The sequence below is a fragment of the Pinus tabuliformis genome, chromosome 1_1 (genome assembly GCF_031772625.1).
Source record: "Pinus tabuliformis cultivar Carrire ecotype Pingquan chromosome 1_1, CPIR1, whole genome shotgun sequence".
Classification (NCBI taxonomy): Eukaryota; Viridiplantae; Streptophyta; class Pinopsida; order Pinales; family Pinaceae; genus Pinus; species Pinus tabuliformis.
The window spans coordinates 347,055,789-347,127,877 of record NC_142297.1 but is presented as its reverse complement, the minus strand read 5'-3'; the positions used below and the strand labels follow the sequence as shown (position 1 = coordinate 347,127,877).

At 37.6% G+C, this 72,089-nt stretch overlaps 1 protein-coding gene across 1 annotated transcript; it reads right to left on the bottom strand.

Annotated features, from left to right (window-relative positions):
- Positions 1 to 37,913: 37,913 nt before the first annotated feature.
- Positions 37,914 to 39,158, bottom strand: LOC149213006 (F-box/kelch-repeat protein At3g61590-like). The gene has a single exon (XM_089388891.1). The coding sequence runs from the start codon at positions 39,156 to 39,158 to the stop codon at positions 37,914 to 37,916; it is 1,245 nt and encodes a 414-aa protein (XP_089245017.1).
- Positions 39,159 to 72,089: the final 32,931 nt, after the last annotated feature.

Here is a 72,089-nt window from a genome sequence, read left to right as displayed (position 1 = left end):
AAATTGTTCTTTAAAGATCCACTTGGTTTTTCATCTTCTTTTTTCGAAAAAATAGAAGGTGAACATTCTTGCTTCTCATCTACCCCTATAGGTGATTCATCAAGTCATGAGTATGCCGACAAACATCCTAAATGTTTTGATCTTGGATGTCATGATCTCTCCACTTTTCATCTGATCACGATGATGATTGAATTGTTGTTAAGTTGTCTAAGGCACTCATCTATGATGACCTATCTGTCGATGAATTGAAAATCCCACAGACTATTGTGGCACTTCAGGCTAAGCTGATGGTTATCTCAGGCCCTCGTTGTCCTAAGGTTGGTCTCACTTCTGATCAGAAACTTTTTCAAACACCCAATGCTCCTCATCACTCATCGTTATGCACTGAAGATCAATCTAGCACTCATATTTTTCTACCTCCACTAGAACTACACGATCCCATCGCTCATGCATTGGAGGAATATTACACAACAAGCATGTGTGTGTCACACAATTTGTCTTTGTTTCTTTCATTTGCTTGCATGTCACAGTCAAGAGTGTGTGTGTGCTTATTGTCTGCACGCAGTATCACACCATACAATGGTAAGTCCACTAACCACATATCATGCACTTTCACTCACTTATGTTTTGTCGATGCATTGAAACCCGACTTGTGTTTGGCTTCATTGTTATATCTTTCATGTTTGCAAGTTCACATAGATGCACTATTCGCGAACCATGCCTTCACCAACATGGGTCGCCCAATGCACGGATAGCTGCATTGGGAGTATCACTTTACATAAGAAGACCTACGCATTGTTAGCTTAGGACTAGGGGTAGTGTTTCCTATTGGTTTGTTTGCTTGCATGCATGTTTGCTTCTTACATTTCATGTTCATTTGTTTTCCTCTTATTTTCCTACTTGCTTTTCTTACACATTTACTTTTTCTTTTTTTCTTTGTTTTCTTGTTTGTTTTCTTGTTTACATTTTTAGGTTAGTTTTGCATGAGAGCTTGTGCGACTCTTGGAAAAAGCTAGATAAAGTACAAGAGGACTTGTATAGATATCAATACTTGGTTTTCTTCTGTAAATAAGTCGAGATCCCTCTTCTACCTCTGAAATGAATACGTGTTATGCACATTTATGAAAAAATAAAAATGTGAAAAAATTTCGAAAAAATGAAAAATGAATAAAGCAAAAGAAGAGAAAGGATTCTTGTGTAGAGAGGTGATGCATGTAACTCCATGAGGGTACTTACCAGGCTTGCTAGAAGTGGAGAGATACTTATGTTTTTGTGTGACTCCACTAGGGTATTGTCTAGGCCTGTTCATAGTGGAGCAACACCAGAGATTAAACTAAAGCTCTAATGATGATATGACTTGTGCACCAATATACCCGTGATCCCCAAAAGAAAAAGCTTTGTTGACTTGGCTTGGAATTTGTTTCTACTAACCAAGGGCTTGGCATATGCTACATCAAACAATCAAGTATGTGTGGAAACCAAGATGAACAGAGAACTGAACAATACTTCCATAGATGTTAGACTTTATTTTCACAAAAAAGGTCCATTCAAAAAGCTAGAGTTGTACAAGTGTGTCACTATGTGTTGTAGCAACTGCAAACACCCTCCAAAATTTTTCCTTAGCTTCATTTTGGAGCCTCCTTACTAACCATCGTCAGCAACGTGTCTTACGCCATCAAGAAAGTAGGCTTCAAGTGTTTCTCGGTATCTTGTCAACATGTGCATGGCAGTTTGTTTCACTCCCCTCATAGGTTGTCTTTTTGGATATAGACCATGTGTTTTCCAAGGAGCTCCCTAAAAAAATTACACAATTCCAGAGGGGAACCAACCTTCCCTCCAGAAATTGTGCAAATCAATTGGCCAGCCTGCTGAGCTTAAGAATTGTGCAAATCAGTCTATCGGGCTTCCCTTAGAGAATTGTGAAATTCTCGAGGGAAATCAACCTTCCCTCTAGAAGTTTCCTAAATTAGCTTGGCCACCAGTTGGGCTCGAGAATTTCACAGAGTAGTCAGGTAGTCTTCTTCTAAAAAACTATGCAATCTGACCCAGCACTACTACTCAACCTGTAAATTGCGCAATTCTGGGAGGAAGTCACCTGCTGATCCCAAAAATTGTGTAATCCCTTTCGGGCAACTAGCCCATCTCAGGATAGGAACTGCGTAAATTTTCATCCCGGGCTTGCAGACTGATGCATATGCCTTCAATTTGACCGGTTCCCTTCGAGACTGAGAAAAAATAAATTGCATGCATGGGATTCTTTCGCTGAGGGGGCATGCAAAGGCATGCCTATATTTAGAGGTCTATCTTTAGTAGCTGGAGGTTACATGAAAGGCTCATTTTAGAAAACTCCCGCCAAGTGATGCTTTTCCTAGATTTGTTGCATGCATGTCATAACCTTGATCTTATGAACCAAACACTACAAAGCTCATTCCTCACATCGATCTTGTAGCTTTAACAACCCACATCACATCTAGGAGTCGTCGACACATTCAACTCAGTTGTATTGGGGTAAGCTTTCTTTGCATGTCTTGGACTGTGTTTTTTTCACCTTTTGTGTTTTGGCTTATGGAAGTGTTGTCTTCTTGATTTTAATGAGTGCCTTCTATTTTTTGCATGTATGTTAGCTTGTATAAGCACATTTTTAGTTTTTGTTTGCATCTCACTGCTATCACATGCATGAAACTATTTTTGCATTGACGGTTGCCACTGCAATGACTCGCTTCACACACATGCATTGTTTTTTTTTTTCAAAATCCTGCACTTACTTTCTGCATGCACAATCGTTCACTCTTTTTTACACTTTGCTTCATCATGCATTTAGACTTCTCATGTTTTCGTCCCCCGTTAGTGGGTCTAGGCTACCTTGGCCCAGAATCTACCTTACCTGGATAGTATTGCACGACTCTGAGAGGGAAGGCCCTGCCTTCCTCCAAAGAAATGCATAAATATTTATAATCAGTACCTTCCAGTCTTTCTTTATGCAATTCTATAGAGGCAGTGACTACTCACCCAGAAAACTACGCAATCCAGTCGCTGGGCCTGCATCACTTGGCAACTAAAATTACACATTGCACAATCTCTACATCTAGCAGGCTAGGCTAGACTATGCATTGCACAGTTCCGATAATGATTCAGCCTCCCAATATCTTGAACTATCCCTTGCATAGTTTTTGCAGTCATTCTCCCGACCTCCCGGCGGAAATTGCGCAATATTCATGACCAATAACGCATGTATGTTGCAAGCTAGTCCTTAATTTTGCTTTGTTTTTAAACTGAAAAACTACTTCTGATTAGTGTTTCTATGTCTCGAGGTATCATAGGAGTTTGTCTACCTCTTAGCAATGCTAACGCAATGACTTCTAGGAGAGTAGAGTCAAAGGAACCATAGAGAGCACAACTAGAGATGTAGCCGACAAAGTGTCTATGAGCTTGTCCTACCTATGAAGAAATCAAGTTGATCATACACAAGGACATGAAGATGAAATGGAAAAAGCATTGTAGCAATTGCCATGATAAATAGGAGTAGATGGTAGCACGCCCACACACGACGGTTGCCAGAGGAAGGTTGTTGATAGCACGAAGGCAGAGCAAAGCTGCAAGATCAAAGAAAATCCAATGTGATGAAGACAACCTTAGAGATTGAGGCTATTAGGTGAGAGTGTGACATGGAGATCACATGAAGGAAGAGAGAGAAATAGAGAAGGAGTCGCATGTGATGAAGCAACAACTCAAGGAGAACAAAAGTTGTACATATGAGAGAAGGGATGCGGTAGGAACATGTACCGTAGGGGGCATGACATGCACATACTGATGAAACTATGCCCATACAAGTTATAAATCCATTTAGTAGTTGGCATTGAGCAGACAAGGTGAGAAATTTTGTCCATCATTGCAAGGGTATTCAGGAGCATGGATGTCATTTTTCAAATGGATATAGCCCCACCCATTGGGCACACTCACCAAGGAGAGGACAAGAAGAAAGACTGCATAGAGTTGAATGTGTATTTTGACAAGTTAATCTACATGGTCACTAGCACACACTTGGAGATTAGCACACAATCTATGCATTGGTATGTTGTTGGTCTAGCTATACTCAAGACGATGATGTGTATGTTGTCAGATAAGTTGGACAAAGGAGCCGTGTCAATGTACCCAGATGTAACGTGTTAGGTCCTAAATCTACCTCAGGCTAAGAAAGGCAGGTCTAGTGTAACATCAAACCACGCTTAACCTAGTAGCTAGCCCTACCAGGTGAGGAGAGGGCTCTCTCCTTGTCAATCTCAATGAAGATTTATCAAGGAAGGCTTGAGATTACTGATATAAAAAAATAATTTTAGGCTAGGCATATGATCAGAGGAGTTTGATTGAGTTTTATGTTGGTTTGCTGGATCAAATGTGAAAGGCAGTTTTGGGTCTGGGGAATGAATTCAGTCTTGTAGAGGTTTATGTGGAGCGAGGTAGGCAAATGATTTAGTAATTTGAATTAAGTGAAATGGATAGTCTTAAGACTGGTGAGGAGTTTGAGAGGGCATGAAAGTGTCATGAGTCCTCTTCAGATAGTAGAAAACATGTAAAGCTAAACAATCCCTAAGGTAGAGCACTGCAACTTCAATGATTTCCACCTTTATAATTGATTCATTTAATTAAGATAAAAAAGAGAGAGATAATGGCGCACATAAACACATGATAACTTGAATTATAGAAGGAGAAATAACACTAAATCACCTTGCCACAAGAATCCCACAAAATGCTGCAAACCCTGGTCTATTTCCTTGCCAAACTGTAGAAATGAATGTACAATAGTTCTCCATGTTATAGACCTCCAAACCACCTGTGCTATCCATCAGGGGTTGAATCAATGATAAGAGGGTTGGTTCAACAATATCTAAACTAGGAACATAAAAATAGGCAGTGGAACAACTTGCCTCTAAAACGTAGGAAACTTATTCATTCAACTCTAAACCACCTACAACTGATGTATCTACCTTATCAAGTAAATTTTTATCATTTTTAAATCATAGTACATCATGTCACATCATGAATTTTACCATAAGAGAGAAAAAGTCAATCTGGAAGAAAACTAGGCGAAAAACAGAGTTTTTGAGCAAAAATGGCACTTTTTCCTCTTGTGCGTAGCGCCACTTTCTCTGTGCGTAGTGATTTTTCCCAGCTGAATTTGGAGGCCTTCCACTTCACCAAATTTCCTCCAAGTTCTCTTGTTGGAAAGGTATATCTGTATAATTTCTAGTACAAGTTTTATTTTTGAATTTGGTGCCCATTTGCCCCTCCCAGAACCAATTCTCCCAACACTACTTCCTGTGTGGCCAAAAAGTGGCAGGGAGGGCATTTTTGATGTGTTTTTAACCCTTTTGGAGGTCCAAAACTTGTCAACATTTCCTAGTAATTTTTAGGCATGCATAAATTTTGATAAGGAATCCAAAGATGCAAAATTTTCTTCCAAAGGAGGTCCCTATCAAAAGCGAGTGCTAGGTGGCCCTACACACTTGCGAGAAAAATTGGTTTTTTCCATGAAAATTTAAAAATTGCCAATAATTTACCAAATTTCTTGAAATTTGGCATGAGTGATATATGTTAAGTGCTTTTCTGGGCCAACGAATCTTAAGCCAAGATCTTGAGTTTATCTTGTTCTTTCTTGCTCCTCAAAGTCTTCCTCAACTTGGCCTTTAGGCTTCTTATCCTTGTTTTATAAAGTTTGTTTCGTGCCAAATAGTGATAAGCCATGTGCCGCAACATCTTTCTCTCCTTATTGGATTTCTCAAGCAGCTTCTCCAAGTGCATATTTTTCCTCTATAGCCATGATTCCCAGTCAACATCAATCTCTTGCTCAAGGGGTGTCAATTTGACTTTGTTTCCTTTTGCTGCTTGCCTATTTTCCCTTATGGTTTGCAGATCCATGATTGTTTGTTTATCCTTCAACTAGGTTTTCCATTGCTCAAGATAATAAATGATCCACTTATCCCTTTCAAGGTTAAGAAATAAGGCATGGATGTCGACTTCTTTTTCTTTAATTATTTCCTTGAGTCTTGAGCTTTGGGAGCCCAAATCAGTATTCTCCTCCTTAATCAAAATAAAATCTCTCTCTTGACCTTCACAAGGCCCTTCCTCATGCAATGGTTTCTTCCCTTTATCTTGTACCTACTCTGCTAAAGAAGAAGGAAAAGCCCCTTTCACCCCGAGTGAAGATAGCGTTTGTTTGTTGTCTAGTGAAGGAAACGACACCCCTTCCACCCCATGTGGAGATAATACTCGTTTCACAACTGCAAATAATCTCCTTGTGCCTTTTTCATAAGTGAAAAATACTGGTACACCTGTAGCTTCAGTCTCATGAACCTCTGGTTGATTTGAAGGCCCTCCTTCCTCTTGAAACACTGGTGGGGTCACCTGAGGGCTTTTGAAAACCTCATGTTAAATGAAAGTATCCCATGAAACATTCAACGAACTTGGCTGATACAAAACAACAATCTTGATCAATGATAAATGATAAATGTTGTTGAATTGTTGATGAAGAGGTTTTCTTTGCACCAACGTAGCCATTTTCTCAATATTTCTGCATATGAAATAGGGGAGGTTCATCATCCTCACTCTAGTGAAATGCATCAATAATCTAACATGATAAGTGTACAAGTGAGAAAATCTCCCTTCACAGGTGAAGTATTTGATAATAAGCTTCATGAGTGGAACATAAGTGTCCTGTAGGTATCTGAAAGGAAAGAACCTAGTGATTTGCTTTTGATAACTAGCCTTGACATAAGGTTCATAATGATCTTTGCCCACAAGCTGTTCTTTGTTCCACTGTTCACCTACATTTGGAATACATGTTGCTGTAGCTATGGTTTTAGGTGTCAAAGTGAAGGAAACACCTGCTAAGTTAACCTAGTCATTGTGAAGATGAAGGAGAAATAGCCTGGTAAGTTTATGGTGGTATTTCACCCTCTCCACCATCTCACAAAACTAGCAGTAAAACTGATGTTTAAAACATGTTACTGCAAGAGGACAAGCTAGTAACTCTGTGAGTGTGGTGGGCTCGCCCCATATGTGTTTTCCTCCCTTATGTGGTTTTCTTGGTACATGAATCTCTTGGGAGGAATCACTCACAATTTATTAATCCCTTTCAAAAGCTAAATCTATTTCCAGTTTTGTCAATGTATGGTGTAAAATGATGAGTATGAAGAGATTTTCTCAGAAATAGGTGACTGGCGAGGATTTGATGAGTGGACTGATAATATAAGGGAAAGGAAGGTTTTGATACTGGATGTAGGATTACTAGGGAATGATAGGGTTTTGGGAACGAGGATTAGGGTTTGGGGAATAAGGGGTTAAGATGAGTGTAAATGAGAGAGGAAAGGGAAATAAAATTAGGGAAATTTAGTGGAGAGGAATGGGATATGAGAAAATGATGCAAGGGATTATAAACAACAAAAATGATAAAAAAACCTTAGATAGTTTTAGAATGCAACTATGAAGCAATTTAGGGTTTGATTTTTCACCTGTAAAAACACCATCAAGGATGATAAAATGTCTTGCTATGGCAAATAGGAGGTTTTACTTACTTGGAGGAATGAAAAATTTGGAGCTTTAGAAAGTCAATTGAATGAGTTTTTGGTTTGGTAGACTGGTGCGCCATGCCAACACCCAAGTGCGTAGTGTCTAGCAGGTGCGGTGCGCCCATTGAAAACTATGTGTAAATCCTGCACTCGGTGCACCATGCCAGGTAGGTGCACCACTCCAAGATAAATCTTGAAACTTGCTGCAATTTCGCTCTTTTCACCTCAAAACATGATTTTCTCCTTGTTCTCTCTCACTTTTAGCACAAATTAAGTCTTCAACGCAAATGATCCCTTTATATACTTTTGACTTTAATTTTTCATTTAGAAAACCCACTTTCTAAAGTTTTCCTTTTCACTTTGTTCTTTAAAACTCTGTTTTGTAGTTTGGCTCTCCTTTTGTCATTTGATGGACTAATGCTTGGATTTTCTTGTCTCTTTAGCAAGAGATGGAGTGTAGAACTTTGGCAAGGTGAACGAGGGTTGCAGTAGATGCTTTATTACATATGAAAATGATACAATTACATAAAATTTGTACAAGAAATGGAAAAACCTTGTTTTCACCTCAAAAGAGAGTTTTAAGGTAAAAACCATTTATGGAGCAAATCATCAGTAGGATTTGTTATTTTATGAACTTATTGAACATCCTCATGTGACTTCTGGCCTGTTATTGAGCTTTTGAAGATCATGGTGGAAAACCCTAGACCTAATGAGACTTGAAACCCTAAAATTACTTCTACAACTGAAATGAAATAAAAATGAAAACAAATGATTTGTACATGTGCAAATAGGCTAGCAGATGAAAAGCATGAGGGAAATTGACAAAGAACCACTACCATCAAATGATCCATGACCTAATGGAGTGCAATTGATCGGATGAGACACCTAATATGCATGCAAGAAGAGAATTTTTGATCATGGATGGAGGGATGAAGATACTGACACTAACATAATGGAGGAAAGAGTTTTCTCTTAGCAAGACGTCACCATTGAGTGCATGGACACCATCACAGAAAAATAAGCCTAGCATCAGTTCACCACCATCAATAATCCCAAGGATTTCGATGAGTTGGTCTTCCCACAACGGTCTGAGTGTTAATGATTTCTTGTATGGCTTGCTGAAGCCATTTTCACTGACATGGGTGCATGTGCAGATTGTATGTAACATCTTTTCAAGTGGAAGAACAAGTGTCGATAGTTGAATGTAAGAGTCATAAAGTAGTTGTGGAGTCATGAGGGTAGCTGAACAATCACAAAGGGGAATGTCAAGGGTCACCCCACCCTTTGTTATATATAGTACCTCATAACTCATTGTAAGGAATTTTTGTTAGCCAAGATTCTAATAGGAGTATCTTAGAAAAATCTTTGATAGTATTGTAACAAGCCTTGGCTTCTCCACTATGCAGAGCTATGATACTTCTTTGGAGTAGAAGGTGGCAGTGGCTTTGACGTTCCTTTATCGGAACTAGTGGTTGGCCATGGTTGTATTGTATGATAAGAACTTTCACTTCTTAATATAATAAAGCCAACACGTTTCATGCATTGGTCATATTTTATTTCATCTATCTTGTTTACTCTAAATGATATATGTATTTGTTTTCTCACGCATGTTTGTATAGACTCTTTCCATATATGTATGTATGAATCTTACTAAAATGTGTTGTTAGTTTAACCATTACTTTGGATTGCTAGCTCACTTGCTTTCCAGTTTTTGATGCATCTTTGCTCGTGTGTTCCATTCTTAACTCCATGCTTTCATAGGTTTCCAAGGGGCACACTCAAACATTTTAGTCCTGTTTGTACTTCTATTTTGGTGGTTTCTATAAACTATCAATTTTTCATACCTTTTCTTTTTCAAGTGTTGTTTTCATGTTTGTGACCATTAGTTTCATTTTATTTCACTTTAATTAGTGGACATTTCATGTTATATTTTCTTTGGCATGTGTTACTTTCACTGTTGATTCATATATCACAAGAGTCATTCGTACTTTAATAATTGTTGTATTTTTGCATGTTAGTTGGTGCATAATGTATGTATGCTTGTTATAGCAGTTTGAAGGGTTATATTTATTTTAATTAGTTGGTCTAACAATGTAAACATAAGTTGCACTCATTCTGAAAGTTTTAAGCACTATTGCCCAAGTGTCTCCATGGTCCTCACAAAGTGTATGTTTAGTGTCACAATTGTCATAAATTTGTTGCAAAGTTGTCACATTGATGGAAATATGTTGTTAGCATGATCTAGATGATATATTTTTTTGTTTCATCGAAGTGTTTCAAGTGTGTTATAATAGTCAAGTCATATAACTATTCACAATTGTCGCTTCAGTCCAAAACTTAACTAAAGTTAAAAAAATTCTCAGTGACGTAGCCTCATACAACCCTCTAGAAATGTGCATTCTGCAACCTCAGTGATCAAGACAAAAACTTAGCATTTCACAACCTCAATTCCCAAGCCCATAAATACACACTTAGCAAATTTAATGCTTAGGTCAAAAACTATGCAGTTCACAACTTGAGTGCTCAATCTTGACCTTGCCTCCAAAAATTACGCAATCCATCCTCTCGACCTTGTCTTAACTATCCACTACGTAAATGAAAGCCAAAATTTCATTCCTCAAGCCTCTGAATTGCATAGTTGCGCAATATCTAACCCTCCCTTGGCTCCCAAAACTATGCAGTGTTTTCATCCAGTGCACACACTGTTAGCTTATCTCATTGGCTCCTAGAACTATGTACTTTTCTCCCTTTGTCGTGCCTAAACTATGAACTACATTGTCTTAAGGCTGAAGCCTTGGATCTAAGCCCTTGAGCTATGAAATAACACATTAATATGGGCTCATCTTCCCTCTAGAACTTCTCAATAGGATGATCCAAATTCTTTTCCCATGATCCTGTAACCCTGAGCTCCCATACCGCACAATTTTCTTTCACAGCTCAACCTGAACTATGCATTCTAGATTCTCAAGGCTCAAGTTTCACACCTTTCGACCTGATTTGTGCAATTGTGTTGTTATTGAATCTATTTCCCAGCTGTCACCCCATTCTACCTCAAACACTGCATTTATATACACCCTCATAGGCTATGAGATTATCAGACTAATGTCATGATGTCATGAGTGAATTGCAGATGGAGGAACTCTATCATGCTATGGAAAGATGATGAAGACATATATGGATAAGGAGGACACGCTAGAATACACATATGGATTTGTAGAGACAAGATGATTATCATGTGATATCAGGAAGGAACATCGAAATCTAACATAAGTTGAAGATAATGATCACATAGAAGTCTCCTCACCATCAAGTCATAACGAGGAGGAAGAAGAAGAACATGTACTATATGTTTAAGAAGACACAAAGAAAGAAGCTAAAAGAAGGACAACTTGGCACTCCCACATCATCATGTAGTCCATGTCGTCAATGTCATTTCATGTCCTATCATAAATCATCATATGCCACATCATTATTGTAAAGTGGAAGTCGAAAGGACACATTCAAAACATGAAGAGTCATGTAAAGTTGAAAAGTCAGAGGAAGTCAAATAGTCATGAGGGTAGTCAATGAACCACAAGGAAGATGAAGAATCTCCTCTTGGTTATATATAATCCTTCATTGCATGAGCAAATGAATTTTCGCCTTGGCTCCTCCTGCAAGGAATTAGAGAGATAATCTAGTTCTTCTAAGGAGCAAGGAGTGGTTCGAATGCTCCACTACTACAACTAGTGATGTTCATTGTATTTTTGGGTGTAGGAACCTTTAATTTAATAATATAAGACTTCAAGGCCAACACGCTCTTCACGCATGGATTCTGAATGTTTTTAAGGCTATTCTATGAATTTTTGTACTTCATTTTTTCTTTCACATGTGCCAAGATAGTTGAAGTACTTTAGTTGTTTTGGTACTTATCATATTGAGAATGTGTTGTAATTTCAATTATCATTGTCACATCCTCATGGACTATTCCACAGGATATTAGATAAATATTCCCTGTTATAATGGTTTCAATTACAAATGCATATCTATGGACTATTCTTCTTGATGTTGTATAGACTCATCCTATTCATATATGTCTCTACGAGGGCGACACTACTACCTCTCTTTTGGAGACTCACTTTTCCTCCCCTCTGTAGTGAAAGAATATTGACACACATATGATTGAAAAATCACCAGGAACACACTCCTTACTTTTCAAAGGAACCACACGTTCGATTCTCTTGATAACAATTAGAGCTAAGGAAAATCTATAGGAATACATGGAAAACGTGTCAATATTCTATATGGGGCTCCTACTATGAATGATGTGATGTATAATAGGGACTTCACAGCGGGGACACCACTTGGTGGATGCATTTCCAACACCTTCAATAGGTGGATATTGTGTTACTGCTTGAGGGTGATCATTCTTATTTCTACTCTGTATTGGTTATAGGATGTCATTGTTTCTCATTAGAGAGTGATGTTATTTACTCTACATTACTTCTAATGGTCATATGCCTGTTTCTTTGGCTTCAGAGTTGTGATGGCTTACATGGAGCTGATTTTTTATTTTGTTGTTGCTACATCAAGAGATATTGATTTACCATGACTTCTACATTTTGTCATACATCCATAGAGGCTTTCAAGAGGTTTTTCTTCCTTGTATATTAGAGTTAGCTAATGCTAAGGGGGAGTTATTTTTGACCCAGTTGATGATCAGTCATGTGACAATGTCATTGATGAGTTCAACCCTTTTCCTTTCATGTCATAGAGGGAGAAATTTACAAGCTAAGTTTTCAGTTAGTTGGATCAACTAGGGTTGTTATTAATTGAAAAGGGGGGTTTTATTGGGATTTATGTTGTGCTGTAGTGATTTATGGTTGACATTGATGTCAACTTGGGCATGTATTGTAGATTGTATGCATATTTTTTATGCAATATGTTTGTGTTGTAGGTGGATTGTGTGTAGATGGTTTTTTGCATGTCCCTAATGAGTTATGAAATATGGCTTGTGTGGGGTTGATCTATAACATATGAGCATGTCTCTAATGAGTTATGATATATGGCTTATGTGGGGTTGATCTATAACATATGAGCATGTGTGTTTTAGCTTTTCCTACTAGTTTGAAGGGTATTTCACTAATAATTTGACAGTTTTGAAGGTTTTAGAAGAGTTTTGGAGAAAGTTGGGAGAGTTCTATTCTAAGAATATTTTATTTTTCTTATACTCAAAACTGAGTGCTAGGAAGCAGACCCATGCATGTGGCCAAAGGCCTCTGACCACTGGGAGGAATGCATGTGTGTATGGCTACAGTCAAGATATGCCAATTAGGTGCATGTCGTAGAGGATATGAGAATGAGAAAAACATACCTTGCTAGTCATCCTTGGTATTGGGCATGAGTAAAATAATACCATGGTATTTTCCTTTGTTATTTATTTTAGGTTGATTACTATATATGTGTGTGCGTGTCATGTTTATTGAATTGTTTGTTTAGTGAGCATGCAAGTGTGCTATAGTTCCTTAGATAACATATTATATATATGTAGTTGTATTAAGTGGTGTAATCATCAATTTTCATTTTCAAATCAAAGAGGTTGTTGGGTTGCTCATGTTGAATAGATTTGCGAACCAAGTCTGAAACATTTTTAAACAAGGGTTGCATGGAGGATTTCGAGGTCTAGAGAATTCATGCTTGTGAATACTAGAAAAAAATTATTGGAGGAGGATAACATCGATAAAATGGTAGTTGGATATTCCAATAGGTGGTGCATGAGGCTAGCTGTTGTGGTTTCTTCTAGTAGACGATTATCTGCAGATTTGTGTGAGTAGGAACTTCTTAGTTCATCAATGTCATCACACTGATATAAGAGTTGATTCTTCTAGCAAGTAGGTAATAGTGACTCCATGTACAAACTTTTTCAACCATTAATATAATATTTGAGCATAAAAAAAATCAGTAGTTTGTTTCCCTAGAGGGTGTTTTCCACAATAATATTTTTTATCCTCTTATGTGCATTCTTTGATATTGTTTGTGGTGTTTTTAGGTTATTCAACTATGATGGTTCTACATGTTTTTATATGTTGATTTCAGGTTGGGTTCATAATTTTAAATGATGTGTTACTGATTCTTTTTCTTTCATAAAAATTATATCACCATGACCACTATTTATTCACCCCGCCAGTAGTGAATGCATTTACATAACCTCTTAACTATCTATCTGATTATGACCAAGAATGGAGTACCACCTAAATCATTTTTTTATACAAAAATAATTATTCTCTAGCAGTCATAAAACACATAATTTTTTAGATAAATCTTCCTTTGACAAAGAAACCACCAAAAATATCCCTTCACAAATAATATATCCAATCAAATTTGGATCATCTCTAAATCTACTGAATTTGGAGCTAGATTTTCCCCAAGCTAGTATATTTTTTTACTAGAAGTGTGAAATTTAATGGGAAGCCTATTCATCTTATGACATATTCACCCATCTAAAGAAGCCTATTTAGATATGCATTCCACTAAATGATTCCAATAATGATAACTGGACAATGCTACTAATAAGATTATTTATATCTAAGTATCTATAAGGATGAGTATTCACCATAATGGCTTTAGAAGCACCAAAATGCTACATGGCTAGAAGAGTACAAAAATAGGAAATCATGGTGACATAGGGATCAAGTTCTTCATGCTAATTTAGCTACCGAATGAACATAACCAAATATGTAAACTTTGATTATGGAGACAATATGTAGCCTCAAGTGTGCAATGTATTATATATTCTCATTCATTTTCCATAAACAAGCTTGAGAACTATGGAGAAGCTAGTGTCAGAAGAAGACAACTATAAAAACATTATGGTGAATTCCATTGCTAGAGTGCAAAAGGCATCGATCAACAAATTGATCTAGGATACTCACATTTAAGCCACTAGATTTTGTTTCTCAACACCTTATTGATTTCACTCCTCTCTCATTATGATGGGCTATCCTATCCTATAAGGAGTGAACCCAGAGTTATCTGCTCTGATACGAAGAAAGAAATAGGTTTTACACACATATAAAATGAATATTATGAGTAGTATATATATATATATATATATATATATATATATATATATATATATATCTATCTATATATATATATATATATATATATATATAGATAGATATATATATATACATATACATATACATATACATATACATATACATATACATATATATATATATATATACATATACATATACATATACATATACATATACATATACATATACATATACATATACATATAGATATATATATAGATATATATATATATATATATATATATATATATATATATATATATATATATATATATATATATATATATATATATATATATATATATACATATATATACATATATATCTGTGTGTGTGTGTGTGTGTGTGTCTAAGGAAACCATGGTTCATGGTGACTCAGTGGCCACTATGTCCATGAGTAATAATCCACATAGATCCATCAAAAGAGGTCTAATATATTGGGACTAACCCCATGGCCATCGAGGATATTTGACCTCGTGACTTCCCAATCGACAAGGTACTTGGCATTGAGGGCTTGATCAATTGAGTTATCCCTTGGGCATATTATCACTAGTATACTGCAAACCAAAATAAAAATAAAAAAATATATCTCAAAAAACTCCAACAATTAACCAACCAAATTTTCCAATATACATTTGCAACAATTACTTCTATGTCATAAGGATAAAATCTACCAAGAAATTGAATTTATAAGATCTCTACCAACTTGAACTATAATCAAATTCAAAGTGCTTGAAAGTGACTCACATTACAAATACCAAAATGAGTATAGTGATAGGTATAAGAAGAGTGGAAGAGATAAATTTTTGGACAATATAGAGTAGCGAAGTCCATAATAATAAGCAATATTATCTAAGAAAAAAACATGGTCTTAGTGGTTGTATCTGTTGCAAAATATTTTCTCTCCACACCTTCATTCATATTTTTATCTCCCATTCCCAGAAAATTCACTTACCGAAACCTAGTTTGCTAAGAAATTCAATTGGGACACTAATCTTCTACAGTGCAACTACCATAGAATTGGGGCCAAGTCCTACATTACTAATATAGAATCTTCTAGAATATATGCCTAGTTCTATTTTGTATTATGTTTATTCTCTAGTATTTGGAAGTTCAACTATAAATCTAATCTCTAGAAATTATTGGTATTTGGAAGTTCAACTAAAGAGTAATGAAAATTGGGTGGAATCATGGAGGTTAAAACCATTTTTCTAGCGAGACCAACAACTAGAGGCTCTTGAGGGCGCGTGACTGAGAGAGGAGTAGGGTTTGTGCAAAAACCTGCAACGACAGATCTGAGAAGAATGCTGCACCACTGTCATACAAGCATTAGTCTGATAGGCCGAACCCGTCTAGCAATAGAGTAAGCAGCATGAACAACCCCCCTTGGGGGGGGCATGCTGCGCCTCCCCCAAGGGATGACAATTCTCCAAGGCGACGTGAGAATGGAACCAAACAAGCTGAACTACATGCAGATAAGGAAGAAACAACACCCCAAGATTCACAAACAAGGGATAGAGAAAATCCCCAGATTACTTCAAGTACCTGTCGACCGGTAGCGGCTGAACGCCCAAAGATAGAACTACCTAGCCAGCAGATCAATGACCGAATCCACAACATGAGAGACCACACACTAATAGGAAAATTCATCGGGATGTGCCCAATAGAAAAAGCGTTGCATGGCTGGATCGCGACAAAATGGAAGCTGAAAGGACACATAATACTGCGACTAGGATGTAAATGGTTCTTCACGGCCATATTCAACTGCATAGAGGACAAAAACATGGTCGTAGATGGAGGGCCTTACTTCTTTAACGCAACAGGTCTTTTTCTGAGAGGATGGGTGGAGCGCTGCAATCCAGACAAAGAGGATCTCAGCTGGGCGCCAGTCTAGATTTGTCTGTATTCTCTTCCTACAGAATACTAGGATGAGGAGACATTACAGGTCATAGGAGATGGTCTTGGTGAATATGTCAAAACTACTGAGGAGACAAAACTTCAAAGGCACACATCCTACACCCAAATCTGCATATACATGTACCTCAATAAGTCTCTCCCAGATACGGTAAGTATCTTTCATGATGATGTTGAATGGGTCCAGTTAATTGATTATGAACATGTGTCGTTCTGGTGCAGGAGATGCCATACTCTGGGTCATATGTTTCGAGACTGTCCTTTAACTCAAAAACCCCTGAATAACTCTACCTTGAATGAGCCAGATCGGAGAAGCTTCACAAAAGTAGTCAATCGTAGGAAAATCAACAAAAGATCCACCTCAAACCCTAAGAAACCACAAGCTATACATCATGGCCTTCGACAAGCAATACTTTTGAAGTGTTAGCCTAGTAAGATGCCCACAACTCTGAGATCCTTACCTCATTTAAGGAGGTCCCTGTAACAAACATACAATATCCAGAGTCTGATCCGAAGAAAAGCCTAAATGAATCATTAATCACAGATCCATCCTCTTCAGATAAAAGCACAAGGCCCACTTGGTCCTATCAAGTAATGGAGGAAGATAACATGCAAACCGACCATACAAAGATATCAGAAACAATAGAAGGAATAGGTGAAATACAACATATGGAATAAGAATGGGACAACATAGATATTGCGGATTTGGATATCCCGGGACTAGAACAGGCATGTGACGGAAAGATGTAAGATAAAATTTGCGAGAGGCAGTTGGAGAATTTGGAAGCAATCCTATCCATAGCTGAAAGACAAAAATCACTGGGTATTCAAGTAGGAAGTCCCTGGGATGGGAAAAATATCAGCAAAGAGTTCAAAGAATGAGAAAGGAAAACATACCTCCAGCACACCATACACATTGGGGAAATGCTAGTGGAGTCAGGGAGGTATTCCAAGCTCATGAAGTACTACAATTCTCTCCCTAACCTTCAATCATGAAGCTCATCTCTTGGAACATCAGAGGGCTCAATAGCCCTGGGAAATGCAGATTAATCAAAAATATGATAAAGCAATAAAAACCCCAAATTCTCTTTTTGCAAGAAACCAAATGCAATTCCATCTCTCGTAATAGAATAGCAGCAAAAGCTTGTCCTGATAGTCAAGTTGCAGTAGTAGATCCATCTGGCGACTCCAGAGGCTTAGCAATTATATGGCATGCTCGTACCATTGAACTCGATAATGTACATGCTAACAAGAATTTCCTTCAAGCAACATTCCATAACACAGGAACCAATATTCACAGAATATTATCCAATGTATATTTTCCCCAGGAGACTGGGAATAAAATCGAACTCCTGAACACACTCTCCTTGATCAATGTAGCTAGTGCTCATCCATTATGGATAAATGGGGGGGACTTCAATATGATCACCAAGATGGAAGAAAACTAAGGAAGGAACAATCTGGATATGCAGAGCAACATTTTCAAAGAATACATTCAAGGAAATTGGCTTATCAACATGCCTTTCAATAATGGACTTCAGACCTCGAATAACAAAATAACTGGAACCCAACAAATTGCGTCTCGCCTGGATAGATTCCTGGTCTCAGACAACACAATCCTTTTGGGAGGCAATCTCTTAGATTCAATACTACCGTTCTCAAGCTCAGACCACTGGCTGATCTCCCTTCAATGGACTCGACCAAGCAATACAAGTCACAAGCCTTTCCGCTTCGAGGCTTTTTGGATGACTCATCCGGATTTTACAAATTTGTTCAATTTTGAATGGACCAACTATAATCCACCAAAGGGTACAAAAATGATCCAATTCCAATTGAAGCTTAAACACCTCAAAAGTAGAATAAAACAATGGAATCACTCCATGTTCGGCAACATATTTCAGGCTCAGGCAACACTCGATCAAGACATGAAGTAGCTACGGCAACATATTATCACAGAGGGTAGAACAGAGGAATATATGAAACAGGAAAGGGCTCCTGAAGCACAGATCTCAGAAAGGGCCAAACAGGAAGAAATGCTCTGGCGGAAAAAATCTCATATCAGGTGGCTAAAAGAAGGGGAAAAAACACAAAATTCTTTCATCGAATGACTATCCACCATAGAATGAATAATAATATTACCCACATACAAACTGAGCAGGGAACAAGAGTGGAAAGTCATGAAGAAATTGAACTAGAACTACTCAACTACTTTAAGCAAGCCCATCAAGAACCACAGGGTAACAGAACAAAAGCAATAGATAAAATTACAAGGAATATACTGAAAGTCATTGATGAGCCCCAAAAATGTACAATTATTTGGGTTCATTCAACCTCCTAATTTGGCTTAGTCCACCATTCTCATTAGTTTATTACATGTTTTTTATTATTTTTATGTTAATAGAGTGAATTTGGTTACTCATTATGCCAACAAGTCTAATGCGTGCTTTGTGTAGCCTTTTTGGTCAACTTGGAGACAAAATTGAAGGTCTTAATGAGCACTTGGCAGCCAAATTCGTGGGAGAACAAGCTAGAGGATTTGTAGGAAGGTGTCCCCCTCATTTATGGGCCCTTACCTCGAATTCTCCACCATCAGCTCGGAGTTCAAAGGCCACCAAATCAATGAGCACAAGGGCAGCCAAGCAAGTCAAGTTGGATTGTTGTTAACTACAAGTCTTGGGCAGCCAAGTCCCTAAATTTTAGGAGGACTGTTGGGTCCTCAAATTGTATAAATAAGAGGGCTTAAGACCTCATTTCAGTTAGTCATTTTGGGGAGCTAGTTGGTAGTCATTTTGTAGCTAGTGGTTAGTCAATTTTTGTAGCTAGTAGTTGGCCAGTAGGTAGTCATGTTGTAATTCGATTTGTAAGCCAGTTTTGGCATGACATTAGATTTTTGATTATGAATAAAGGCAAGCAGATTTGGATCTACTTCTGAGTTTTTAAGGGAGCTATAGCTCTCAGGTTAGGGCCCAACCTGAGAGCAATAGACCTCCTCTTCTTTGTATTGCTATTGTCTTTCTTTTTCAACACTTTGTTTCTTTTTTTTGACATGCATTTTGAAAATACAGTCTGCTGATTTAGTCTTTTTAATGTGATTAAGTAGGATTAGCTTACGATTACTTTGCTTTCATGTGCTTAGATTCGATAGGAGGTTTGTAATACACAGGAGCTCCAAGAAAAAGGTTGTTAGAGATCACTGCCATCTCTGTTTAGGGATTGGAGTGCAGTCCATATCAACCACCAAAAAGAAACACAGTCTTTTACTTCCATGCAAGCTGCAACATAGTCATTGAAGATCCACCCATGCACTGTTGATATTGAACCATACTTCTATATTTTCCATTCCATGCACGATTTCTTTTCTCGGTTTTACATTGTTGTTCATAGGTTTAATGGCACAGGTATCATAGGTTAATAAATTCTCGTTTTTGGTGCAAGACATAAGTCATTTGTTTCATTTACACTGCTCCATATCATTCCACTTCCTTCCTCTTTTTCTTGACCTCTCCTCAAGCCCTACTCGGCCTCTGTCCAGCTCGTTTACCCTCCAACTCATCCATTTCCACGTATCTTCATCTCTTTTACCTTTCGTGCTGCCATCCTTCTATCCACCAACCAACTTCGTGCACTCATTCTCTATCCTATTTCTCTACCCCTGAGCCATCACAAGTTCCATCTCCACCTCACCTATCCACCCAAAACCATTCCATCCCTTCACCATCACCAAACTTCCACTTACAACACATCCTGTAGAAGTTAGTAGACTTCATGTAGAATTCATTAGTTTCATGTAGGATCCCCTGCAGACATCCTGTAGAAGCCTGCAAACTTGGTTGCCGAGCATCCGAACATTGTAGACCTCTGTGGACTAATGCTAGAGACCCTCTGGGACCTCCCCTAGCCATCCTGACCCTGCCCATGCTTTCCTTCCATTCCAACCGCTCTTGCACAACTAAACCCTAATCAAAAGCATCATCATAATAAATCCAACCACTTAATGAAAAAAATACAAAAACATGTCTTTTCAGATGCAAGTAGCTTAGATGCATGTATTTCAGGTCACTGCAAGTAATGGCATTATTGGTAGTGGTTTCATTCTCAGTTTTGCATAGTAAGGGTCTAGCTGGTCAAATTAGGGTTTACTAGGGTTTCCATGCTTTGTTGGCTTTCAGTTTCCTTTTTGCAAAGTAGGCTAGCTTTCTTCGAGATAGCTTTCGTCCATCACTCATAAAGCTTCTTCTGAGAGCATATAGAAGTTGGCTTGAGCCCTAGCGGACTTGTGCCAGTTGACCAAGTGACAGCTGTGACATGAGCTAGTACTTGTGCATATAGCACCGTCGCTTCCAAGTTTGTACGAACTACCGAGTTGATAAAATTAGAGATAGGAAGCTCCAGGAGTTGTAGCACTATTGCTACAATACTGGAGCCCACCAGTCATTACAGAGGAGCACAATTAACTTCTACTCAAGCCGATCAACTTACAGGAGGAGGAAAAAGCAATGCATCAACTGAAAGAAGGAAATGCGCCAGGTCCTGATGGGTTCACTTCCAACTTCTTTCATAATTCCTGGGACCTAAATAAAATGGATGTCTGGCAGGTTTTGGAGGAATCAAGATCTCTGTAATGGATGCTGCCAGCTATGAATGCCACATTCATAGCGTTGATACCAAAAGAGGCTCAGTCTAATAGCCCAGACAAATTTCGGCCCATTGCCCTATGCAACGTCATCTACAAGATCGTTTCAAAAATTGTAGCAACATGACTCAAGTCGCTATTACCATTTCTCGTATCACCGAAGTAGTCGGGATATGTAGAAGGCCAGAAAATCATAGATGGAATAATCCTAACACATGAAATCATTCATTCTCTGAAAAGCTCCAGGAAATCAGGTATGCTTCTCAAAATCGACCTCTCAAAAGCCTTTGACATCTTAAGCTGGGCCTACATTTAGAAAATCCTTATCGCTTTTAGCTTCTCCTTAACTTGGACATGCTGGGTTATGAGTCTCATCTCTTCCTCTTTCTTCTCAATCTTGATCAATGGAATTCCATCCTCTCCTTTTCACCCTTCTCGGGGAATCAGACAGGGAGACCCACTTTCCCCTTTCCTCTTTGTGCTAATGGCGGAAGGTCTAAGATGGTTTATTAACGATGCTCTATCTTCCCAGAAACTCAAATGTATGACTTTTCCAAACTCTCCTACCTTCACCCACTAGCAATTTGTGGATGACAATATGCTTTTCGGTCACCCTTTAGTTCAGGAAGCTTGTCAACTCAAATGATTATTGTCAAAATTTTCAGAAGCTTCGGGAGCAAAAATAAATAAAGTCAAGTCCAAGATATTCTTTTTGCATACATCAACTGTCACCCAAGAAACTACAACTCGAATCCTTGGGTTCTCAATAGCCTCTCTTTCCTCCAAGTACATGGGGGCTCCTTTGACTGATGCTACTTTGAAACATTCCTCATCGAGGATGCTCTTAGAAAAATTGGAGGCACGCCTATCTTCCTGGACTCATATATCCCTCAACTTAGCTAGTAGTCTCATCCTGATCAAGGTAGTTATCCAATCCATGTCGTTGTATCTTTTCTCTATCCTTGTTGTACCCAAATGGGTTCTCAAAGAAATCAAATGTTTACAGAGATCCTTCTTGTGGGGTAATATTGATCAAAAACATAAATGGGCTTTGGTCAAATGGGAAACTGTCTACCTTCCAAAATCTGCAGGAGGAACGGGTCTGCACAATCCCTACCAAAGTAATGTGGTAATGAGAGCTTGCATATGGTGGAATTGGCTCACTGTTCCGTACACCCCTTGGGCCAAGCTTTGGAATGCAAAGTATGCCAACAATCAACCAACAGAAGAATTAATCTGAATTTCAAAAGTCAGGACATGATCATTAATATGGAATGTAGCCAAGCAACATAGAATCTTAATACAACAACATAGCTTCTGGGAAGTTAAAAATGGAAATACAACAAGGTTTTGGGAGGATTCATGGCAGCAACAACCCAAATTAAAGGACTTACTACTACCCCATCAAATTCTGGAACAGATACTGCAATTGTCAAGCACAATCAAGCATTTCTAGCTCCCATCAACCATGCAGGGGAACAGGCAATGGAACAGTGTGGATAGCATACTAAGCCAAGGAACGGAATTAGCAAAGCAAACTCTAGGAACATAACTAATAAAGAGAAGAATACAATATTAAGAGGAGACGGATGTGCTTAGGTGGGGATATGAAGAGAAAGGCACCTACTGTACAAAGGAGGCTTATCACATCATCATGCAGGAGCACATTGTTAAGGACCCTCTTTGGAAGAGAATATGGGACCCCAAATTTTGGCTGAAAATCTCCACCTTTCTATGGCTTTTGGGTCACAATAGAATCCTAACATGGGACAACCTCATGAATAGGAGCTTCCATGGTCCCTCCTACTACCACAACTGTAAGAAAGAGGAGGAAACAACTCAGCACATTATCCACTCCTGCCTACTAGCGCACAAACTTTGGGAAAAGATTAACTTCAGATGTCAGAAGGATGGGAGGACTTCAGGAGATATTATCGAGACTATTCGAAACTGGGATCAAAGACCATTCAAGAGCAAGCTTCTAAACTCCCTATGGAAGCTAATACTGGGATTTCTTATGTGGAAAATAAGGAAGGAGAGAAATCGACGTATCTTCAAAAATCAATCTATGCCTGAGGAATCCCTATGGATCACAATATGTCAAAACATAAGGGAGACCTTACTTCTACAAACTTGGTATGAAGAGGACTTCCCCTCAACCCCAAAAAAGCAAACCATATGGACAAACTGGAATATATAGTGGAATCAAGAACTGATAATCAAGGAAAAAACTCAAGTTAAAAAAATCATACCGGATAAATGGATTCCTCCTCCCCATCATATGTTCCAACTAAATTTTGATGTCACCTCTAAAGGGAATCCAGGTAAGGCTATATTTGGGGGAATAATCAGAAATCATGAAGGTATTCCATGCCTAATCTTCCTCGAATCAATTGGGTGGGATACCAACAACTCTGCAGAATTAGAAGGATTATGGCAGGGCCTTATCCTAGCTCATAATCATGGACTCTTTCCACTTGTTATAGAAGGAGACTTGCAGATACTTATAAGCATTGTCACCAAAATCCGGCAAGGAACCTCTTCAATTAAGGTAAGCAACAGCTCGAGGCTAGCAAGTCGATTACATCTAATTAAAACTTGGCTCTCCACCCACAGGGCAATCAATCTCAAGCATATTCGATGGGAAGGGAACAAAGTAGCAGACTTACTCGCGAACATAGGAGTTGAAAGCGGAAAGGCTCTACATATAGATTCTCTCTCTTTTCTAGCCAATGAACAACAGATTCGGGATTATAAGGATCTGGTCGAAAGAGAAATGATCCAGGAGAAAGAAACGCACCTGGGTGCGGGTGTTTTCAAAGAGCATTAATGGGCTCATTTAGAAACTTCGACGCAAGGACTAGCCAGGTGCTGAGTTGGGCCTAGATCCAGGCTTAGTGCAGTCGAATCCGGCCAGAATGCAGATGGAAATAAATGGCCCATCAGGTCGAGAGATGGATACAGTCGATATCAGAATGGCGCCTCCTATTCCCATTGTTCGACCCCCGATCCGTCGCTATTGTCCACTGCAGGCAAAGCTGGTAGGTAGCAGAACAACTACAGGAAAACATTGTTGGCACCTTAGTTGCATCGATTTGGGAAATGGCCACCATTTCTCCCACTCCATACTTTTCCCTATAAATCCTGCTCAGAAGCCCTGTTTCTGCAATCAATCCCCCTCCCCAACTGAATATCCCACTGATTTTCTCTCAGTCCTCACCAGGATGGTAAGGCATCGCATGAGGAGTCGATATGGAGGTTCTCAGGGAGGCAGAGTGAGACCTCATACTGCATAGAGATCGGCTCCCCCTTCCCCTCCTCAGGACCAGGAAGATGAGCCTCAACCCAGACCTCAGCTCAGACACTATTCCTATGCACGTAGCAGGTGGGGGCGTGGGATGGAGTCAAGGGATCCGACTAGAGATTTTGGGCTCCATTCTATTATTTCCCAACAGAGTCCTGGCTCTGCCTATCACGCTACCCATTTCAAGTTCCATAGCCATCTAAATAAACCTACTATCACTGCCAAGCTAACCGTCATCTTCACTGAAGAAGAAATGTTGGATAGTGATCAAGTGACAAGCTCTGAGGAGCATTCTCAGGAGATGAGAGCCCAGGATATGAGAGGGAGTCACGAGAAAAATTAAAGGGATGTTAGCCAGGGAATCAGGCATAACAGAATGCATGGTGACGATGAGCATGCAGACGACTTCCAACGGGTGGGTGGCAACTCTGCAGGCGTGGCTTTAATGGTGGGGTGTGCTGGCAGCGCAAGAGGCACCCAGTAGATCGAGGGCCCTACAAGTCATGTTGAGAAGAGTGATGTGGAGAAAAAGGAAGGCGATTGGGAACAGTATGCGTGTCCCGTGGTTGAGGAAACTCCGGAGAAGGAGCAAAACAACTGATTCCCTCTGGAAAATGTTGTCACCCATGAACCAAATCAGCCTCAGACAGATCACGGGTTGGTCCAGTCGCTTGATATTTTTGCATATGTTTAGAAGTTCAGTAGTTTTTTTGGTTTGCTGTCATGTCCAGTGTTGTTTAGTTGCGCCTTTTTTCTATGTCACAAGGTTGAATTATGGTGTCTATTGATGTCAGTCCAGGGTTATATGGTAATTTTTTTGAAATCTCATGCTGGTTTCCCAAATCTAGAGAAGTATCAACTGTTTCGAAAACCAGAAACAGTGATTGAGGCGAGGCCTCGGTGTAATTATATTTTTGCCTTTTTAATAGAATTAGTCTTACTTAGAAAAAAAGGAGTAACAAAAATTGAACTTTTCAATTTATTTTAGGAATGCATTTGACACTTTCCTCTTATAATTTTGGATTTGTGTATTATCTTTAAAATTTGGCAATACATTAAAATAATATGTATTATATCAATTCAAAATTTAGGAAGATATTTATGTTGTGTATTTCTAACACTACGAGTCATAACAACGACGTTATGCATATGATTACAAATGGTTTATCATTTATGGACATCAACAAAGAATGACCCATCTTTATTTATCAAATTTCCAATATTCAATGTTCCTTATTGGATGATGTCACTAATTCATTGAAAAATAATGAAATACATCTATTTGTTGTGACCATTATTTATCTTAAACAATAATATTCCTTCTTTGATGTTGATAAATAAGGAACTCAGAATGTCCTTATTGATTGCAAGAAGGAAGAACATTATCATTGATATCCCTTCAACATTGCAAAAGGAGGAATGTCATCATTTCTCTTTCTTTTTAGATGTTTGATAAAAAATAATCAGATTTTTTCATTTTCAACTGCATATTCATGTGAACAAAGTTTAATTAATCTATAAATATGGATCATTTTTCTATTTGCTCAAGGAACTTCACAACAATGCTAGAGGATCTTTATCATTGTGTTTATTCATTTTTTCACTTTCTTTCCAATGAATCCATAGTTTTGGGAGGAGTGGTTCCTTTTGTTACCTCATGGTTATGACAGGAAAAAATAATCTAATATGCATGAAACCAAAATGGTTCTATTTTTATGTATCCCTAATGTGCCACACTATTATTGAGAATTATGAGGTATTGAAGTGATAGAGTATATTCATAGGTTCTCCATTTATCGAAACTACGGAATAAGACACACATTAATGGAGTATTAAAGAATGCAACTAATTTTGCTAGTGTAAGGAATGGATTTTTGGTAGGAATTCAATAATGCAATTTCCATTGAGATTGTGATTTATTTTTGTTTGAAATACATTTTTCAATGTCTAATTAAACCATTTGCAATTTAAAAAATTAAAACTTATAAATATAAAGTTTTATATCCTACTTTGAGTAAAGTTAACAATAAAAATAACTCCAAAAAAGATCATTTTATATATTATTTAACATCAATATATTTAAACAAAAGAATGATTTTGTTAAACATCTCCTCCCAATACATTCTTAAAATTTATAAAACTACTCTTACTTGATGTCTCATAATTCCAATAACTATAATACATTTACTCTATCTTTTTCCATTTCAAAATTATTTTCAAAAGATTAACTTTTAGATAACGTAAAGTATGTAGAAATGCATATATATAATTATAATTAAGAATAAAAAAAAAAAAAAAAACCCACTTTTATTTGATGTCTCATATTTCCAGTAAATATAATACGTTACTCTATATTTTCCAATTTCAAAGTTTTTCTCAAAAGATAAACTTTTAAAAAATGTAAGATATGTAGAGCCTAATGGTTAAGAGCATGTGTTTTTTCTTAAGAGGTCATAGGTTCAGAACGGGAGGGGGGTAGAGTTATGCATATGATTACAAATGGTTTATAATTTATGGACATGAACAAAGAATGACCCATCTTTATATATCAAAATTCCAATATTCAATGTTCCTTACTGGATGTTGTCACTAATTCATTCACAAATGTTGAGATACATCTATTTGCTGTGACCAATATTTATCTTAAACAATAATATTCCTTCTTGGATGTTGATAAACAAGGAATTCACAATGGGTAGAGTTATGCATATGATTACAAATGGTTTGTGATTTATGGACATCAACAAAGAATGACCCATCTTTATATATCAAATTTCCAATATTCAATATTCCTTATTGGATGGTGTCACTAATTCATTCACAAATATTTAGATACATCTATTTGTTGTGACCAATATTTATTTTAAGCAATAATATTCCTTCTTGGTTGTTGATAAATAAGGAACTCATAATGTCATTATTGATTGCAAGAAGGAGAAACATTGTCATTGATATCCCTTCAACATTTCAAAAGGAGGAATGTCATCATTTCTCTTCCTTCTTAGATGTTTGATAAAATATAATCAAATTTTGTCATTTTGCACCACATATTCATGTGAACCAAGTTTAATTAATCTACAAATATGGATCATTTTTCTATGTGATCAAGGATCTTCACAGCAATGCTAGAGGATCTTTGTCGTTGTGTTTATTCATTTTTCCACCTTCTTTTCAATGAATCCATAGTTTTGGGAGGAGTGGTTCTTTTTGTTACCTCATGGTTATGACAGGAAAAAATAATCTAATATGCATAACACCAAAATGGTTCTATTTTTATGTATCCCTAATGTGCCACACTATTATTGAGAATTAGGAGGTATTGAAGTGATAGAGTATATTCATAGGTTCTCCATTTAGTGAAACTACGACATAACACACACATTCATGGAGTATTAAAGAATACAACTAATTTTGCTAGTGGAAGGAATGACTTTTTGGTAGGAATTCAACAATGCAATTTCTATTGAGATTGTGATTTCTTGTTGTTTGAAATACATTTTTCAATGTCTAATTAAACTATTTGCAATTTAAACCATTAAAACTTATAGATATAAAATTTTATATCCTACTTTGAGTAAAGTTAACAATAAAAATAACTCCAAAAAAATCAATTTATAACCTAAATATATTTAAATAAAACAATTATTTTGTTAAACATCTCCTCCCAATAAATAGTTAGAATTTATAAAAAGCCTGTACTTTTACTTGATGTCTCATAATTCCAATAACTATAATAAATTTACTCTACTTTTTCCATTTAAAAATTATTTTCAAAATATTAACTTTTAAAAAATGTGAAATATTTAGAAATATATAGAAATGCATACACATATTACAATTATAATTATAATTAAAAAAAAAACATTTTTACTTTATGTTTCATATTTCCAATAAATATAACATACTTACTCTATATTTTCCAATTTCAAAGTTATTTTCGAAAGATAAACTTTTAAAAAATGTAAGGTAGGCAGAAATACATAAATTCAAGAGTAAATCGTTGTAGAAAGAGGATTTCATTAAACATGAAATTAGTCGTTCGAAATTAAAAATCAGTTATTAACCCTTTTATAGATATATGGAAATAATCGTTTAACTAAATACAAATATAATATATTAAACAACACTAATAATTCTGGAAAATAATATGTATTATTAATAAATTCTCTAAACTAGTTTTATCATAGTTTTAAAAGCTTTAATTCAAAAATCATGTAAAATATCATATTTTAATTAACACATTTGAAGTAGTACAGATTTTCAGTAATGGAAACAATTTTTAGCTAAGAACCCTTCTTTGAAATTCCTTTTACTCTACCTTGGCATGTGGGTTTGGAACAAATGCCATTGCTTTCGTAATATACCCATGGTGGGACTCGTTTTGGCTCGCAGAAAGGCTGGGAAGCAATACCCATTGCTTATCTATCAAATTGTAGGTAGCCACGTCTACAATACCCACCACGTCAATCTCCGTCGCTATAAAACACAGGTATTCTCCTACTCCAGTGAAATGCATCGAATAAAGCATCCGTGCAATCTCTACCCAATCCCCATCCTTGCCCTCAGTGATAAACTCCCATATGATAAACTCCCCCTTCATGCCCTCTCCTTCCCCACCAGCTTGTTCAACCTGGACTGGATACCATTTCGAAGCAACTAGAAATATTCGGGACCCGCAGGTGATTATATGTTCCAATTCCATTTCAGGGAATGGTGCAAAAAGTATGGGAATGGGGTTGGGAGCTATGGCTCAACCGTCTCCCTTGTTTGGGATAGTGAAAACCCTGATGCCGTTCGTTTCATGATCCCTCGCAAGAAACAGGTTCGTCACACAATATAAAATCCTCCGGAATGTATCCCGCGATATTCCATCTCTTCGAGGAAGGTTCGTAAATTTGCACCATCTGTCTTTCGATCAGTCCATTTGCATACAGAGTTGTAACAGCGACAACTCTGTATGAAGCGCCAGATTTATTAATCTGAGCGACAGCTCTGTATGAAGCGTCAGATTTATTAATCTGAGCGACAACTCTGTATGAAGCGTCAGATTTATTAATCTGATATGGAGATAGAATATCAGCAAACGCTTCTGTATAAGGGTTGCAGACCCTTCCGTCTAAGGAATCGCTTCGGGTGACCAAGAAGAGTTAACCCAGGTGAGTGTGTAGAAACAAAATGCCATCCATGCCATTTCGGGACTATTAGAGCAAAATACCAGCCGTGGCTGCTTCCGGCTGAGAGACACCTCGGCCCACTTTGATAGGAAATCATTCGAGGAAAGCAAGTCGTTCCATTGCTTGCAAACCAGGCGATACCTATACACATACTCCACAGGCAGTCGGGCAAATATCTCCCTTTGAAGGTCAGCAGGAGCTTCGTTGAACCGTGAAACAATTTGAGCTGTGCTTTCCATGTGCATATCTATAACAGAACCAATGTGAAGATTTGTGAATGCCTGCCTCACAAATTGAATATACTTTCTGTCGTATCTTGCAAGCCAGAATGAAAGACAAGCGTGAATTGCAATTTCAACTTCTTAATAAAGTTTTGATTATGTTATCCAACTTCTTAATATCTTTTAGATTTCCGTGAACCGTTAGCATTCCGCAATGTCGCTTGTATTCTCTCTAATATTCCACAATGGAGTTGTCTATAATGAGATTTTTTTGGAGATTCTGGTAGGAATTCGGCGGAAGAAATTGAGATTAAATCTTGATTTGTTGCAGTTAAAATGGTTTTTTAACTGCATATTTGGATTCAGCACCCTCGAAAACTTTGGACGCTTTCATTGTGTAGAAACTAGCTATCAAACTTGAGATTCCAATAAATTCCTACCGGAAAAACTCAATTATTAAAAAATATAATATAAAGTACTATTCAACCATTAAATGACTATAATATTTTCTCTTTCAAAGAACCTGATTAACCGTCAACTAGGTTTATGACAAATTTTACCATAAAATGTTGTATGTCAATAATGTGCTTTTAAAGTTTAATAAATAAAGATTAGAAATAACGCAATACCTTATTTAATAAGCTAATTTTTCAAAATAAAATCATTATAATGGCAAAAAGATATATATTTAAAAATTAAATGAAATTATTTCAAAAATTAATATAAAAGGTTAGTTATTAATTATTAAACCATGATAATGTTAAAAATTGGATTCATAAACTGGAATTAAATTTACACACTAAAAATAGCAGCTCACATCTGAGTAAGTTTCACATGGAGACTTGAGATTGTGTAAGGAGTAAGCTTTATTATAGATCATACAAAAGTTTACATTCAATTTAGGGACATTGAAACTATCTTCTAGAAAATAAGAACTAAGTCTAAGCTAAGACACACACAACCATGAAATAAACTTTCTACATTATTTTCAACTCTACTCGTTAATGGAGAAAGGATTCACTTTCACTACTAACATTTGTCTAAACAATTCAAATTTAATCTTAAGAGACTTGGTGAAGATATCACCTACATTTTCACGATTGTTACAATATTCAATAAAAATCTCTTTAGACTAAACCTTTTCTCTAACGAAATGAAATATTTGCGAGCTTGATTGAACGTTGGTTGTGACATTTGATCAGTGTAGCATCTTTTTATTCTTCTCCTGCATCACAAAGAATTCTTCTGAACCAAATTGTTTCACAAGTGGCTACACATATAACGTGATACTCTGGTTCTGTTGATGATAGGTACAATATTTTTCTTTTTACTACTCCAAGAAATTACCCTGTACCCAATATTTAAAGCATACCTTGTTATAGATCTTCTATCATTGAGATATTGAGCCCAATATAAATTTGAATAGCTTGTCAATTTACTATCAAAAGAATTAGTATATATAATGCTAAAATTTGTAGTTCCTTGAAGATACCTTAAGACAACTTTTGTTGCCACCCAATGATTTTCAATAGGTTTTGTGATGAATTAACCCAATACACTGGCTGAATATGCTAAGTCATGTCTAGTTGTAGTCAAATAAATCAAACTTCCAACCAATTGTCTGTACAACATAGCATCCACCTCTTTAGAACTATTATCACTCTGAAATTTGACATTCTGTTGTATATGTACTATAGTAACTTACACTGATCCATTATGAATTTCTTCAACAGTTACCTGACATACTTTCCTTGAGTAACAAAAATCTCTCTAGAATCCCTCAAGACTTCAAGACTCAAACAATAATACAATTCTCTAAGGTCCTTCATTTCAAATACCTATGACATCTACACTTTAATTTGTTCAACCAATTCACTAGAATTTTCAGTAACAATCGAATCATCAACATATAAGGAAATAAACATACTATGCCCATTTCAATCAAAATCTCGTATATAAATTTGGACCATTTTTATTTCTCTTATAACTGTGTTGTGAAAAGAAAGATTCTATTTTCTCATACCAAGATCTGGGAGTTTGTTTCAATCCATACAATGGCTTCTTTAATTTACATACCAAGTGCTCCCCTTTTTAACGAACCCTTCACGTTGTGTTAAATATACATCTTCTTTCAACTCCCCATTTAGAAAAGTGGATTTCACATCTAGCTTATGTATGCTCCATCTGTAGCTAGAGCTATTAACATCCTAATAGTATTTAACTTCACTACAGGATCAAAAGTCTCCTCATATCAATTCCTCCTTTCTGTCTGTAACCTTCGGCCACCAACCTAGCATTGTATTTTTCTACACTACCATCTACTTTGAACTTAAGTTTATATAACCATTTACAGCCTATGGGATCTTTTCCTTTTTGAATTTCAATTTATTCCCAAGTTTTATTTTTAATTATGGACTCATACTCTTCTTTCATAGCTCACCTCCATTCATCATAACAATTTTCTTCGTTATAATTCATGGGCTCAACAACATTTAAAATACTAGTCATAAGACCATATTCTTTCTACCTTACAAGTAAGTGAGTCTGCCTAACTGATCTTCGCGGTAACGAACTTGCCTCAATTCTATCCTATTCGATTTCCTACTCACCTTTGAATAGACTCTGACAACTGAATGTATCTACATCATTAGGTTCCTCTTTTTGCTTCTACTGCTATTGTGAATGATTGTATTTGGCTTCATCATTATTGTCATTAATCATTACAGGCATGCGCCACTCTTCATAACTTTTGTCCTTATTCCCTTCATCATTTTTTTCATGTAGGATAACATCTCTACTTGAAAACATCTTGAGAGTAGATGGATTAGACATCTTATATTCTTTGAAATCAAAACAATACCCTACAAGTATGCACTTTATATCTTTAACATCTAATTTCTTCCTATATTCCTTAGGAATGTCCACAAAGTATTTAGAACTAAATGCTCTCAAGTGATGGACTGCAGGTTAGAAACCATACTAATCCTCAAATGGATTCTTTAGATCAAAAAACCAAGTTGGACTTCTTTTCTTTAAGTAAACTACAATATTAATTACTTCAGCCCAAAAACCACTGGACAGGTTCTTACTTGTTTTCATGTTGCATGCACATTCCACCAATGTTTTGTTCTTTGTCTCTGCAACTCAATTTTATTGTGGAGTGTGTGGTACTATAAACTATTGTGCTATTCCATGATCTCTGCAATATTTGATGAATTTTCCAAGCATGTATTCTCCCCCTTGATATGACGAGAATTTTAATCATTTTCCATATCTGCTTTTCAACCATATTTCTAAATTCTTTAAAATACTTGAAAGCATCACTGTCCTTGTAACAAAGTATACATGTGTATATCTTGTGCAATTCTCAATAAATAATAAGAAATAGTAAGATTCACCTAAGGACGTTGTGTGCATAGGTTACACATATATTTGTATGCAAAAACTCGAGTATATCTTTCTTTCTCCTATTTAAGCTAGACGAAATTCATCCCCATGTATTTTTCCAAGTGCAAAATCTTCACAATTAATATGTTCATTTGTTAAAACAGGAAGTCCCTAAATCATACCTTATTTATGTAGTAGTAATAAATCATGAAGGTTGATGTGACCAAACTTTGATGCCAAAGATTATTTGTTCTCATATTTGTTGAAGTTAAATATGTGGCATGCTTATAACATTCAACTTATATAGGCCTACAAATCATACTCCTGATGCGACTAGCTTCTAATGATTGGATAAATCCTTTATAACATAGTAAGGTTTGGAAAATTCTACCTTTAAATTTTGATCTATAATCATGGATATGGAGATAAAATTATTTTTAATACCATGTACATACATGACATTCTAGATGTGTATGATATTAACATTCGGTAATATCATAGGAATATCTTGATACCCATTAATTTTATATGCTCTGTCATCTCCAATGTAGATATTAGCACCATCTTTGGTAACTTTAAAATTTTCATGCCAATATTTATTACCTGTCATATGAGTGGATGCTCAAGAATCCACAAACCAAGTTTCAGCCTCATCAACCTCAACATAAAGAGAAACCTCAGAAATAAACAATTTAGGTATGATTTTGATCTTCGTGAACAGAACCCCTTGTATTCCTTTTGTGTCTAAATTTGGTTTCACTAGTCTTATTTTTATAACAATATATAACAATATGACCAGTTATGCCACAATAAAAAAAACTTAATTCCTGAATCATTTCTAGCAGACGACATACCTTGAAATGGATTTTACTTTGATGGACCACTGTTTTTATCTCCTCCTCTTGGTTTTTGTTTCAAGAATATTTCCTTTGCTACCAATGCCACAGTAAAAACACTTAATTCCTAAATCATTTCTAGTAGATGACATACCTTGAAATGGATTTTACTTTGATGGACCACCACTTTTATGTCCTCCTCTTGGTTTGCATTTCAAGAATATTTTCTTTGCTACCAATGCAAGATCTGCATTGTGAGGATCTAGATTCATACTTATCTCTTCTTCCTCCATCAAAATTCCTATCAATTCTTCACAGGTGGGACCTTTCTCCATCACTAGAAGCCCTATAATGAACACCTAATAATCCTTTATCATAGCATTCAAGGTAATTGTGACAAGATCTGTGTTGGACACTTTCTCCCCTATATATTCCAACTTGTCTCTCAGTGCTTTGATCCATGAGATGAATGCAATAATCTTTGAGATGAATGCAAAAATAGATTCATTTTCCTCCATTTTGATAAATAGAATCATACTCTTCACACACATACAATTTGTATTTTTCATTTAATAAAAATCCTTGAGCGTCATCCAAATTTCATTGGTGGTTTTTCATTCTCTGATGTGAGGGATTATGATATCTTTTACTAACATCTCCAAAAACACCTTTTCTTTATTTTCCTCTTCTCTCAATCCTGAACTGATCCGACTGTGGAACCAATGGTTGCAGTCAAAAATGCATCATCCCCATTTGTAATTGTCCAAGCACTTGAATCCTTGAGCAATTTTTGCTACCTGAACTTCTAGTTGGCATAATTTGACCCATCAAGCCTATTGCTCTCATTAAGGTATGTATTTGTAATGTGATTATTCATTGTGACATAACCATGACTCCAATAACAGATCCACTGGTCCAATCTACATATCTGGTGATCCATCAACTGATGTGCGGATCTAACACCAGATTCTCCATATATCGATCTACACATCCACCTCCAGAACCTATAGCAGTCGATCTATGAATCAAACTCCAGATCCTCCAACAACTCCAAATCCCAATGCTACAAACCCAACTCTAGAAATATGGCCTTAAGAAAACACCAACACAAACACTTCTAGTCTCGAGTCACCTCTAACAAGGAAAAAACCCTATCACCCTTTCACCTTGCTACGGGTTCTGATGAAGAAATTTTTCATAATTTTTGTACATCATTTTTTACCATCGTTGATCAAAACTCTTTCCTAGTGCACCACCAACACTGGTCAGCATGACTTCTCCTTGTAAGGGTCACGTTGATCAGGTTATTCATAATATATCAGGGCTCTGTCAAAAAACAATCGAACCATCCACCAAGGCTCTCAGCCACCATGTCTTACACGCTCTCAAATCTTGGCCACAAGGGCTCTCAGCCGCCAAGGTTCACGACAGACCCAACTCAGCCACCAAGGCTCTCAATCTAGCCATGAACTCTGAGTAGCTCTCATACTATGTTAACAAATGGAAAGACAAATTGGAACGAAACTTACACACTGAAAATAACAGCTCATAGATCAGTAAGCTACACCAAGAGACTTCCGAAGAAGTATTCTTTATTACATTGATCATACAATTCAATATAGAGAATATAGAGTAGCAATGACCATAATACTAAACAATATTATCTAAGTAAAAAAACACGGTCTTAGTGGTTGTATCTATTGTAAAATATTTTCTCTCCGCACCTTTTTTTGTATCGCTATCTCCCATTCCCATAAAATTCGCTCACTTAAACTTAATTTGCTAAGAAATTCAATTGGGACACTACTCTTCTACACTGCAACTACGAGAGATTCATTGGGGTCATCTACTACATTACTAATTTAGAACCTTCTAGAATATATGCCTACTTCTATTTAGTATCGTGTTTATTCTCTAGTATTTGGAAGTTCAATTATGAATCTAATCCCTAGAAGTTATTGGTATATGTTAGTTCAACTAAAGAATAATGGCAATTGAAATTTTAAATTTATGTAAAATTGAAACTTTCTACTTATAATTTTGGATTTGTGTATTATCTTCTTTAAAATTTGGCAATGCGTTAAAATAATATGTATTATATCAAATAAAAATTTAGGAAGATATTTATGTTGTCTATTTCTCACACTACGAGTCATAACTATGACGTTATGCATATGATTAGAAATGGTTTGTCATTTATGGAAATCAACAAAGAATGTCCCATCTTTATATATCAAATTTCCAATGCTCAATGTTCCTTATTCGCTGATGTCATTAATTCATTCACAAATAATGAGATACATATATTTGTTGTGACCAATATTTATTTTAAGCAACAATATTCCTTCTTGGATGTTGATAAATAAGGAACTCACAATGCCATTATTGATTGCAAGAAGGAGCAATATTGTCATCGATATCCCTTCAACATTGCAAAACGAGGAATGCCATCATTTGTCGTACTCCGATGTTTGATAAAAAATAATCATACTGTGTCATTTTGAAACATATAATCACGTGAACAATGCTTAATTAATCTACAAATATGGATCATTTTTCTATGTGATCAAGGAACTTCACAACAATTCTAGAGGATCTTTATCGTTGTGTTTATTCATTTGTCCACTTTCTTTTCAATGAGCCCATAGTTTTGGGAGGAATGGTTACTTTTGTTACCTCATCGTTCTGAGAGAAAAAATTCATCTAATATGCATACAACCAAAATGATTCTATGTGTATGTATCCCTAATGTGCCATACTATTTTTGAGAATTATGATTTTTTGATGTGAGAGAGAATATTCATAGGTTCTCTAATTAGTGAAACTATGACATAGAACACACATTCATGGAGTATTAAAGAATACAACTAATTTTGCTAGTGGATGGAATGACTTTTTGGAAGGAATTTGACAATACAATTTCCATTGAGATTGTGATTTCTTGTTGTTTGAAATACACTTTTGAATGCCTAATTAGACTATTTGCAAGTTAAACAATTAAAACTTATAAATATAAAATCTTATATCTTACTTTGAATAAGATTAACAATAAAAACAATGAATAAGATTAACAATAAAAACAATAAAAAGAACTCCAGGAAAATCATTTTGTATAATATTTACACTACATATATTTACAAAATACACTTATTTTGTCAAACATCTTCTCCAATACATCGTTACAATTTATAAAAAAACCTTTCCTTTTCCTTGATATCTCATAATTCCAATAACTATAATACATCTACTTTATCTTTTTCCATTTCAAAGTTATTTTCAAAATATTAACTTTTAAAAAATGTGAAGTATGTAAAAATGCATATAAATGATTATAATTAAAAACAAAAAAACCCACTTTTACTAATGTCTAATATTTCCAACAAATATAATACATTTACTCCATATTTTCCAATTTCAAAGTTATTTTCCAAAGATAAACTTTTAAAAAATGTAAGGTATGTAGAAATACATAACTTTAAGAGTTAATCGTTGTAGAAAAAGAATTTCATAGAACATTAAATTAGTAGTTGGAAATTAAAATTCAGTTAATAACCTTTTTAGAAATATATGGAAATAATCATTTAATTAAATACAAATGTAATATATTAAACTTATTAATAAATTCTGTTAAATAGTTTTTAAAACTATAAGTTCTGTTAAATAGTTTTATCATAGTTTTAAAAGCTTTAATTCGAAAATCATTTAAAATATGAAATTTTAATTGACATATTTGAAGTAGTACCCATTTTCAGTAATGGAAACAATTTTTAGCTAAGAAATCTTCTTTGAAATTCCTTTTACACCACCTTTGCCTGTGGGTTTGGAACAAAGGCCATTGCTTTCGTAATATACCCGCCGAGATAGTCGTTTTGGTTCGTAAAAAGGCTGGGAAGCCATCCCCATTGCTTATCTATCAAATTGTATGTGGCTACCACCACGTCAATCTCCGTTGTTTCAAACAGGTAGCTTGCTGCTATAATACACACGTAATCACCTACTCCAGTGTAATGCATCCAATAATTGTCACTTTTCGTCCATTTCTCGCACATGGAAGAAGGCATCCGTGCAATCTCTACCCAATGTCTATCCTGGCCCTCAATGATAAACTCCCATATGATAAACTCCTGCTTCTTGCCCTCTCCTTCCCCAGCAACTTGTTCAACCTGGACGGGATACCGTTTCGAAACAACTAGCAATACACGGGACCCGCAGGTGATTATATGTGGCCAAGACAGTAGGCCATCTTGGTGTCGCATCCAATTCCGCACTATTTGAGGGAAGGGTGCAAAAAGTATGGGGATGGGGTTGGGAGGTATGGCTGAACCGTCTCCCTCGTCTGGGATAGAGAAAACCCCGATGCCGTTCGTTTTGTCAGGTATCGAACGACAGTGAATGTAGAATGATCCTTCGTACATTATAAAATCGTACATTATAAAATCGTTAGGAATGTATCCCGCGATTTTCCATCTCTTCGAGGAAGGTTCGTAAATTTGCACCATCTGTCCGTCGATCTCTCCACTTGCGAACCCGCAGGTGTTCTCAACAACGACAACTCTGTATGAAGCGTCAGATTTATTAATCTGATCGACAGCGATGTCGCCAAACTGTGGAGCGGAAATATCAGCAAATGCTTTTGTATAAAGGTTGCAGACCCTTCCTTCTAAGGAACCCTTTCGGGTGACCAAGATGAGTCCTGGAACAGACTGGTTGCAATAATAGCTATAGGGTTTCCCTGTCCAGTTATTCATGAAAGGAAGCGTGAAGCAGGAGCTAATCCAGGTGCGTGTGTAGAAACAGAATGTCATCCATGGCATTTCGGGACGATTATAGCACAATACCAGCCGTGGCTGCTTCCGGCTGAGAGACACCTCGGCCCACTTTGATAGGAAATCATTCGAGGAAAGCAAGTCGTTCCATTGCTTGCAAACCAGGCGATACCTATACGCAAACTCCACAGGCAGCAGGGCAAATATCTCCGTTTGAAGGTCAGGAGGTGCTTCGTTGAACCATGAAAGAATTGCAGCTGTGTTTTGCATGTCCATATCTATAACAGAACAGAGGTGAAGATTTGTGAAAGCCTGCCTCGCAAATTGAATATATTTTCTGTGGTATCTTGCAAGCCAAAACAGGCGTGAATTGCAATTTCCTTAATATATGGTAGAGATATAAATATAAAGTTTTGATTATGCGATTCAACTTCTTAATGTCTTTTGGATTTCTCTGAACAGTTAGCATTCCACAATGTCACTTGGATTCCCCTAACATTCCCCTAACAGTTAACATAAGTATTCACCTCTCGTAACTATTCACAATCCTCCCGATAACCTAGCCAATTAGATTTCCAACCTTTTCAGTATCCGTTAAGCAAATTTATTGTAGGTATGTATGAAAATATGTTTAAAGATTAAATTAAAATATTTTAATTTAATTAAACAATTAAATAACTATAATATTTTCTCATAACTATAACATTTTTGTCATTTAATAGTTATGAGAATTTAATTTGCATAGTGAAGAGTATTGTAATTTGTTGTAGATCATGTAGTAAGTTAATGGGTCGACGAAACACCCATCGTGTTTCGCATGCACTTGAAGCGAGGCCCTTCTCGCGATCTCCTCTGTGACATGGGCCCCTTTAACGAAACCAGATCTTTTGCATCTCCAAACGAATTTTTCTCCGTATCCCATTCTCTCTTGACCTCTCTATATGCATCACGGTTGTCGTCACCATCCATAGAGTTCCATTTGCACCCTCCCCGATTACGAGACAATGACTCGGCTAAAGGCCACATGGTGAAACGAATTAATGGTGATTATGTAATTGCTTCGTGATAATTTTGAAACCCACCCTCACATAGAGAAAATTGAGATTCTAAATAGTGTTTTCATTGATCAAATTGCAAAAAATTCCCCAATGTTGAGGTCATTTTTTTTAATCAATTTTGTAAAAAATATGTAAAAATCACTCCAATCATTTATTTTGTACTGATGACGTGAGCAACAAAGTTTGACATCGCTCATATTGTAAGTTCAAAATGGGAAATTTTTCTTTCTCAAAATGGGAAATTTTTGTTTATAAGCAACCTCATAAACTTGTAGTTCATTTCTTGTCCTACCTACTGAGATTCGAGCTCTAGTTATTAGCATAATGTTGCTTTTCTGCATGTCAAAACTCACGGATATTCCTACTTACCCAACTTCGAGCTCTGGTTATAAGCATAATGTTTGTTTTTGTGTTTGTTTTGATGGTGTAGGCCAAAATCCAATTTGTAAAACCCTTCATCCTCCACATTACTAAAACCCAATTTGTTTCTTATGAAGGGTTAGGAGAGCGCCAAACTTGATTGCAAAAATTCCATTAGTTCACTATTGTAGCAACAAGTTGTTTCACCCCTCCGACAACTCGTTGGCTTTACATTGCAGCAAATCGCTTGTTTTCTATTGCACCAATGCACTCGTAACTCGTTGGTTTAATGGTGTGGCAACTCATTTATGAAACATTGCATAAACTCACTCGTTAACCATTGAAGAAACTTGTTTGTTAACTGTTGCGACAACTCATTCCTTGCCATTTCGACAACTCAGTGGTTGATTGTTGCAGCAGATAGGGTGTTCACCATTGCCACAATACTCGGTTGACCATTGTGGAAACACACTGGCTCAATTTTGAAGAAACTCGTTGGTTTACAGTTGTGGCAACTCCAACGGTCACCATCGTGGCAACTCGCTCGGGCATCGTTGCAACACATTTATGAGTTACTGTTGCAGCAACTTCTTGGGTAGCAAAATGGTAAATAGGGTCAAATGGGAAACAATAATTTCCATTCTAGTGCAAGACCCTAAAGAAAAGATCATGTTTTCTAGAAAGGATTTAGATTGGTGTGAACTACACGGAAAAAAAATGGATATTGATCAGATTGCAAAAGTCCATTCAAATAGAATTGGAGATTTTATTAGAGGAGAGAAAATGAACCGAGATGCTCCATGTTCTTTCACCTCGGTGCCAAATATATTTTCAGGCTTAAGGCCTACTGCTTCCTTGAGATATGAAGTGTAAGTTTTTTTTAGATGCATTGTTTAGATGTTGGTATTAATTGTGTTCAATCATTTTTCATATGTATTGAATTTTTAAACATTTTTATGTAGCTATTCTTTTTCATCTGGCCCCGAGGACAAAAGAGGACAAAATGAAATGAAGCGAAGATCCTCATTTGTGAAAAATGGGGGTTCTCAATCCCATTTTATTACAAAAGTTATGGTTCAAACCCCTGAGATAGTGATAAAAACATATAACATGCATGAGCATGAGATAACCAAGGATGACCTCGTCATGGGCAACATGAAACTGCAAGAGATTATATGTCCCTGCATCAACCAAAGTTATCAAAGGACATGGTTTCCTATGTAGAGAGTTATATCTTGGAAGTGTCGATTGACTCGGTATGCAAAATGCATGCTAAAAAATATGTTGACATGGATGCCGAAGCTCGAGCTATGGATTTATTTTTGTGTATGAAATATATGGTTAAAAACTATAATCGTCTAATGAAGGGAAAGTATCAATTCCATGAAAAGGATGAAATGAGTGTGAACCTTTGGTATAGAAAACACCAAGATTATTCTTTGTTTTATTAAAAGCCCAATGTTGGAGAGATCCTTTTTATAATTGGAATTCAAATGAAGTGGGTGTTGGATACCATGGTGAAGCTATTGAATAATATCCTAATAGCCATATAACATGTATGAGCATGAAGATAACCAAGAATTGCCTCGTCATGGGCAACATGAAACTTTAGGTGATGATAGGTCCCTGCATCAACCAAAGTTATCAAGGGACATGGTTTCTTATGTAGAGAGTTGTTTCTTGGAAGTGTTGGTTGACTCAGTTTGCAAAATGCATGCTAAAAAATATGTTGACATGGATGCCAAAGCTTGTGTTATGGATTTATTTTTGTGTATGAAATATATGGCTAAAATCTATAATCATCTAATGAAGGGAAAGTATCAATTCCATAGCAAGGATGAAATGAGTGTGAACATTTGGTATAGAAAACACCAAGATGATTCTTTCTTTTATTAAAAGCCCAATGGTGGAGAGATCCCTTTTATAGTTGAAATTCAAATGAAGTGGATTTTCGAGACCATGGTGAAGCTATCGAATAATAGACTAATAGCCATAGATTCATCATTCAATGCAAATAAACATGGCGTCAGTATATTAAGAATGATTTATCTAGTAGAATAATTTGATTTGTAACAGTTAAGAATAATTAATGAGCTGAAGTTGGTTTCATATGTTTTTCTAATTTAATAGTATCATTTTTACACACTCCTAATGTTTGATGAGAAACAAAGTGGGGTTCCAATTGCATGGGTGGTGGAACCACGTAATATATCACAAGACATTTCACTATGATTGGAGCACCTGATGCATAGGTGTCACTGATTTGATCATAGTTCGAAAGTTAATGCCTCCATGGTTGATGATGCATTATATGAAATGTGTTTTAATGTAACTTGAATCTTATTATTTTATAGTAAAACTTGATTTATTACAAAAATTAACATGCTTGAAATGAATTGAATGCGGTAGGAGAGTCACAATGTGCAATTCTATCTTGTGTGCTTGACACGTACTTCGTGCATGGTTAAAAAATCAGAATCGATTGGTCAGTAATCCATAAATAGCGAAAGAGATGTTTACTGGTTCAGGTTTAACTATGAATTACTGTTCCAGTGTTGAAATGAGCAATGCAATTGATACTTTCTTCCACAAATTTGCTAATGAGGAGAAGTTCTTAGACTATTTTCACAAGAATTTGTTTCTGGTGAGAAGATTTGTAAGTTGAAAAACTCTTTCCTACATTTCTCTTTTTGGTTTTCACACGGATTAAATATATACATTATCACAACTATTCTGCAAATAGGGATGTGGGTAAAAGGTTGTCAGGATTTTACCCATGCAAAATCAGGGGACAAACAATGTTGTGGAGTCATATCATTATTAGCTAAAGATAAACTTTCTATTTGATAGAAGAAATAAATGTGCTCATTGGAAGGATTCGTTGATACATGTTCTTCTAACAGATGGTGAACCCTATTATCGGTTTAAGAAAATTCTATAAAAGGAAGGATTTTTTAATAATAAACAATTTGAATCATCAATGGAAAAGAAAAAATAGTTTCAGATAATGATTGTAGCCCTCATGAGAAAATGTCTCATGCTTTTTGGGTGAGGATTCAATATAAACGTAATAAGCAATATCTTGTCACTTGTCATTGCACAAATTTTGTAAATTGTGATTTTCCATGGCCTATTTGTGGAAAAATTTGTAAGAATTCCATAAATATTGGTTGGTTGTCTTCTTGTTCAAGGGATTCAAACCAATTACTAAATCATCAAAGTAGAACTAATTCTTACAATGACTCAAATGAGATAAATATAGAGGCAATATTAGATCTTGGTGAAGATGCAAACACATTTTCCATGGACAGTCAGAATGTTGATGTAAATGTTGAAGGAGTTGAGTTGAACAAAGAGGAGTTATGTGGCTCCATAGAATTGTTCGAAACAATCCTCTTGCTACTTTGACCAAGAAAAAATATTTGATTGCTTTCGTTAAAAAAATTCTTGATGTTGCCAACAACCTTTTTATAGCTATATGGAAATAATCATTTAATTAAATAAAAATATAATATATTAAACAACACTAATAATTCTGGAAAAAAAATATAACTTATTAACAAATTCTCTTAAATAGTTTTATCATAGTTTTAAAAGATTTAATTGAAAAAATCATTAAAATATCAAATTTTAATTAACATATTTGAAGTAGTACATATTTTCGGTAATGGAAACAATTTTTAGCTAAGAACTCTTCTTTGAAATTCCTTTTACTCCACCTTTGCATGTGGGCTTGGAACAAAGGCCATTGCTTTCGTAATATACCCACGGAGGGATTCGTTTTTGTCGGTAGAAAGGCTGGGAAGCCATCCCCATTGCTTATTTATCAAATTGTAGGTAGCCACCTCTACAATAGCCACCACCTTTCCATAGCTTGATGATATAAAGCACACGTAATCTCCTACTCTAGTGAAATTCATCCAATAAAGGTCACTTTTATTTGTCCATTTCTTGCACATCGAAGAAGGCATCCATGTAATCTCTACCCAATCTCTATCCTAACCCTCAGTGATAAACTCCCATATGATAAACTCTGGCTTCTTGCCCATTTCGATGGGATCCCATTTCGAAACAACTAGCAATACACGGGACCCGCACGTGATTACTGTTGGAAGAATCACTGCACCTCTATCGAATCCGTAATTTCCACCCTCGGGATCCTAGTTAGTAGCTTGTAATGTTTACCAATACCTATGGGTTTTGGTGTAATGGAAAACGTCCACATGGTATCAGAGCTTGGACCAAGGTCCGATTCCCCTGAGCTACATTTGAGGGCGGGTGTTGGAAGAATCACCGCACCTATATAGAATTCGTAATTTCCACCTTGGGTGTAATGACCTGCAGTTCTAGGCGTGTGGGTGGAACGTGCGTGCACGTGGGTAGAGCTGAACGGACGAGCGTTTGGCTTGAAGTGTGACTGCGGTGCGAGCTCTCTCTTGAATGTGCGCATATATGGAGGGTAAGCAGTTATTTATACACATGGGAGCATGGGATAAACCGAATGGAGGCCGACCTATATTGATGAGGGAGCCGACATAAGATTTGATGGCATGTGGAGCATGGTGGACGAGTCGGCCGAGTGAGCCAATTTGCCCTGCGATGGGTATATGTTGGTGAATGTGTTGAGTCATTCAAACCATCATTCGATCACTCATTCGCTCAACATCTTCACTCTATGAGGTAGAGGCACAGGTCTAGTGCGCAGATCTAAGAAGGAAAGGCGCAGGTTGGGATGCACCCATTCTTGAGTCGGGTTGCACGGTGACAACATGGATGTGGGTGAAGGTGCGGGCAGGAGCGCTCGGTGGTTGGGTGAGGTCGTGCACAGGTGTGTGGTGCCCGACAGATGGTTGAGGCGTCGACGGGTGTGGCGCCCGGTTTGTGCGAAGGTGCTCGACGGTGAAACGAAGGACCACCTAGTTTGTGTGATGACTTGGCACGGTTGTCTTGGCAACTCAGGTGAGCACCTGCCCGTCGTGCAAGTGTGCATGGTGACTTGGTGAAGTGTTGAGATTGTGGACAGACGTGTGTCTCGAGTGGAGGTGCCCATGCGTGGAAACTTGGAGGTGCGCCCCAGTTGGGCAAACAACACGATCATGCGACAAGGTGAACAAAGCGTTGGTGAGTCGTGTGGTGACCGTGTGGAGGTTCCAACAAGCTAGGCAATTAATTTTTTCCTTGGATTGTAAATTTGGCTAAGTATGAAACTTGGGGTTTCCAAGTATACTTTTAAAGCATTGTAAACTGTTGTATAATATACTGTTGGGCAGACTCATTGTTTAGGGAGTTGCCCCTCCCTTTATACTGTGCAATTGTGTTCATCATTTATAATTGTTGTTGATAATGAATGTGTATGGATGTTCATTGGTATAAAGGATAAAGAAATAATACTTGGTTGAGAAACACAAACTAAGTCGGAGCAAGTGGTTAGGCGTAGTCCAAGAACATAAGTACTGGTGAAAAGAAAGTGTTCGGTGGTGCCACACCTCGCCAAGAGCGGTTGAAAGACTACCTTTAGCCTGGGGGCATGACAGGTGGTATCAGAGCAGGCTGATGATTGGGTTGATGAAGAAGTGTTGATCCCAATACACTATCGTGAGTTGGTATCAGAGCTCGATTGGAGCTAGTTCTAGACCAGGGTTGCTCGTGACGAAGTGAAAATGGTGACAGGTACTTGCAGGTGAAAGAGGTTGGTGAACACTTCGTGATAAGTGTTGCATCAACGACTTGGGTTGCAGGCAACTTGGTGAAGCTGTTGTATGGAAGATGAAGGAAGAGCTCGAGGAACTCTAGACTCAACACGAGCACACTAATCTTATGTGTACACAACTTGAAGTAAGGGTCAAGGAGGTTGAAGAAGCAAGATACCAAGGTCTTGCAAAGATCATGAACTTGAAGAAATCTCTTGATGAAGCCAGAGATGAGACAGCTGTGTTGAAGAAGGATGTGAGGCACAACTCACGTGGAGGAGTTCCTCATGTGAAAGTCAAGGAACCAGAATCTTTCGATGGTACAAGGAGTGCGAAGACTCTTGGAAACATTCTATGGACATGGAGAAATACTTGGAATGATTGGATCTATCTGATGATGAGACGAAGGTCAAGGTAACTGCTCAGTTCTTGACAAAGGATGCTAAGATGTGGTGGCGAAGGAGGATGGATCAGATTTCCAATGGTAGCGCTGATGACATTACTTCGTGGGATGAAATGAAGAAAGCTTTGCAGACCCATTTCACTCCTCAGGATTAAATGTGGGAAGCAAGGATGAAGATAAAGTTCATAAAGCAGACAGGGAACCTTCAGGCATATCAGCGGGAGTTTGCAAGTGTGGTTCTGGAACTTCCTGACATGGCGGAGAGGGACAAGGTGTTCAATTTCACTATTGGGTTGAAGCCTTGGGCACGCAATGAAGTGAAGAGACAGAGGATTAGAACACTTCAAGAAGCTTTTGCTGCTGTGGACAGGTTGGTGGAGCATTATGATGAGACTTATGATGATAAGAAGAAGAAGTCCAACAAGCCGAAAGAGAAGAAGAAAGAGGATGCTTTGAAATCAGATGATAAGTCGAAGATGAAGAAAGCCTTCAAGTGTTGGATATGTGCTGAACCACATACGGTGAAGAATTGTCCTTCTAGACCGAAAGTGGCTGCGATTGCACAATATAATGCGAGAAATGAAGAAGCTTATGTGGAGATGATGCAGATACTCGAGGTTGCTGCTGCTAGAGAGGTGATCCCTCGGAGGGATCCTGAGAGGAACAAGTTGGAGTATGTTTGGATGAAGGTTGGAGATGCTGATATACTCACGTGGATAGAGGGGCCTCTCACAACTTCATGGGAGAAGATACTGCGAGAAGAATTGGGCTGAAATTTGTACCGGTGAAGGCATAGATGAAGACAGTCAATTCTCCTCCTGATGATATTCTTGGTGTAGCTAAAAAGGTGGACAGAACACCTGGTGAGTGGACATGGAAGTTTGACTTCACTATAGTACAAATAAATGACTATGAGGCTATGCTGGAATGGAATTCATGAAAGAGTTTGATGCTATGATTGTTCCACATTTGAAGAAGTTGTACATTTAGATGGAAGGGAAGATGTACCCATTGGTGTGCCTACCATTGGAGTGACAAAGCCTGATTGTAAGTTGGTAGTGATGCAAATGGAGGATGGGAAGCGGATGGAAGATATGAGTAAGCGGTTGTCCATGGTGGAGACAAAGCTTACCAAGCAGTCATTGGTCATCAGGACTCTTTCAGATGGTATCTTGGATTTGTCAAGAAGGCTAGAAGTGGTCGAGGATGATGATGATGATGAGGCATATTTGAGGCTGCATGTCCGAGAGGAGGATCGGGTCACTTAACTACAGAGGATGGAGATAGAAGATCCTAACAGATGGATTGAGATGATCCTTGAGGGTGAGCCTTCAGGCTCTACTCCCTCCACATCTTCTTAGATGAATAAGAACATGGGGCTCATTGTTAGCTGCTCATGGCAGTGAGTCCTTAAAACAAGTTGAGTAGGTATGACAGATGGTGCAGGGATGGTTTGGCATCAAGCATCATGACATGCTGCAGATGGGATGGAGTTTCCATGGACCTGAGCATGGTGAGATTCTTGGTGAGTCCGAGATGTGGCAGAATCCGAGATAGACTCGTGAAGGCATAAGGAGGGACATTCTTATGATTTGAGCGTGACAGTTGGACTGATCACCCTACTAGTTCAAGTCATGGGGGCTAGCAGTGTACCAGAGAAATGTTGACATCAGGCAAACAAGGAGGATAGTTCACAGGATGAGGATGACACATGGTGGAGATGAGAGTTCTACATATGTTGCAGAGATGTTTGCAGTATGTGGAGGAGCTCACATCGTGGACCGAGGATGAGACAAACATTGATGATGATCTTGGTGGATGGCTACCAGGATGGTATGTTGTTGAGGACGACAACGATTTTAGGTGGAGGAGGATGTAATGACTTGCAGTTCTGGGCGCACAGGTGGAACGTGTGTGCACATGGGTAGAGTTGAACGAACGAACATTTGGCTTGAAGTGTGACTGTGGTGCGAGCTCTCTCTTGAGTGTGTGCATATGTGGAGGGTGAGTGAGTATTTATATGCAGGGGAGCATGGGATAAACTGTGTGGAGGGTGACCCATATTGATGAGGGAGCCGATATTAGATTTGATGGCGTGTGGAGCATGGTGGACGAGTCGGCCGGGTGAGCCAACTCGCCCTGCCATGGGTATATGTTGGTGAATGCGTTGAGTCATTTAAACCATCATTCAATCACTCATTCACTCAACATATTCGCTCTATGAGGTATAGGCGCAGGTCTAGTGTGCATATCTAAGAAGGAAAGGCACAGGTTGTGATGCACCCATTCTTGGGTTGGGCTGCACGGTGACAGCGCGGTTGTGGGTGAAGGTGTGGGCAGGAGCACCCGGTGGTTGGGTGACGGCGTGCACGGGTGTGTGGTGCCCGACGGACGGTTGAGGTGTGCACGGGTGTGGTGCCCAGTTTGTGTGAAGTTTCCCGACGGTGAACGGAGGAGCACCTGGTTTGTGTGACGACTTGGCATGGGTGTCTTCGCGACTTGAGTGAGTGCCTGCCTGTCGTGCAAGTGTGCATGGTGACTTGGTGAAGTGTTGAGATTGTGGATGGAGGTGTGCCTCGGGTGGAGGCACCCGTGTGTGGCGACTTGGAGGCGCACGTGAGTTGGGAAAAGAACATGATCATGCGACAAGGTGAACAAAGCGTTGGTGAGTCGTGCGGCGACTGTGCGGAGGTGCTGACAAGCTAGGAAACCAAGTTTTGCCTTGGATTGTAAATTTGGCTAAGTATGAAACTTGGGGTTTCCAAGTATACTTGTAAAGCATTGTAAACTATTATATAATATATTGTTGGGCAGACTCATTGTTCAGGGAGTTTCCCCTCACTTTATACTATGCAATTGTGTTCATCATTTATAATTTCTATTGATAATGAATGTGTATGGGTGTTCATTGGTATAAAGGATAAAGAAATAATACTTGGTTGAGAAACACAAACTAAGTAGGAGTAAGTGGTTAGGTGTAGTCCACGAACATAAGTATTGGTGAAAAGAAAGTGTTCGGTGGTGCCACACCTCGCCAAGAGCGGTTGAAAGACTACTGCTAGCCTGGGGGCATGACACTCGGGATCCTAGTTACTGGCTTGTAATGTTTACCAATACCTATGGGTTTTGGTGTAATGGCAAACCTCCACATGGTATCAGAGCTTGGACCCAGGTTCGTTTCCTCTGAGTTGCGTTTGAGAAGGGTGTTGGAAGAATGACCACACCTCTGTAGAATCCGTAATTTCCACCCTGGGGATCCTAGTTACTGGTTTGGAATGTTTACCAATACCTGCGGGTTTTGGTGTAATGGAAAACCTCCACAATTATATGTGGCGAAGAAATTCCGCCATCTTGGTGTCACATCCAATTGCGCAGTATTTGAGGGAAGGGTGCAAAAAGTATGGGAATGGGGTTGGGCGCCATGGCTGAAGCATCTCCTTCGTCTAGGATAGTGAAAACCCTGATGCCGTCCATTTCATCAGGTATTAAATGACAGTGAATGTAAAATGATCCTTCGTAAGAAACAGGTTCATTGCACATTAGAAAATCCTCTCCAATGTATCCCGCGATATTCCATCTCTTCGAGGAAGGTTCGTAAATTTGCACCATCTATCTTTCGATTAGTCTATTTGCAACCTTCCAGTTGTTCTTAACAATGACAAATCTGTATGAATCGTCAGATTTATTAATCTGATCAACAGTTCTATAGCCAAAGTGTTGCAAACACTTTTCTAGATCAGCAAACATTTTTGTATAAGGGTTGCAAACCCTTCTGTCGCCTTCGGGTGACCAAGATGAGTCCTGGAAAAGACTAGTTGAAATAAAAGCTATAGGGTATCACTCTCAAATTTTCCATGAAAGAAAGCCTGAAGCAGGAGCTAATTCAGGTGCGTGTGTAGAAACAGAATGCCATCCATGGCATTTTGGGACTGTTATAGCACAATACTAGCCGTGGCTGCTACCAGCTGAGAGACACCTCGACCAACTTTGATAGGAAATCATTCGACAAAAGCAAGTTGTTCCACTGCTTGCAAACCAGGCGATAGCTATACATAAACTCCACAGGAATCGGGGCAAATATCTTCGTTTCAAGGTCACGAGGTGCTTCGTTGAACCATGAAACAATAGGAGTTGTGTTTTGCATGTCCATATCTATAACAAAATAGAGGTGAATATTTGTGAAAGCCTGCCTCACAAATTGAATATATTTGTCGTGGTATCTTACAAACCAAAATGAAAAACAAGCGTGAATTACAATTTCCTTAATATATGGTAGAGATATAAATATAATGTTTTGATTATGCGAATCAACTTCTTAATGTCATTTGGATTTCTCTGAACCGTTAGCATTTCACATTGTCACCTGGATTCTCTCTAATATTCCACAATGTCACTTGGATTCCCCTAACATTGCCCTAAGAGTTAACATAAGTATTCACCTCTCATAACTATTCACATTCCTCCTGAAAAGCTAGCTGAGTAGATTTCCAATCTTTTCAATATCCGTTTAGAAAATTCGTTGTAGGTAGGTATGAAAATATGTTTAAAGATTAAATGAAAATATTTTAATTTAATTAAACAATTAAATAACTATAATTTTTTCCCTTTCAAAGAACTTGATTAACAGTCAACTAGGTTTATGACAAAAAATGTGTTAAGTCAATAATGTGATTTCAGAGTTTATTAAATAAATATCAGAAATAACATAATAACTTATTTAATAAGGTGATTTTCTAAAATAAAGAAATTATAATGGTAAAAAATATATATTTAAAAATTAACTGAAATTATTGACAAAAAAAAATTAAATGTTAGTTATTAACTAAATCATCATAATATATTAATGATTATTTGAACTTTGTTCCATTAACAAAACTACTTAACTAAACATTTGGTCTTAAAGTATTGTAATTTATTCAATAGTAATAATAGTATAGATTTTTTTATGCAAAAACATTTATAATTATGATATAAAATTTTATCAATAATTATATTAGGAGTTGTCTATAATGCGACTTTTTGGAGATTCCGGTGACGGAATCCGACGGAAGAAATTGAGGTTAAATCTTGATTTGTTGCAGTTAAAATGGTTTTTTAACTGCATACCTGGATTCAGCACCCTCAAAAACCCCTGGGACGCTTTCATTGTGCAGAAACTAGCTATCAAACATGCGATTCCAATAAATTCCTACCGGATTTCGGCCGAAAAAACCCGCCGGAAAAACTTTCAAAAAGTCGCGTTATAGACAACTACATTATATTATGCTTCTAGGAAACGTGTTTTGCACATAACACATTATTGTCATTTAATAGTTATGATAATTTAATTTGCATAGTAAAGAGTATTGTGATTTGTTGTAGATTATGTAATAAGTTAATGGGTCGACGAAACACTCTTCGTGTTTCACACGAGCTCAAAGCGAGGCTCGTCTCGCGATCTCCTCCACAACGTGGGCCCCTTTAACCAAACCAGATCTTCTGTATCTCCAAACAAATTTTTCTCTGTATCTCGTTATCTCTTGACATCTCTATATGCATCACTATTGCCGTCACCATCCATAGAGTTCCATTTGCACCCTCGTTGATTACGACACAATGACTCGGCTAAATCACATAGCCACATGGTGAAACAAATTAATGGTGATTATGTAATCGCTCCGTGATAATCTTGAAACCCTTGCACCCTCAAGCATAGAAAATTTTGATTTGAAATATTTCTTTGATTGATCAAATTGAAAAAAATGCCCCAATGTTTAGGTCATTTTTTTAATCAATTTTGTAAAAAAAATGCAAAAATCACTCCAATCATTTATTTTGTACCAATATTGCAAGCAACAAAGTTCGACATCGCTCATATTGTAAGTTAAAAATGGGAATTTTTGTTTGTAAGTAGGCTCATAAACTTGTAGTTCATTTCTTGTCATACCTACCTAGATTCGAGCTCTAGTTATTAGTATAATGTTGCTTTTTTGCATGTCAAAACTCATGGAGATTCCTAGCTACCAACCTTCTAGCTCTGGTTATAAGCATAATGTTCTTTTTTGCATTGGTTTTGATGGTGTATGTCAAAATCCAATTTGTGAAACCCCTCACCATCCACATTACTAAAATCTAATTTATTTCTTGTGAAGGGTTAGGAGAGCACCAATATTGATTGCAAAAACTCCATTAGTTCACTATTGTAGCACCAAGTTGTTTCACCCCTGTGGCAACTCGTTGGCTTTCCATTGCAGCAACTCGCTCATTTTCCATTGTAGCAATGCACTGGTTGAATGGTGTAGCAACTCATTGGTTTAATGGTGTGGCAACTCATCTATGAAACATTGCAGAAACTCACTCGTTAACCATTGTAGAAACTCATTTGTTAATTATTGTGACAACTCATTCTTTGCCCGTTCCGGCAACTCATTGGTTGACTGTTGCTGCAGATAGGGTGTTCACCATTTCCACAATATTTGGTTGACCATTATGGCTACACACTCGCTCAATTTTGAAGAAACTCATTGGTTTACAGTTGTGGCAACTCACAGGGTCACCAACGTGGCAACTCACTGGGTCACTATTGCAACACATTTGTGGGTTACTGTTTCTGCAACTTCTTGGGTAATAAAATGGTAAATAAAGTGAAATGGGAAACAATAATTTCCATTCTAGTGCAAGACCCTAAATAAAGGATCATGTTTTCTTGAAATGATTTAGATTGGTGTGAACTACATGAAAAAAAATGGAGATTGATCGGATTGCAAAAATCCATTCAAATAGAATTGGAGATTTTATTAGAGGAGAGGAAATGAACTGAGATGCTCCATGTTCTTTCACCTGGGTGAAAAATAGATTCTCGGGCTTAAGGCCTACTGCTTCCTTTAGATATGAAGTGTGAGTGTTTTTTAGATGCATCTTTTAGATTTTGGTATTAATAGTGCTAGATCATTTTTCATATGTATTGAATTTTTAAACATTTTTATGTAGATATTCTTTTTCATTTGGCCCCAAGTACAGAAGAGGACAATATCAAATGAAGCGAAGATCCTCATTTGTGAAAAATGGGGGTTTCCAATGCCATTTTATTGTAAAAGTCATGGTTTAAACCCCTGAGATAGTGATAAAAACATATAACATGTATGAGAATGAAGATAACCAAGGATGACCTCGACATGGGCAACATGAAACTTCAAGAGATGATAGGTCCCTGCATCAACCAAACTTATAAAAGGACATGGTTTCCTATGTAGAGAGTTATATCTTGGAATTGTCGATTGACTCAGTTTGCAAAATGCATGTTAAAAAATATGTTGACATGGATGTGAAAGCTCGGGCTACGGATTTATTTTTGTGTATCAAATATATGGCTAAAACCTATAATCGTCTAATGAAGGGAAAATATCAATTCCATAACAAGGATGAAATATGTGTGAACCTTTTGTATAGAAAACACCAAGACGATTCTTTCTTTTATCAAAAGCCCAATGTTGGAGAGATCATTTTTATAGTTGGACTTCAAATGAAGTGGATGTTGGAGACCATGGTGAATCTATTGAATAATAGCCTAATAGCCATACAACATGTAGCAACATGAAGATAACTAAGGATGGCCTCATCATGGGCAACATGAAACTTCAGATGATGATAGGTCCCTGTATCAACCAAAGTTATCAAAGGAAATGGTTTCCTATATAGAGAGTTGTTTCTTGGAAGTGTCGATTGACTCGGTTTGCAAAATGCATGTTAAAAAACATGTTGACATGGATGCCAAAGCTTTAGTTATGGACTTATTTTGGTGTATGAAATATGTGGTTAAAATCTATAATCATCTAATGAAGGGAAAGTATCAATTCCATAACAAGGATGAAATGAGTGTGAACCTTTGGTATAGAAAACACCAAGATGATTCTTTCTTTTATTAAAAGCCCAATGGTGGAGAGATCCCTTTTATAGTTGAAATTCAAATGAAGTGGATTTTGGATACCATGGTGAAGCTATCGAATAATATCCTAATAGCCACAGATTAAATGTTCAGCACAAATAAAAATTGCATCAGTATATTAAGTACGATTGATCTAGTAGAATAATTTGATTTGTAATGATTAATAATGATTAATGAGATGAAGTTGGTTTCATACTTTTTTTTAATTTGATAGTATCATTCTTACACACTCCTAATGTTTGATTAGAAACAAAGTTGGGTTCCAATTGCATGGGTGGTGGAATCACGTAATACATCACAAGACATTTCACTATGATTGGAGCACCTCATGCATAGGTGTCACCAATTTGGTCATAGTTGGAAAGTTAATGTCTTCATGGTTGACGATGTATTGCATGAAATTTGTGTTTTAATGTAACTTGAATCTTATTATTTTATAGTGAAACTTTATTTATTACAAAAATTAACATTCTTGAAATGAATTGAATGTGGTAGGAGAGTCACAATGTGCATTGCTATATTGTGCGTTTGGCACATACCTCGAGAATGGCTAAAAAAGTGAATCGATTGGCCAGTAATCCATAAATAGCAAAAGAGATGTTTAGTGATTCAATTTTAGCTATGAATTATTGTTCCAGTGTTGAAGTGATCAATGCAATTGATGCTTTCTTCCATAAATTTGCTAATGAGGAGAAGTTCTTAGACTATTTTCACAAGAATTTGTTTTTGGTGACAAGATTTGTAAGTTGACAAACTGTTTCCAAAATTTCCCTTTTTGGTTTTCATACGGATAAAATATACATGCAAATAGGGATGTGTGTACAAGGTTGTGTCGATTTTACCCATGGAAAATCAGGGGACAAACAATGTTGTGGAGTCATATCATTATTAGCTAAAGATAAACTTTTTATTTGATAGAAGAAAGGTATGTACTCATCGAATGGATTGGTTGATACATGTTCTTCTAACAAATGTTGAACCTTGTTATTGGTTTAGGAAAATTCTATAAAAGGAGGGATTTTTTAATAATTACATGAAATAGAAACAATTTGAATCATCAATGAAAAAAGAAAAAATAATTTTAGATAATGATTGCAGCCCTCATGAGAAAATGTCTCACGCTTTTTGGGTGAGGATTAAATATAAACGTAATAAGCAATATCTTGTCACATGTCATTGCACAAAATTTGTAAATTGTGATTTTCCATGGTCTATTTCTGGAAAAATTTGCAAGCATGCCATAAATATTGGCTGGTTGTCTTCTTGTTTAATGGATTCAAACCAATTACTAAATCATCAAAGTAGAACTAATTCTTACACTGACCCTCCTGAAATAAATGAGATAAATATAAAGGCAATATCAGATCTTGGTGAATATGCAAACACATTTTCCATGGATAGTCACGATGTTGATGTAAATGTTGAAGGACTTGAGTTGGACAAAGAGGAGTTGTTTGGCTCCATAGAATTTTTTGACTGAACCTTTAGACTAAACCTTTTCTATAATGAAATGAAATTGAGTATCTACATGTTTTGTGTTTTTATGAAAAACATGATCATTTGGCAGCTTGATTGAACATCACTTGTCGCATCTGATTACTGTAGTATCTTTTTGTTCTTCTATTGCATCACGAAGAATTTTTCTCAAACAAATTTCTTCACAAGTGGCCACACATATAGCTTGATACTCTGCTTCTATTGATGATAAAGGTACAATACTCTGCTTTTTACTACTCCAAGAAATTATCCTAGACCCGATATTGAAAGCATACCCTGTTATAGATCTTCTATCATTGAGATCTCGAGCCCCATTTAAATATGAATAGCTTGTCAATTTAATATCAAAAGAATTAGTATATATAATGGCAAAATTTATAGTTCCTTAAAGATACCTTAAGACAACTTTTGTTTCCACCCAATGATTTTCAAGAGGTTTTGCGCTGAATTAACTCAATACACTAGAAAAATATGCTAAGTCAAGTCTGACTGTAGGGAAATAAATCAAACTTCCAACCAGTTGTATGTACAACGTAGCATCCACCACTTTAGAACTATCATCACTCTGAAATTTGACATTCTATTATATATGTGCTGAAGTTTCCTTACACTAATCCATTATGAATTTCTTCAACAATTACGTGACATAGTTTCCTTGAGTAACAAAAATCTGTCTGGAATACCTGAAGACTTCAAGACTGAAACATTAATGCAATTCCTAAGGTCCTTCATTTAAAATATCTATGACCTCTACACTTTAATTTGTTCAACCAATTCATTATAATTTTTAGTAACAATAAAATCATCAACATATAAGGAAATAAACATAATCTGCCCATTTCAATCAAATCTCATAACAAATTTGGATCATTTTAAATCTCTTATAATCATGTTGTAATAACTAACATTCTATTTTCTCATACCAAGATCTGGGAGTTTGTTTCAATCCATACAATGGCTTCTTTAATTTACATACCAAGTGCTCCTACCCCTTTTTAATGAACCTTTAAGGTTGTGTTAAATATACCTCTTCTTTCAACTCCCCATTTAGAAAAGTAGATTTCACATCTGGCTCGTGTATGCTCCATTTGTAGCTAGAACTATTAACATTGTAATAGTATTAACTTAACTACAGGAGCAAAATTATCCTCATATCAATTCCTTCTTTCTGTTTGTAACCTTCGGCCACCAACCTAGCTTTATACTTGTCTACACTACCATCTGCTTTGAACTTAGGTTTATCTTACCATTTACAACCTATGGGATCATTTCCTTTTCACAGTTCGACTTATTCCCAAGTTTTATTTTTAATTATGGACTCATGCACTTCTTTCATAGCTCACCTCCATTCATCATAATGACTTGCTTCATTATAATTTATGGGCTCGACAACATTTAAAATACTAGTCATAAGACCATTGTCTTTGTACCGTACAGGTAAGTGAGTCTGCCTATCTAATCTCAGTGGTAACTGACTTGCCTCAATTATGTCATGTTCGATTTCCTGCTCACCTCTGAATAGACTTCAACAAGTGAATGTATCTACATCATTAGATTCCTCTTTTTGCTGCTACTGTTGTTGTAAATGATTGTCTTATATGCTTTGAAATCAGAAAAATACCCTACAAACATGCACTTTATATCTTTAACATCTAAATTCTTCCTATCTTCCTTAGAAATGTGCACAAAATATTTAGAACCAAATACTCTCAAGTGATGGACTACAAGTTTGAAACCATACAAATCCTCAAATGGAGTCTTGAGATCAAAACATCAAGTTGGAATTATGTTCTTTAAGTAAATTGCAGTATTAATTACTTCTACCCAAAAACCATTGGATATGTTCTCACCTTTTATCATGTTGCGTGCACATTCCACCAAAGTTTTGTTCTTTCTCTTTGGAACTCAATTTTATTGTGGAGTGTGGGGCACTGTAAATTGTTGTGCTATTCCATGATCTCTACAATATTTGATGAATTTTCCAACCATGTATTCTCCCCCTTGATATGACCAGAGAATTTTAATCATTTTCCTTATCCGCTTTTCAACTATATTTCTAAATTCTTTAAAATAATTGAAAACACCACTTTCCTTGTAAGAAAGTATAACCATCTATATCTTGTGCAATGCTCAATAAATAATAAGAAATAGTAATATCCACCTAAGGACCTTGTGTGCATAGGTTACACATATATTTGTATGCACAAGCTCAAGCATATCTTTCTTTCTCGTATTTAAGGTAGAGGGAAATTCATCCCCGTGTATCTTTCGAACCGCAAATCTTCACAATTAATATGTTCATTTGTTAAAACAAGAAGTCCCTAAAGCATACCTTGTTTATGTAGTAGTAACAAGTCATGAAATTTGATGTGGCCAAACCCTTTGATGCCATAAAGTCTTTTCTCTCATATTCATCGAAGTTAAATATGTGGCACACTTATAACCTTCAACTTATATAGGCCTACAAATTATACTCCTGATGCAACTAGCTTATGATGATCGAGAAAATCTTTTATAACACAGCAAGGTTTGGAAAATTCTCTCTTTAAATTTTGATCTAGTCATGGATACAGAGATCAAATTATTTTTAATACCATGTACATAATTGACATTCTGGATGCACCTGCTATTACCATTCGGTAATATCACAGGAATATCTCGATACCCATTAATTTTATATGCTCTGTCATCTCCAAGATAGATGTTAGTACCATCGTTGATAACTTTAAAATTTTCATGCCCATATTTATTACCTGTCATATAAGAAGATGCTCAACAACCCACAAACCAAGTTTCAACCTCATCAGCCTTAACGAATAGAGAAACATCAGAAATAAACAATTTAAGTTCACGATTCTGATCTTCGTGAACAAAATCCCTTGTATTCCTTTTTTGTCTAAGTTTGGTTTCACCAGTCTTATTTTATAGAAATATATAAAAATATGACCAGTTATGCCATAGTAAAAACAATTAATACCTAAATCGTTTCTAACAGATGACATATGTTGAAATAGATTTTACTTGGATGGACCACCATTTTTATGTCCTCCTCTTGGCTTTCGTTTCAAGAATATTTCCTTTGCTACCAATGCCACAACAAAAACACTTAATTCCTAAATCATTTCTAGAATATGACATAGCTTGAAATGGATTTTTCTTGGATGGACCACCCTTTTTATGTCCTCTTGGTTTCTGTTTCAAGAATATTTCCTTTGCTACCAATGCGAGATCTACATTATGAGGCTTTCGATTCATATGTATCTCTTCTTCCTCCATTAAAATTCTTGTCATTTCTTCACAGGTGGGACCTTTCTCCATCTCTGGGAGCCCTATAATGAACATTTGATAATTGTGACAAGATCTGTCTTGGACACTTTCTCCCCTATATCTTCCAACTTGTCTCTCGGTCTTTTGATCCGTGAGATGAATGAAGTAATCTTTGAAATGAATGCAACAATGGATTCATTCTCATCCATTATGATAAATAGAATCACACTCTTCATAAACAACATATAATTTTTATTTTTCATCTAATGAAAATCCTTGAGCGTCACCCAAATTTCATTGGTGGCTTTTCATTGTTGGATGTGAGGGATTATGCTATTTTTTATTAACATCTTCAAAAACACCTTCGCTTTATTTTCCTCTTCTCCCATTCTTGAACTGATGCGAGTGTGCAAGCGATGGTTGCAATCAACAGAGCATCATCCCCATTTGTAATTGTCCAACATATTGTTCGGTGTGGAGCCTGATTATCTTCTATATTCAAAGGTATAGCCATATAGGACCCCAGTTCAAAATTGGGGCGGCAACGCCGCCCGTAAAATATTCACTGCAGGGGGGGTCCAGGGGGGGCGGCTGTGACCTTTGGGAGCCCCCCCTTGATGGGGGGTTTCGGGGGCAGCACCCCCAAAGCTAAAAGTAGCTGTAAAATTTCCTTGTAAAAGTATAATAATTTCTAGTCAATCTGGGTTGTTCATTAGGCGGATGATCTGACAGTAGAACTTATTTTTAGTTTAGGGTTTTTTTCCCTAGAAGGCAACCCCTCTCTTTGTATGAGGGTATTGTATTTGAGGCTGTGAGATAGATGTGTTCTGTGAGCGAGAAACAGGGAGGTGAGACTGTGAGAGAAAACAGAGGATATTACAGCGGATTTGTTGTAGGTTGTGTCTCTTCATTTTTCTAGATAATAGAAAGGAAGGACTGGCTCTTTGGGGTGGACGTAGCCCAAACTGGGTGAACCACATATATCTGTGTCTCTCTTGTTTTGTGCGTTTTCTGTGTTTATATTTCTGCAATATTTTATGTGTTCCATTGCTCCATAATATATAATTTTCTAACAGTAATTAAACCCTCGAGCAATGTCTGCAACTTCAACTTTGAGTTAGCGTAATTTGACCCATCGAGCCTATTGCTCTCATTAAGCTATGTCTTTGTAATGTTATTATTCATTGTGCCAGAAGCACAAATCCAATAACAGATCCACTGGTCCAATCTACATATCTTTTTATCCAGCCACTGATCTGTGGATCTACCACCAATTCCTCCACAGAGCGATCCACACATCCACCTCCACATCCTCCAATAATCTATCTATGAATCAAACTTCAGATCCTCCAAAAACTTCAAATCCCAATACTACAGATCCAACTCTAGAAATATGGCCTTAGAAAAAACACCAACACAAACACTTCTAGTCTCAAGCCACCTCTAATAGGGAAAAAACCGCAGCGCCCTTTCACCTTGGTATAGGTTGTGATGAAGAAATTTCTCATTATTTTTCTGCATCATTGTTTACCATCGCTGATCAACACTCTTTCCTAGTGCAACACAAACATTGTTCAACACAACTTCTCCTTGTCAGGGTCACGTTGATCAGGTTATTCATAATAAATCAGCACTCAATCAAAAAGCAATTGAACCAACAACCTCAGCCACCAAGGCTCTTAATCTAGCCACGAACTCTGCCTAGCTCTGATACTATGTTAACAAATGGAAAGACAAATTGGAATGAAACTTACACACTGAAAATAGCAGCTCATAGGTCAACAAGCTACACTTGGAGACTTCTTAAGAAGCATTCTCTATTACATTGATCATACAATTCTAGATATATAATTTTATATTCAATTTTGGGAGATCAAAACTATATCCTAGAAAATAGGAACTAAGTCTAAACTAAGACACACACACAACTATGAAACAAACTTTCTCATTATTTTCAACTCATAAAATATTAATTACTCATTTTTTTGACACAATTTTTTCATTGATTAGATTGCAAAAAAAGCTCCAATGTTTAGGCTGATTTTTGTATCAATTTTGTAAGTGACATGCAAAACTCGCTCCAATTGTTTATTTTGTATGTGGGACGTATGCAATGAAGTCTGCATCTCTCATCTTGTAAGTTCAAAATAGGAATTGCTTTTTTCAGAATAGGAAATTGTAAGTAGGGTCATAAACCTCTAATTCATTTCCTATCGTACCTACTCATATTCCATTTATGGTTATACAAATAATGTTTTTTTTTTGCATGCCAAAGCCCACGCAAATTACTGCATACGTAGATTCTATATCTAGTTATAAGCATAATATTTTTTTTCATTGTTTGTATTTGTTATAGACATTTTTGTGCCTTACAGCTATAATCATGAAATGTCCATAATTCAAGGGATCCAATGTCCCTAAAGATGTTGTTACAGCTCCTAAAGGAACAAGGTCAACCAATGACAGCTTCTCCCAGAAGTTCTCCACCAAAAACGACTCAGAAATAGTCAATTCAGGATCAATTCAGAGGCTCCACTAGCTGCCTGTGTTGAAATGCAGAGTCTACACTGGCTAGGTGCACTGCAACGCAGGTGGGAGCACTACCAGGGTGCGTTGAGTGGGAAATGACAAATGGCAAGCTCATTCAACGAGGTGGAAAGACCCTGGAAGCTTCCAGAATCTTCTCCAATGACACTTGCCTCAATGAATTCAACTAGTGATGAGTAAGAGGTTCTCAACCTCCAAGTGGAAGCAAGAACTGACAGAGAGAAGCCACAAGTCAAAACATAAGCTGACTCACCCTCTCTGCTTACATCTATATATGGATCTCTCACCCAGAGGTTCAGGAGGCTGGAATTTTGTACTTTGTAGAGAATTGTTGTTGGTTCGAAATTGAGATTAGTACATTGGGTGATTTATGCTTTGTTGGAGGAGAGGAAGGGATTCCTTTGCTGGGAGGTAGATGCTGGATCAGAACTCACTTGGTTGTATCTCCTCTTTGACTTTATTATCATATAAATAAACTATTTGAGTTTCTCCTACATGTTGTGTACCAGTGATGTTTTGTTATGCTTACATGTTTAGCTTAATCTGATCTTGAGCTTTTTATGAATGTATATCTGTATCTTTGTGTAGTTTCTCTCTCTTGTGATCTTGCAGGAATTCAGTGAAGCTGGGCCGGTGAAGGAGCAGGAAGTTAGGAGCTACTGAAGAGAGGAGTGATTTGGATCGACAAACTAGCGGAAGACACAGGTTAGTTAGATCCTTCTTCCTCATTTACATTTCATAAAGAAGAATACTCAATTAGTTTACCTCGTTTGTTGCTAAGGCACTATCACACCTTAGAGTGGGATAGGGGCATTCCAAATTGGATACTTTTCCCAACAACAAATTGGCGATTCCGCTGGGGAGAGTATCTTGTTAGTTTATTTGTGTTTCTATTGTTGTTCTTCTCATAAACTCAGGAGTGCCGAATCGAATTGCATTTTCCATTTTCAAATGCAAAGTAGAGATATGCCACTCTAGTCCACTCACTGGCCCTGTTTTTATGATCTGAACAAACTGATCCACAAGTGCTCTAAAAGCCCTTTGTGATAGATCTTAGTCCTCCTTTAAATCATCCTCCTAATTGTACCTAATTTATAGCTTTGATCCGGCCAAAAACTGTAGATTTAACTACAAACCGTGACCTAGAACCCAGAAACAACTCTCGTTTCTGCTTCAGCGCAGACTCTGTGAAGAGGATCTGCATTTCAACGCAGGTCCCGTGAAGAATACCTACATTGAGGTTCAGTTTCTCTATGCTGAGGGTGCGCTGATCAGCCCTTGCCTTGTGCAGCTGTGTTTCCCTCCTTCCTTTTCTCAGTTTCATCTCCGTTTTTTGCAGCCTATTATCAGTCAGTGTACCTATCTGAAACCCCTTTTCTTTGCCTCAATTCCACCTCAGTTGTATAAAGAAACTGTATTTGTTCTTTGTGTATTTGTTACATCATTTGCAGTTTCCCATTACAAAATTAAACTAGTCATACTGTCACCCTTAGATCTAGACCTGTCGTAAGTGTCGTTCTGATCTTAGGAGTGAGTTTGTTTGCTGTTCACAGTTGATTGAGCTTTTACTTTTGTCGTTTGGTTTGAATTTATGCATTTCTAGTGTCGAAACAAGTAAATCATAAAGTGTCGTAATCGTCTTTTTGATTTCGAAAAAAGGAACTTGTTTATGTTTTCACTTGAAATCGAATTCAAATTTGTACAACAACTTTCTTTTTAGGCATCAATATTAAGAAAGCGAAAACAAATACATGCATTTGTGCATTTGCATATTGATAGTTTGTATGTTGATTTAGGAAAAGTGCATTTAAAGTGTGCTCTATGTGCTTTGAGAAAAGTTTGTGTCTTCCTTTTCCCCTTGTAGCTAGGATTTTCATTGTTGAAAAGATATAAAAGCTTGCTTATCATCTTTAGACTGCATTTAGGAATTGTATCATACATCTCGTGGTGATCCAAAAAGGAAAACTTCTAAGAAAGATCAACCTAAAATAAATTGAATGAACTTAACAACGCTTTGTAACTTAACGCACAACATAGAGGTCTAGGCTAGAGACGTGTTCCGGCGTCGTAAAACCTGGTGACTGTCGATCTCGCTGATGGTTGGGTGATTCCTCCTGAGAGATGATAGCACCTGTATGGATTGTGCTCCCACGTACCATCGAGTATATATTGGGAGACCCCTATAGGAATAAAGCCTTTATCCTTAGGAAGCTATGTCGGTCGCCCTACTGATCGCAATGCACTGAACACAGCATTCGGGAAGATTGACCGCCCGTACCTTAAAAAGTATTCTGTGGTTTTGTAAAAAGTTTGGCACACCCTCTACCTAGAACTCCAGAGCAGTTTCTTTTGGCCTTTTTCAAACTCTATAACGGAAAAAGTTCATCCGAGCATTTGTCACTTCGGGTTCGATAAAACATCGAAGGAGACTAGAATCATCTTTATCTTTTTCTCGACTCTTTAAAATTGAAAAAGCAAGTTGTGTCTAAAGCGTCGTTAAAATTTATTTTAAACGGAACAATCACCCCTTTTTTCTTGCGTTGATCTTTAGGTTGAGAAAATGGAACCCACCAACCAAGGAATTTCCCTTGGTGGAAATCCTAGTCCCTTGTCCTCTTGGGGAGATGTTGGTGCACCCCATATGGCCACATTGTCGCTTCCAGGACTGACAATTGGCTTGCCGGTCTGGCTCTTCTCAACCAATGTCGTTCAGAACACCACTATTCCTGAACAGTCGAATCAACAGTTAGACCAGTCCAGAATTGCCCACCAGCCTTCTACTTCCTCTAATTCTTTCTCTCCTCCTTCCTCTTCGCTTGACGGAACTGGTAAAACAAAAAACCAAGTTCCTAAGGAGAAGAAGGAAAAGAAGAAGAAAGAGAAGAAGAAGAAGGAGCCAAAAGCGACTGGGGGCAAACAAGTGTCGTCTAACAAAAATCCACACACAGCACTGACTAGGCCTAAATCGCCATGTGTCGTATGCATGGGATACCACTTCCACATAGATTGCCCCTGCATCCCTTGGATACTAAGGGATTGGTCTCCCCGTTTGCACAATCCGGTGGCATCAACCTCTGATAGCCATGTTGAATGCATACCGTCAACTAGCGAAAGTGATGTCCTTGGACAAAAAGGGAGAACTAGATCTCCCTGTAGACTGTGTGAAGGCAACCATGCCATCCACCATTGTCCCTTCTTAGACGAAGCGAAAAGAGTTTTGGATGATCGTCCGGTTTCACCGTTACAACTTTCTCCTGGATATAAAAAACTCTTGCCGAGTCCTTCGTTAGTTGAAAATCCAGCTGGCCCACTTAAGTGGTCAGCTGAAGCACCGGTCATTGAAGATGAACCAGCTGAATCCATACCCGACGAAAGTCAAAAGGTCGAGGCGGCAGTTGACCTGGTCTTGCCTTCAGAGGATTTATCTTTGAATGATACAGTCACTGAAGAGGATAAAGATGACACCATCCAAATTCTCTTCATCAACACAGACTCCGACGAGCACGGTGGAAATTCCCCCATTCCTTTATCGCAAGAAGGAAGTTCATCAGAGTGATACCCGGTCGTCTACTCGGTCCCACCACCAAGCAACCTAGTTGTCTCCTTCGACTGGAACCAACTAAGCAGACCCCGTTTTCCAGCAAGCATAACATTCAGAATTATCGTCCAAATATACAGAATGGTCATGGCTAGCACCATCATTGATGAGGGGGCATTTGTGAGTATCCTTTCCTCTATTGCTTGGAAAGCGCTTGGTTCGCCAGTGCTTTTGCCTGAAATGAGAAATCTGGCAGGCTTTGATAAAAGAACCAGTCGACCTTTAGGGATCCTCCCCAATGTGCCTATCACATTGAAAGGGAAGATCGTTCAAATGAACGTGATGGTCATTCAAGGACCCTTGGATTATAACCTACTCCTTGGATGAGACTATATATATTGCATGGGAGCCATCGTCTCCTCACTCTTTAGAGTAATGTGTTTTCCGCACGAAGGAAGAGTGGTCAAGCTCGTGGACCAGCTTTCATTTCTCGGATCACGCATCGCAAATAGTCATATAACGTCCCTAAATGGTCTCTACATGCAAGAAATGTCTCAACCCACGGTTCGTCCTCCCGATGAGCGCGAGTAATTCTCAGGGATATGACTGGAACCCAGGGGGCATGTGTCTTGGTCTGCTTCGGCAGGGAAACTTTAGGTATAGGGTAGGTTTCCGCGGGAGAATATGACTAGTCCGTACCCCGTCCGTGGTTGGAAGTGGGGTTGTTCTGGAATAAGATTCTCTTGTTAAAGTTATGTGTTTGGCGCTCGTTGTCACTCACCTTTGTATATGTCGGTAGATATCGCGGAAGAAGTGTTTTGTTTGAAAGATTAACAGGACAATCTTTGGGTAACCTGAAAGAGGTAGGTCTCTCTCGGTAAAACAATCGTTTTAGCGGAAGTGAAGTAGAGGTAACCTTGAAACTCTGTTTTATACCTAGGGTCATGCAAACCTTTCGGAGTGCAAGCAAAGAGCGGTTATTTATCTGTTTTTTGGGTTAATCGTTTCCTAACTTTCATAAAGAAAGGATGCGGGGCATAGCTTTGGTAAGGCGCAAGCTCCGTAAAAAATGGAATCTTACATGAGACATTCTTATCATATGACTGGATAATCGAGCAGTTTTAGCACATAGTTCATGCTGGTTAAAAAATAAACATAAGACCGAGCAGTGTTTTCCGCGTTTAAGCTCGTTAAAAAATGAACTACCCTCCCGTAAATAACCACCGCGAATGTAACATTATCAGCCACTAAAACCTTGGTCGTGTTTGCACTGTCACCTCCACTTTTCCATTGGCCGATCATTCACCTCCATTTGATTGTTTACCCAGTTTGAGGAACATCTGCGAAGAGTGATTTCTCTAGCCATCCTTGTGACACTGTCGTGATTGGAAAATTCCAACCCTTACCTGGAATCAGCTACTAACCCGTTTTATCACTCGTTCCTCAAAAGATGAGTCTTCTTTAAGCTCTTTTCATCTGACTTGTAAAATATGAAAAGATTGCCGAGTTTTGGCCTTCCAGCTCGTTAAAGCGACCAGAAGTGCTATCCCTCCTCTAGATTTTAATATTTTTAGACCTGAGGGATTATTACACAAAAAGATCGAGTGCTTGTTTTGTCCGGCTCGTAAAAACTATCGAAAATTCATCCCTTCTGTATTGTTTTATACTTATTTGGACTTAAGGGATTAGATGACGAAAAAGGACTTTTGGAGTTGACTTTACATACCTTTTCAGACTCTCTAAAAATGAAAAGGACTGAGTTATCTTTGTCGTTAGAGTCGTTAAAAACATTAAATAGCGACAAACTTGTCTTTAGAGGAGAACGAGTTTCACTATCGCTAGGCTCGTTAAAACATAGCGATGGGTTTGCCCAAAGGGCAAATTATAAAACAAGCATATGTTATCCTCCTCAAGCTTGACAAAAATAAAGAGGTACTGGTCGGCAATGACTGGGGAAAAATTGGGAAGAAACTCAAAGAACTTTATTGGTAGCAAGTCGCTCTTGAACATGACACTTCCACTCCATGCCTGAGTCGGGTTGGGTTGTTTCGTTCACCGGTCACATCGCCATGGTCTCGCCATACCATCCACCTTTGGGGTAAATTCTACCAATCCATCACACAAGTGTCGCCAATATGTTGAAGAGAAGTCATCTAGAGAGGTCAACCGTGTCCCATCCACTACCATACATTATCCTTCATTCTTTCATGGCCGCTACCTTGAACCATATATCATCAGATCGTTTTCACCTCCATCAAAATCATTTGCTCCATTCCATGTCAATGATGTGGGATACATTAAGGCCCTCCTTTGATGGATCGCTTCTTGTCGACATCAGCTCATTATCCAAGAAGTTGATCTAGGAACAACCCCTTCAGTACTTTGAATCTTGCATGCCTCAATGGCAAGTTTCTCACTTCCGGCGACAGGTATACATCAATATCCTTCGACCGAAAGATTTTGCGTGGTGTTCGATGCCAAGTCCTTTATTCACACCACGTGAATTGTACTGCAGTACCTTGAGGGTCATTATCATTATCGGTGATTCCTCTCGCGCTTGTTAACGGTTTACCTCATTGACCGGTAATCAAGCGATGTCTTTCCATGTCGACTTCAGAACATTTCTCACATGGATCGACTTGTACTTAGAATGAAGATCGAATGAGTTTGAAGACCCCGGATCTAGTTTCATCAATCCGGGCTACGATATATATTCAGGAAAAATAAAGACATTGACATGTACAACATTGCAGCACATACAATCATTGTACCAAAGGAAGACGATTTCAGCAAGATCATTAGTCTATCATCAGACAATTGTCTGTCCTATGTACATAAAAATGAATTTATAAAGTTGAGCATGGCAATGCCCGCCTCAGCTAGATCATGAAAACAGTATGAAAAATAATGTATTGTATTGTATCTTATTACAGGTCTCCTCCCAGCATTGAATGAACTTTGGATCCTCCTAATAAAGCATTTCTCCCGATAAACGGCCTCATACTTTAGGGGGCAACTGTTATAGACATTTTTGTGCCTTACAACTATAAGCATGAAATGTCCATAATTCAAGGGATCCAAAGTCCCTAAAGATGTTGTTACAGCTCCTAAAGGAACAAGGTCAACCAATGACAGCTTCTCCCAGAAGTTCTCCACCAAAAACCACTCAGAAATAGTCAATTCAGGATCAATTCAGAGGCTCCACTAGCTGCCTGCGTTGAAATACAGAGTCTACACTGTCTAGGTGCACTGCAACACAGGTGGAAGCACTACCAGGGTGTACTGAGCGGGAAATGACAAATGGCAAGCTCATTCAACGAGGTGGAAAGACCCTGGAAGCTTCCAGAATCTTCTCCAATGACACTTGCCTCAATGAATTTGACTAGTGATGAGTAAGAGGTTCTCAACCTCCAAGTGGAAGCAAGAACTGACAGAGAGAAGCCACAAGTCAAAACATATGCTGACTCATCCTCTCTACTTACATCTATATATGGATCTCTCACCCAGAGGTTCAGGAGTCTAGAATTTTGTACTTTGCAGAGAATTGTTGTTGGTTCGAGATTGAGATTAGTACATTGGGTGATTTATGCTTTGTTGGAGGAGAGGAAGGGATTCCTTTGCTGGGAGGTAGATGCTAGATCGGAACTCACTTGGCGGTATATCCTCTTTGACTTTATTATCATATAAATAAACTATTTGAGTTTCTCCTACATGTTGTGTACCAATGATGTTTTGTTATGCTTACATGTTTAGCTTAATCTGATCTTGAGCTTTTTATGAATGTATAGTTGTATCTTTGTGTAGTTTCTCTCTCTTGTGATCTTGCAGGAATTCGGTGAAGCTGGGCCGGTGAAGGAGCAGGAAGCTGGGAGCTACTAAAGAGAGGAGTGATTTGTATCGACAAACTAGCGGAAGACACAGGCTAGTTAGATCCTTCTTCCTGATTTACATTTTATAAAGAAGAATAATCAATTAGTTTACCTCGTTTGTTGCTAAGGCACTATCACACCTTAGAGTGGGATAGGGGCATTCTGAATTGGATACTTTTCCCAACAACAGTATTGGTGCTAGTTAAAACCCAATTTGTAAAACCCTTTATCCTCCACATTACTAAAACCTAATTTGTAAACCCATTCATCCTCCACATTAGTAAAACCCAATTTGTGAAAACCTTCATCTTCCACATTACTAATTTAGATTCTGGAAATAAGCCTCCTTATATATCTCTATGCTTATACTATTATATAATTTATTGGCAAAGTATTACATAAAGGAAATGTTGTTCTAGGTTGCTTTCTTTATTTATGCAAAAAAATTGTACTATTTGACCATGTCCCTCTCAAAAATAGGAGAGCACACAACTCGTTGCTGTCTACTAAGGGTTACAAGATCACCAAATTGATTGCAAAAAATCCATTTGTTCACTATTGCAACAACAAATTATTTCAATGCTATGAAAACTCACTAATTTTCCATTCCAACAACTCACTGGTTGACTGGTCAGGAAGCTTGCTAATTAATCATTGCAACTACTCACTAGTCAATTGTTGCAAAAACTTGCTTGTTAACCCTTGTGGCAAGTTGTTGGTGAACCATTGTGGAAACTCGCTAGTTAGTTATTGTGGTAACTTGTTGTATGATTGTTCTAGCAACTCACTCATTGAGTATTGTAGCAAATCGGTGGTTTACCATTACCACAATAGTTGGTTGAACATTGTGGAAACACACTAGTTAAAATTTCCAGAAACTCACTAGTTTACAGTTGTCAAAACTCGTTTGGTCATTATTGTGGAAACCCTATAGGTCATCATTGCAACACATTTATATGTTATTGTTGCAACAACTCCTTGGGTCACAAAATGGTAAAGAGAGTTAAATGGGAAATAATCATTGCGCTTCCAATGCAAGGCCCTAACTAAAATATCATTTTTTCTAGAAAGGATTTAGATTGGTCCGAAGTACATGAAAAAAACATGGAGATTGATCGTATTGCAAAAATGCCTTCAAATAGAATGTTGGAAATAATACTGAGAGGGGGGGTGAATCAGTATTATCTAATTCTTTTAATAAATCTTCCTTATTTGTTCTTTGAATTGTTTTTGCATGACAGTACCATAAAATAATGAGCATGAACAAAAGAAAATAGATAGTCACACCAAAGAACACAAGATGTAAGGTGGAAACCCAATGTGGGTGAAAACCACCTGCTGCAATATGTCTCTATCTTCTTTCAAATTAGAAACTCCTTTTACAATGGTTTTGTACTGGTGCAGTCCTTTACCAGTACGCAGGCTGCAACCTGCAGAGAGCTACAACTCTCTCTCTCATTTTCCAGTCTCTCCTGGAAGGGAGCTACAACCCCCTACTTCTTTTCTTACAAGGACCACTTTTCATAAATTTTCAAACTGGATCCATAAGCATCAAATAATCATCAAGTATAAGAGAATCACCCAGTCAACTGTAGTAACCAGATCAACAATAATAGGACCAAACCCAGAACACAACAATGATAAACAAAGATTTTAAGAGAAGTAAGCACCCTACTCAACTGCTCGCCTGCTTACGTAAGCACCCTGCTCAACTGCTGGCCTCCTTACAGTACTCACCCTGCTCAACTGCTTGCCTGCTTACAGTACGCACCCTGCTCAACTGCTAGCCTGCTTATGTACGCACCCTGCTCAACTGCTAGCCTGCGTACCTCGCTCTGAGTCCATTGAATTGCCTGCGGACCTCCACACCTGCAACCCTTCTGTGCCTGCGTACCAACGCACCTGCAACCCTTCTGTGCCTGTGTACCGGCCCACCTGAAACCCTTCTGTGCCTGCGTACCGGCGCACCTGAAACCCTTCTGTGCCTGCGTACCGGCGCACTTGAAACCGTTCTGTGCCTGCGTACCAGCGCACCTAAAACCCTTCTGTGCCTGCGTACCGGCGCACCTGAAACGCTTCGTTCCTGCGTATGTACGCACTTTTCTCTCACTGTACCTGCGTACCTTTGGGCATAGATGATTTCAAGACTTCAGAAATAACCCAGACAGTCAGATCTACAGATCTGAACATGCGCCGAAGAGATCTCGGTCCATCAGTAGATTCGCCTTCTTTAGATCTAGACCAGATCTAGCCCTCATAAGATATTCAACCAAAAACATGCTCAAGCCAAATGATCTCCTTTGCTTTATATAGGAAAGTTCTTCCTTAAAACATGGATCAATACCACGAGCCGACACCATAATAACCCAATACCGTCGGCTAAATACCAAGAGTAAAACATAAGAAAACCCCACATGTGAATTTCTTTGCCTTGAAATGTGTGCACTGGGGGTACGCACCTCCTGAACGGGATAACTGTGGGTATGTACGCACTTTATGTAACACTGACCTGCGTGTACGCACCTTATGTAAGGTGTACCTGCGTACCCCTAATTTTCTTCAATATTTGATAGTTGATCATCAATCTCTGCTGCTGACTTGAAGTACTGTGATCTATCACCTGAATGAGTTGCCATCAAGGACAACACTTTAGCCATAATGCCAACAATCTCCCCCTTTGGACTTGATGGCAATCCTCAAAACTTCAGCTTCATTCTCCCCCTTTTACATCAAGGACAAAGGGTTATGCTCCCCCTAAGAACATGCTCCCCCTGAATATGAACCAGATCTGCAATGAAGAACCATAATCCACCATGAAAGAGATAGAGACATATTGCAGCTACTTCCAAGATCTCCTTCTGCACATCCTCCATAATGCCAACAATGCATTATAGGCTCCCCCTGAACTTGTACCACCAATGAGAAGAGGTTCAACAATAAGATGATGCATCAACAACCCCCAGCTTTTGCCTGAGGTATTCAAAAGTGTCCCTGCGCAATGGTTTGGTGATAATATCAGCAACTTGTTCCTTAGAAGGAACATACTCCAACTTG

Bases quoted from the DNA above. Each gene is read 5' to 3' on its own strand.
- LOC149213006 (XM_089388891.1), bottom strand. From the start codon at position 39,158: ATGGACATGCAAAACACAGCTGCAATTCTTTCATGGTTCAACGAAGCA.